This window comes from Apium graveolens, chromosome 8 (assembly GCF_009905375.1).
Source record: "Apium graveolens cultivar Ventura chromosome 8, ASM990537v1, whole genome shotgun sequence".
Taxonomy (NCBI): Eukaryota; Viridiplantae; Streptophyta; class Magnoliopsida; order Apiales; family Apiaceae; genus Apium; species Apium graveolens.
The window spans coordinates 148499564-148571652 of NC_133654.1; the positions used below are offsets into that span (position 1 = coordinate 148499564).

A 72089-nucleotide genomic window follows, 5' to 3' on the forward strand; every position below is an offset into this window, starting at 1 on the left:
ATTTGGAATCAGGTGAGTTTGTTACCGTATTAGCATTCAAGTTTGACTCTGCCACTTGCTAATATTATGTAATGTACAAGAACGCTAAATTTATATAAAGCTACTGACTTTGTCTATATTTCATTTTTACAGGATTTTAATATGTTAGTTACCAATCCTAGAAAACAAAGATTATATATTCAAGTAAATGACTCCCTCGGATTTGCAGATTTAACTACTGGAACTGGAGAGGTAACAATTCTACTCCTTTTCCAGAATTAAAATATGGTTATAGTTATACTGGGATCTTGTTTGTGCAGTATCATTCGACATTTGTGTTTAGACTCTTCAAGTGGCTCTTTGGTTATCTATGATGCATCTATCTTAAATGCATCTAATTACAACATATAAAGCGTAAGCCACTCCTTGCTCTAATATGACTTGGGTTCAAACAATAGATGGTAACCACAACTAAGTCTAAGGTTATAGTTGTACTTGCTAATTCCAGGTATAACCTTTGGAGTCTGCCATTTTCATGTTTTAATCTTGTCATTTTTAGCGGCAGAAACATGTTAGTAAAACCCAAGAAAGAGCAAGATCCCAAGTCGTAGCGCAATAGCAGGTCCAGGTACAACTCCTGTAAAACAGGACTCTGTGAATTTGAATGGATTTGAAACCAGCTTTTGGCTTTAATCTGGATGTGCTTGTTTTTTATAATTCATATCCTCCATATATGCTGTCCAACTATGCAGTCCTCTCTTTTGTTCTGGTCTGTTTCTAATTCAAAAGTTATGTGGTTGTTAGTTACGTTGTAACTGCTTCCTTTGTTATATGTTTCTCGGGTTCTGGTTTGTTAATTCTTATGTTTAAGTGTTTTCTGGTTTGTTTCGAAAGTAATCTGGTTGCTAATCACATTGTACGTCTCCCTCCTTGGATTTTTGTTGATTGCTTCTTCTTTGTAATTCATATGATGATATGATCCTTACTTTGGTAGGGAGAAGTGTGCTGCAATCAAGATTCAGTCTGTGTTTCGAGGCTATCTGGTAATTGAGCTTCTTCTCTTTGGTTGATTGTTTCAATACCATCATCTTGATTTAAAACATCTGATGGTTTTAGACAGTAACTAGTGTATGATCAGTGATCCTAGGGTAAAATTATAATTAAACTTTACAGAAATTTATGAGCTCATTCAATATTGAAATGCCCAGCATTACTAGTTTAGTCATGCCATTATTTGTACGGCAACCAGTACTCAGATTGTTATATGATCATGTTTCAGTTAGAAATCTCTGAAATTAGGAAGATCACACAAATAAAGTTTTGAATTTTTGAAATGTACCCTCTTTATGTTAGTCTTGGAGGACTACCCTGTTATAGTAGTTAATGGTTCTCTAGTTTTGTTTGTTCCGGTACATTTTCTACCTGTTTAGTTAATTTTGTGTTTTTTTTAACCTGTGGCTATCTAATTATAATGAATTGCCAGTCACGGAAAGCTCTTCGGGCTCTTAAAGGTCTGGTAAAACTACAAGCTCTTGTTCGAGGTTACCTTGTTAGAAAGCGAGCTGCTGCCACTCTTTATAGTATGCAAGCTCTGGTCAGAGCTCAAGCCTCTATGAGATCTCAGAGGGCTCGTCGTTCTTTCATCCAAGATCAGCATTGTCAATCAGTAACTCGACATAGAAAGTCTATCGTAAGCATCAATTAGTATTTAGCCAGTTTTTACTATTTTTTTAACTTGTTTTGCTAATATGTCAATGATTATTATGTTTCTTAGGAGAAATTTGAGGAGAAATGAATTTCATAGCAAGAGGTCTTTGGCTTCTTTTGAGACAAAAGTATACTGCTTTTGAAGAGAGCCCCAAAAATGTTGAAATCGACATATACTTGTAATTCATATGATGATATGATCCTTACTTTGGTATTCTTTGTAATTATTGATTCTTGTACTTGTTTTTGTCTTGGTGGATAAAGTTTTGGTTTTGTTAAATGTAGGAGGTAATGAGGTAATTGATCACTGGTTAACAACATATTAGGGATGTAATACGGGTTTTTGTTTGTTTAAATATATCGTATAATTCATCTTTTAGTTGCTGAATTTCCACATGCTCAATTTCTTAGAGAGGTTCAGGGGACATGTTCGTTATTAAAGTAAGAGATGGAAATCACAATTGAAGCTCAAGAGGATTAGAATAGCGTTAAAATACACAACACATATATGGATTGTAGTACATACCGACAATACTTGATTGTGTACTTTTTCGAATTTTTTTTGATGTTATAATGTAGTTTTTATAGAGTTTGATTCATTTTTTGTACTAATTCAAAAGTTTATATTTATTAATGTAAACTGAGTGTTACTATAATTATTTTAAGAATATTTTCATTTATATTTTGGATTTAAATTTTTGTCTATTTATTATTAAAATTTGTGAAAAATAAAGGGAAAACCAATTATATTGAATATACTGTTGTTAAAATATTTATGTGGGTCCCACATGTGGGGCCATCATTCTGGAAGAAATTCTAAGATCTTTTTTAACACAATAAGTATGCTACTATACAGTCCAAAAGATGTTGCTATTGAGATCTATAGTAACAAAGAATGGTATGTTGTAATAGAGTCGGTGCTCTATTGTTATAGATATCTATATTAACTAACTACGGGTCAACATAGCTCTGATGTTACCTTAGCCCTTTTTGGGCCTTTAGCAACATTTTTTCGAGTCTATAGCAACCCAATTTGGGTGTTGCTTAAAGCAATCTATGGCGTAGTGGTGGTTCCTATAATGGAACAGATGATTTTGGTGTTTCCTGTAATGGAATAGTGAATTTATAGATGAAAATAGCATGCTAAAATTGGACTCTGGTATTCACACATCACACAACTAATGATACGTTTTTATAGAGCATGCTAGTTGATATCCAGTTTATACCTGTTTTACTTGTTTTCGTAAACGAGTTATGATTTCTGTTCCTATACTGTTTTATATACACTGTTTTAATCGTTGTTCATATAGTGGTACTGTTGAGCAATTGATTGCTCATCCTTACAGCTTGTTTTGTATTTATGTATTGTAGATGTCTAGAAAACCAGTCAGACCATGGCAGAATAAGGTGTCAGCCCCCTCCGGTCCCGGCTCCTCTGAGGTAGTTTGTATCAGACCACGAGGTCTGATGAGTTGCGGTAATAAGTTAGAGGGTCGGCCCCCTCCGGTCCCGGCTCCTCTGAGGTAGTTTGTATCAGACCACGAGGTCTGATGAGTTGCGGTAATAAGTTAGAGGGTCGGGTTGTGAAATGATTTGGTTGTAGTGTTGTAACATAAATAATACTTGAACCTGTATCAGATCTTGGTTTGGGGTCGTGTTTATATAATAATGTTTAATTAGTAGTTTATATACGTACTTTGTTATATTTTAGTGACGTCAGCCCCTGACCCCGGGATTGAGGCCGTCACAGTTGGTATCAGAACTACAGGTTCAAATCCCTGATTTAGGTTAAGGTTTGAGTCAAAAAGGTATAGGAGGTGTGTCCTAAAGTGTTAGTCAGCAACTCATTTAGAGGAGCAACCCTAAGAGTCAGTCGAGGGTTTCGACGGCATTACCCTGACATCTATTGATATTTTGATAGAATTGCCTTAACCTTATTGTGTCTTTCTTGTATATTTATTGTGATATCCCGTATTTTAAAAATTATTATTATTAATATTTGAATATATTTATGTGATTTTCTGATTTGGAAGGAATAGAATGGTAGATATTTTATTCCTGTTTTACGAGTTGGTGTTATTAAATGGTAATGTGCTAATTGTTAAGTGTTATATCGATCATTGTTAATTTCTGAAAATATTTACTAAAATGTATTATTTTCAAAAGTAATTTGAAAGCCGATCTTATTGATATCAGTAAATTGAAATTGTTTTGTAATATCCGGAAAAAATTGTGCAATTATTTTTATCAATAAATAATTATTATGGGAATTTTGGTGAATTATCTGATGATTGATATTTATATTTGGGTATTTATATGTGATAAAGTGTAAGTATTTTGATTTTTAATATGTCCAGAATAAAGTATAGATAATTATGGTATTTTTCTAGTAATTATTGGATTCTTATATGATTTTATAAGGATTTATAGATTTAATAATTATTTTCTGAGTAATTATAAAACTATTTTATAAAGTCGGGAATCGTCCAAATTCAACCGTTTTTGCGTTTTGTTATCCCAAAACTCTTCGGAAAACACCTCCTAACCGAATCTGGGTATTCTAAACATTTTCCGTGGTTTAACTTTTTCGATCCGGATTACGGTTTGACCTGTGCGCGTCCCGGTGCAAAATTTTCGATACGATAATCATTTCGGTAGATCAATAAAACCCGTATTCTCGAGAGACGAGATATTTTTACATTATTTTCTCATAGGGTGTTTTATAAGAAGTTCGGTTTTGATAATTATCCAAATCTGGTATTAAATTGTATCGTTTTTATAGTAGCGGTTAAGTAATCTATTTTTGAATCCGATATATAAGTGTAAATTCAGTATTAAATTCCAGAATGTTTCAAAAATCGTGAAAATTATATTTTATTAGTATTTGAATATTTCGAGAATTTTAAAATTATTTCGGAAATTTTTCGGGTTATATTTACCCGCACGTTTGTTCGTTAAATCGTAAAATGCGGATATGACGCGCGATTTATAAATGTTTTAAAAATTATGAAAAATTTATTTTATTAGTTTTTAAATATTCCGAGAATTTTGGAAATATTTCGATTTCATAAAAATTATCGGATCGGACCCCAATCGGGACGTCAAACCCCACAAAAATTGTATTTTCATTTTTATAAAATCGCGGAACTTCCAAATATTTTATATAATGCATTTTTGAAATATTCATAATTTTTAGGAAATTTTGATATAAATTTTATATTGATTTGATTAAATATTATTCCCCGCAAATTATTATTTTGGGGTTAATTGATTTGAATTGGTTTTTAGTTAAAAGAAAAAGAAAAAGAAAACAAAAAAAAACCCAAAAAAAACGAAGAATTGTGTGTGTACATAAACCACAGCCCCCTCTCTTATCCAATATCCACCGCCACCCACCCCAAACACTCTATCTCTTTTCTCTCTCCCCTGCTTATATACTTTTAATTTTCAAAAATTCATATCTTACAACCCGTCCGTCCAAATTTCAATTATTATATATATAAACGATCAACGCTTCGATACCTACGTATAGGTATATATTGCGAGGTTTTGAGAAGAAAATTTGTGGAGCATATTTTCCGTTTTAATTTCTTTTCGGGGGCACAGAAAATGAGTTTTACAGTGTTGATTACTCCACATGGCATCTCAGCGTGTATATATCTATCGCTATTAATTTCGGATTTTTCTGAAGATATTTTCCGGAAATCAGATATTCTCTTCGGGGTGATAAAAATTTTTTTTTGGGTAACGATTCCGAAATTTCGCCTTTGTACTTGTGTATATTCTAGCATGTTAGTGTTTATATATATATTTCATAAATTTCAGAAGTTGTTGCAGAAGTCGCTTTTGGCGTGTTTTTTTGATTCTGGCGTGTTTATACGTGCAAATATAAATCATTGTTTGTTTTAAATTTATTGATTTTATTAGAGTACAGTTATATTGTGTTGTTTGAGATTGATTTTGAGGGGTATGACCCCGGGAAAAGTCCGTTTTACAAAGACGTTATTTCGAAAGTTTTTCTAAAATATTTATTTCAATTTCAATTTCAAATTATTATCTTTTATTATTTTCGAAAATCATAATTTGATTCAATTATTTATAATTTGCTTTGATTTATTCTTATTTTATTCGTAATAAATAGACCATTCGTCCGTTTAATACGAAATGGACGCGTATAGACTCAGAAAAATATTCGGTTTTCATCAAAAATACTTTCGAGACCCAAATTCTTTTGTTTCGAATGGTCTCTTGTTTTGCGAGTGGTTTATTGTTCAGTAAATCATATTTTTGACCCGATTTTAGTTTTAAACGTACCGAGTCGAACCTTTTGACGAACCGAGACATGTGTGATATGAATTATGTGATACGTGAGTTATGTGTTTACATGCTATGTGTATTACATGTATACATGGATTATAAGTCTTGTATTTGGCTATTTTCTTTATGTGTGGGCTATTGTATGGGTAGACGGTAGGGTTTTGACGCACAGTTCGTCGAGTAATTATCGGTTAGACGATTAAAGTTGTATCTTTTAATTATAGATGTGGATTATCAAGTTGATCAGGACCGGACATTGGAAAGAATGGGATGGTATTGGATATCTGGCTTCTAGCAATTGCAGGAGCGGCGTATTAGTGAATTATTGAAATAAAAGATGGTGATGCCATAAGATGTCAGAATGAGGGATTGTGTTATTGCGAGTGTGACTAACTGCTAAAAACTCAAAGGCAAGTATCCCTATCATCACTTATTGTTCACGTGATATTTATTTTGAATCTTATTATGCAAGTATTGCTTTCCTTATTCTCAATACAGAAGAGATAAATGTTTTACAGATCGCTGAATTAAATGATTCTGTTTATGCAAGTACTCTCTGCCATTCTATGTTCAGAATATTTAAATGTTTTTACTTATCAAATTACTGGATTTATAAATACTTTGGGATTTTGAGAAAAATGATTTGGTTGTGAGTATTCCTCCCCAAGTAAATGGGGGAATAAAATTATTTTGGGTGTCGATTATTATGACCCCTCTTAATAAAATTTTTTAAGATTGGATCAATGCGTAAGTGACCGGGGTGGATGGTCCAGCGGAGGGCTATTTCTAAGTGTTATATGAAATATTATGACATAATTTATGCCACAGGCATATATATTGCCTTTTATTTGAGTACTCGTGTTTTGGGGACATGTTTCTATGAATCATGACCTTGTGCTATCACACGGGCTGATCAGCATGTGATAGTACGCCCGTCGGTGAAAGATCCCAATCTAAATTATTATATTGTTTTTGACAATCATATAATAAATGATTTATCAACTATTTCTGTTTTGAATAAAAGTTGAAATGCAATTGTGATTCAGTTTCTGATTGATGTCGATATTTAGGTTGTTGTTTATTATCAAAGGTGGTATTAGTATAGATGATTGATGTTGACTTCAGTATGGGATGTTATGAGCATCAAAGTTCGTATTGATATCTAATTTGATATGACAACAAAATGAGTATTGATATCAAGAGTTCGGTTTTGAATAAAGTTTATGATTCAATCTATAGTCATTGCTTCTTGTTATTGTTGTTTACGATATTTCTGTAAACACTGTTTTACGAGTTTTATTCTCGTCAAGATTCAAAGTATTGCTGAAGTACTTCGCTCGAAAATATCAAAAAGAGTTTTGAATACAGTGAGAAACAATTTTGAGATTCCTAGACTAAATTTTCTGTTTCTGCAATTATGATTTTAAAATGTTCTGCTCTAATGCAGATGTCGGTTTTATATCAAAACGACCATATATATATTATACTGAACTTGCTGAGCATTTCTTTCGCTCATACTTGCATGTTTTCAAATCTAACCTCCAGTGAGGATTAGCTTGCACTGTTTAGCCACGTAATTCGAGGAAGCAAAGAAGAAGCTCTTGGAAGGTGGTTGGTCCAGGGTTTGCAGACTAGTGTAAGTTTTATTTTGTAAAGTTGTTTATATTATATTATATTATAATTGTGTATTGTATTTGGGCCTAGTATACTTCTTCTCGAAGTTATACTAGCGGGTTAAGTTTTAAGGTTTGGAATTATTGAAAAGAGTTTTAACATAAAGTGAAAAATTTATTTATGGAATTTAAAATTCTTGTTTCTAAAACTGTAACCTTAAAAGATCTTGGAATAGTTTGGGGTCATAGATGCTAAATATCTTACGCTAGCATTTGCATTTTGATTTAACAGGTTAATTTGGATTGAGGTTTTATAGTGACGACCAAATCCTCTGAAATCTTACGCTAGCATTTGCATTTTGATTTAACAGGTTAATTTGGATTGAGGTTTTATAGTGACGACCAAATCCTCTGACCTTGGATTTGGGGGCGTTACAGATTGGTATCAGAGCTGAGGTTATAGTAAACTAGAAACGAGAGTGTGTAGGAGTGTGTATAGCTATGTGAGGACGCTTGAGCTCATATCGAGTTCCTGTTGGACTATTGAATATAGTACCGAGTAAGCTAAGATAGGCGCATTCGTTTGAGATGATTGTGCTGAGCTGGATGAAACTCCGGGAAGCTGCAAACTTCTATTGTGGAATCTTCCAAGGTTACTACAATTCGACGACGATGGAGATTATCGATATCCTTAGAACATGAAGAAGTGTCTAGAATCAGATGGCGAGTCAACAAAAGAGTTCAAATAGAAGGTAAGTATTAAGACCTTGGCAATACCTTCTCTTTCTATAATTTCTTTTGATATCTCTCAGAAAGAGGTATCTATTATAGGATATATTCCCTAACACCCACTTAGTCATTTTATGCTAGAATCTTGTTTTCTGGATTTCATTTCCTCCAGAAATATCAGCTTTGAAATCTTTTCAGTTTTATTCATTTGATTTTGAATTCCTTTGATATTCTTTTATGCTGACTAAGATGAACAACCCAAACTATAGGGGACACAAGGTATTCCTATCTGTGTGATAGTAGTTGGATGGGACGCCATCGCTTGTGTGTGTTGTGACTACAAGAAGGTTAACAACCTTTACTAGTGTCTTAATTTGGGCATGCAACACTAAGTTCGTTTGATCATATTAATCTCTCAGTTATTCTTTTATTTCAACAATACTTTTTCACAAATTCAGATTTTGGTCCTATTATGATATCTTTTTGGAATTCCATGATTTTATTATCTGAAATATTCGAAGGTATGTCAATCAAGTTGGGCTGAGATATCTTGGTCAAGTCAAAGTAAGGCTATGTGATGGGATTACCAATAACGCTAGTGGACTGCAATGCGACTAAAATATCAGTGGCGTATAAAGAAGTCAGTCTGTTTCTTTATTTCTCTCTCTATTTAACTCTATCTCTCTTTCTTTTTCTTTCTCTCTATCTTTCTCTCTATTCTTCTTTCTCGCAATCAATAAAAGTGATTTTATTGAGAAATTGGTCAAAGGATATGGATGAAACAATCGTGCAGAGTGAAGCTTCCGTGATAACTGTGTGGCATAAGGAATTTTAGTGTTATTTGAAATTTTGAGAAAAAGTTACATATGCAAGATTGGAAGGTTGGTCAGAAGATCCCTAGTGCTCTCTTCTGCTGATTCTGAGGACAGAATCCTTATAGGGGGGTAGATTGTGATATCCCGTATTTTCAGAATTATTATTTGTTAGGTCACACAACACTGTAGAAGGGGGTCGAATACAGTGTAGAATACAATCAAATCGATTTCGAACACAAGTAATAGTAAACAGATATATTTGATATAATAAACTCTGTTATAATGGAACTGTTATCTCTCAGTGATGAACAAATATCACGAGAGCTGCTAGGTTACAATGTATGATCTTCTCGATGATGATAACATATATAGTGTAAACCTATGTCTGTGTTTATATAGTACACAGTTACAAGATCACTTCTAATTGATATGGAATATAATTCTGTCTCCTAAAATATATTAATCAGATATCGTATACAAGTCTTTAAGTCCTCTAAATCTTTTCATGCATATCTTCTTTTTGTATTATTCTCGATCTTCTTTCCTGTAAATGAGCTTCCTTCCTTAACTATTAGTCCTCCAGTACTTAACTTCTGATATCCATCTTCTGATATTATCTTCTGATAATCTAAGTCCTGATATCCTTAAGTTCTGACTTCCAGTAAGTACTGATTCCAGTAAGTACTGATATTTCCTGTTTGTTAAGATCTGAAAACTAAACATGAAACATATTAGACATGACATCTCAAATATATCTAACAATCTCCCCCATCTTGTAAATTATGCAAAATATACAAGTTAATAGATTTGATGATGTCAAAACATTTAAGTTCAATGCAATAAGAGTTTAGTAAGACTATTAACTACAACTTACATTCCTTTTAGCTTTACCAACTTCACTGGATCAATATGAATCCATAATGATTCTTAACAAAATCTCTTACCAGCTTGTCTTCAACTTTCCTCAGAATTTCAACTAACTGTGCTTTGACCTGCATCAGTTCTTTATCTTTACTATCACCAATCTGATAAATGGCTGTTCTGAGAGCTTGAATTGATGTTCTTTCAAGTCCATCACCAAGTCTGATAACTCTAGGATATGAAGAGTTTTCATTATAACATAAGCATCTTCCTTTCAGAATAACTTCCACCTTAGCAGAATTCTTCACCATAGGAATTTCTCTTCCATCATCTTCAATAATCATTGGTATATACTGAGAAGTCTTTGTACCAGAGATTCTAAATAGATCTCTTATAGCCTTCAAAATGTATTCTGACCATCTTCTTGTAACATCAGATTTTACTTCCAGAAGATAGTGAATATATTAAAGTTCTCTGACAGACTTCTTTAGCACATCAGTATCAACTAGTCTGTAAGTTAATCCATCATAGAGAAATAAAATCAATTTCTCCTTTAGATTTTCCTTATCATGAGCATCTATCACGATTTGAACAGACAACACCTTGTCAAGGTGCTTTTATTTGATTTGTTCATATGGTTTGTCTGTCAACATGAAAGGATCTCTTAGAGTAACTTCTACTCCTGTTTATATTTTCTCTTCATCAGAACCTAATCCAGCTTTATCTCTAGGTTGCTTGGATCTCAATCCAAATGTTGCGAGTTGATTCATCAAGAGATTGGATTTTGGTTCAACTGGAGTAGCTTTCTTCCATAACAACTTCTTCTTATCAGCAATTATCATCTTTTCCAAATTAACTTGATCAAAATTTGTAGTTTCTTCTGTAGTTTGCTGTTCTCTATTCTGAACAACTTGAGCAATGTCAGAGGTTGTTTTAGATTCTTCAATTACCTTTCTTCTTTTCAGAATTTGAACAGTTTCGTCTTCTATCAAATCATCATCATGCACTGTAGTTTGATAGACCGGAATGGAAGAACTTATCTTTTTCTCAATCTTTAAAGGTTCACCAACCTTTTCTTTTCCTTTTGACTTAGGATCAATTTCAGTTTGTGATCTAGTCTTGGACTTTAAAGTCTCAGAATTTGACTTTTCCCTGATCACAATACCTTTTTCCTTAGTCCTTGAAGGTTTCTTTGTATCAGAAGCTTTAGACTTAAGATTTGTCTTCTCAGCTGCAAATCTAGCTTCCTCCTCCTTAAGAGTTTCCAAATCCATTCCTGGATTTTGTTTCAGAAATAATCTTCTAGCTATCTCCTCATCAAGTGTCTGGATTTTAGGATTTTTGTAATAAACAGTAGTCTGCTTCCCCTTTACCTTTAGAGTTTGTAAAAACTTCTGAGAGTCTTTAGATCCTAACTGAGTCAGAATATCAGAACTTGACATCAGACTTTGTTTATCAGAACTTGACTTCAGACTTTTAGCATTCACAGCATCATAACTTGACTTGTTCTGTGTAGAAGATTTTCCTTGAACTTTTTCTTAACCTCTACTCTTATCAGAGTTTCCCTGGTCATCACTTTTATCATCCATTTTCTTCAGTATTTCAGTAGGTGAGCATTTGGACTTAACTACCTTCTCCCTCTTTTTGGCATCATCAGGAAGTAAGAGAGAAAGAAGAAGTTCAACTGAAGATTGGATTTCTTCCAATTGAGCTTTCTGAGAAACTTGGTTAGCCAGGACCTCATCAATTTAGGCCTGTTGCTTCTCTTGAATCTTCTCAATGGCTTCAATTTTCTCAAGAGTAGGTCTGATATATCTATTCTTGTCAAGCTTAAGCTGTAGATCTAGCTTATCAGCATGTTCCTTTAGTGTATCAACCTTCTCATGAGTAGAAGTATGTAGACCTTGAAGATGTTTAGTCGATAGAGTAGTGATCTTGAGTTGTGTCTTTAAATCAGAATTTGTGAGCAACTCATCAGCTTTAGCAATATGCTCTGTCAAAACATTAAAACTTGGAATGAAATTAGTGTCATTCCACTGCTTGGTCCACTCCACACCTCAGTCAGTATCCTCCCAAGGAATAGGTGCTTCCTTTTTCAACAAATTTCTTCACCAATTCTTCCTTTCCTAGTATAGGAACTGGAGTCTCAACAAAAACATTGTCTTCAGAACCTGAGGAAGACTCATCATGTTTTGACTAAACAACAGTGTTTGAAGCAACTGGAGATTCAGGAACAGCTTCATTTAAATTCTGAACATCAGAATTTATCTCCAGAGCTGGTGTGGTTGATGTAGATGGTATCTCAGCATTTAAAATTGGAAAATGAGTTGAAAATTGCTGAGCTTCTGTAGATGGAGCTTCCAGATAAAGAACATTTGGTATATTCAAATTATGAATATCTATTTCAGAATTTTTAGCTTGTTCTTTAGCATCATCTGTAGCTTTGATAGGTGAGACATGTGGGGTTACAACTGTATCAGTAGCAGTTTCTTTGGCTTGAGCTAGAAGGGCTTCAATAACAATTAGTTCTTGTGAGATCAGAGATTCCTGATCCCCTTCCTCAGCTTCTTCAGTATCTTCTGATGGAGCCTTAACCAAATACCTCTTAACCTTCATTTTCTTCAATCTCCTTGCCAATGAAGAAGTTGCTTTAACAGCTTCAGAACTTATAAATTTCTTCTTCAAAGTATCAGAACTTTGAGCTGTAGTTTCTTTCTAAGAAGTAACATTCTCAGCTCCAACTATCATAGGTTCTGATGTATGAACCCGTCCTTCAATTGTTTCCTCATCACTATCAAATTCATCTCTGAGAATCATCTTCCTTCTCTTTTATGGAGGTTGAGGAATAGACTTTGTCCTCTTTGGCCTGGAAGATGAAGATCTGATGGTATGTGCTGATGATTCCAGATGAGATGATTGAGTTGATAGTTTGACAGATGTCCTGATGGTAGATTTTGGTTGTGGTTGAGAAGTTTGAGGTGTTTGGGTAGTGGTGGTAGGTACTGATTGTTGAGGTTCAGATGGTTGGACATCAGGATATAGTGCAGTGTATGTAACTGGATCATAGGTTATTAAGGCATGTTTGACAGATAAAGGAATTCAGAGGGGTCTTAACACAGCCTTCTTATTATCAGCAGATAATAAGTCATTAAAAGCTCTTTTTGCTAGTCTAAATGATGGAATTAATTCACTAGCGGATTGGGGCTTATCATTACAGCAAAAACTATAAATAAGATGACAGAATCTAGTATTCCTATCTTCTGTCATCCTATCCCCAATAAAACCTAAAATAGCACTTGCATAATCAAAGTCAGTTTGATTAATGAGAGCATACCCGATTTGTTGACTGAGTATGGGGATTGCATCAAAATTAGAATATTTGTTGGCGAAGGTCTTTATATTGTAGTCAAAGAAGAAACTCCATTCCCTCCTTATGTTGGATCTCTTCAATTGACCTAGCTTTGCCAATGTCTTTTCATACCCCAGACTGGCCATCCTATTTTGAAGAACTGGCTCCTCAACAGTTGTATAAACGCAGTTCTCAGGCAGCTGCAGTGCTTGACAAACCGTAGCCAGAGTCTTTACATGCTCATCCTCCCCTGTTGTAAAGATTATACTTGGGGACCCTTGAGCACCTCCATCATCATATATTCCACTCCTCCAAAACTCCAGTACTTGGATTCCAGAGACTGCGTCAGGTTGGGTCAGAGCGTACCCAATATCAGGATTAGCAAGAAAGTCCTGAATAAAGTAAAGTTCCGATAGAGCTTCAGCCTTGCTAAGAATAGACGAGTAGTTGTTGGGAATAAACTTATCTCCATTGAAAATCACGTCTTTTGGTGCCATCTCTGTAAGAAATTAAGTGAGAAAATATGTTGCGCGAAAGGTGTTTGTGAGAATGCCTGTAAGAGAACGCTTCAGAGAATATTAAAGAGAGAGAATAAAAGAGATTAAGAATAGAAAAGTAAGTAAAAGATTAGAAAATCTTTTAACCCCTATATTTATACTCTCTCCACTCAACAGTTATAATTTTGAAACATGGGATACACTTTACACCTGGCAACGTGTGAACAGTCAGTAAACAAGTATAGCAGGAGTTAATGGGCACGTAAAGTAAGTAACAATTACCGTGCACATGCAGTTTTTCAGGACAAACACGTTTACCACTAACCCTTAATGATTATGACTGTTTTTATTTTACCCAAATATATTCTGATTTAAATATGACTGTTTTAGATTTTACCACAAATAAGTCAAGTAAAGAATAATGCCACGTAAGCATCAAGGATTCCATCAGGATTTAATATCAGAACTTAACTTATATCAGATTTTAACAGTCATCAGAATATGGCTTCTGAACTCAAAAAGTGAATATCTTTTTCTGTGATTCTTCATACAAATACTGACTTGTTTGCTTCAGAGTTTAATCATCAGAACTTCCATCAGAACTTGTCCTTAGAAATTATGCAAATGATACTTAACTATTTGTCAAAAACAACTTAATCACCACAGTAATTTTCATCATTCATAAGGAGTGAAAGTGTGTGCATTCAGCAGAATATCAGATAAAGATTAAAGTCTAATAAACTTCAGTACATCTTAGAAATAAGGCATAACTCAGAAAAGTGCTTAAAATCTGTCATCAGTCATGAAGTCTACTCAAGAAAAAATTTATGAAAAAGTCCACCTCAACTGTTTGTGCTTATTTTATGCATCTTTGAAATTACTTTTTACAGTGGCTTCTCAGTGTAAATGAGTCACGACTGCTTATCAGAATTTATGCTGTTGTTATAGTATTTCTCCAGTAATCAGAGAATGTGAAAAGTCATCAAGAAAATTTATTTGCTTTTCTAATGCATATTACTTAATACCAGCAATGCACTTGGGTCTTCCCTTACACATATTTACTCTAGATCTCAAAGGAGCACCTGACTTTTCTTTTCTTTTGATAAGTGAGGCTTATCAGCATATAGTTCATTCTTAATATTTACTGACATCAGAATCTAACAGATAAGAAGCAAGAATCTAGTTTGTGACTTAGTTATAAGATACACAAAGTAAACTTGACTAAGCTCAAAATCATAATTTGCTTGTGTTAATGAGTTTCCACATAAACAACTACTTCAAACATGTGATTTCTAGTATGTTAAAGACTACTATGTCAACATCTAACACAGTTATCCTCATTGGATTGAATAGTCACAGAACATTCAAAACACTATCAGAGTTTAAAGATCCACATTAGATAACAATCAGTATTTAGTGAATTTCAATTAAAGAACAAATTTCATGAAGATAAAACAATCTGTAAACACTGATCATAAAGTCTGATGCATGAGAACAAAAACTAAGCAGATTTAGAGAAAGAACCTGAAACCATTCCAAGTTCATTTACCAGTCTTGTAAAAGTAGCTTCACATAGTGGTTTGGTGAAGATATCTGCTAGTTGTTGATCTGTTGGAACAAAATGCAATTCCACTGTACCTTCCATCACATGTTCCCTTATGAAATGGTACCTAATGCTGATGTGCTTTGTCAATGAGTGTTAAACTGGATTACCTATCATAGCAATAACATTGTGATTATTACAGTAAATAGTAATCTTAGAAAATTCTAACCCATAATCCAGTAACGGATTCTTCATCCAAAGAATCTGTGCACAACAGTTTCCTGCAGCAATATATTCTGCTTTTGCAGTTGATGTGGAAATTGACTTCTATTTCTTGCTAAACCAAGAAACCAATCCGCCTCCAAGAAATTGGCAGCTTCCACCAGTGCTTTTCCTTTCTATTTTGCATCCTGCAAAATCTGCATCTGAGTAACCTATTAGCTTAAAATCTGATTCTCTAGGATACCACAATCCCAAATCAGATGTACCCTTAAGGTACTTGAAAATTCTTTTCAAAACTATTAAGTGAGGTTCTCTTGAATCAGCCTGAAATCTTGCACAAAGACAGGTAACATATATGATAACAGGTCTACTTGTAGTTAAATAGAGTAAAGAACCAATCATACCTCTATAGTTAGTAATATCTACTAGTGAGCCAGTATCTTTATCTAACTTGGTTGCAGTGGCCATGGGAGTGGATGCTGTTTAACAATCTTGCATTCCAAACTTCTTTAGTAAATTTCTGGTGTACTTGGATTGACAGATAAAAGTACCTTCTTCATTTTTCTTGACTTGAATGCCCAGAAAATAGCCGAGTTCTCCCATCATACTCATTTGATATCTTGACTGCATTAGCTTTGCAAACCTCTCACAGAGTTTGGCATTTATAGAACCAAATATGATATCATCAACATATATCTGTACCAAAAGTAAGTCCTTTCCATGGTTGAGGTAGAACATTGTTTTATCAATTGTACCTCTGTGAAATCCACTTTCTAGAAGGAATAGAGCTAAAGTCTCATACCATGCTCTAGGAGCTTGCTTAAGGGCATAAAGTGCTTTGTCAAGCCTGTAGACATGATTTGGAAATTTTGAATCTACAAAGCCTGGAGGTTGTTCAACATAGACCTCTTCTTCCAATTCTCCATTAAGAAAAGCACTTCTCACATCCATTTGAAAGACTTTAAACTTTTTGAGAGCAACATAAGTCAAAAAGATCCTTATGGCTTCTAATCTAGCAACTGGTGCAAATGTTTCATCATAATCAATACCCTCATGTTGAGAGTAGCCTTTAGCAACCAGCCTTGCTTTATTCCTTGTAATTATGCCATCACTGTCAGTTTTGTTTCTGAAAACCCATTTTGTGCCAACAACTGATCTGTTCTTTGGTCTTGGCACTAGGGTCCAGACTTTATTTCTTTCAAATTCATTTAACTCTTCCTGCATTGCTTGCACCCAATCAGCATCTTGAAGAGCTTCTTCCACTTTCTTTGATTCAGTCTGAGATAGAAAAGATTGATATAGACATTCATTTGATGTTGCAGTTCTAGTTCTGACACCTGCTTCAGGATCTCCAATAATTAAGTCAGGTGTATGTGATTTGGTCCACTTCCTTGCAGATTGAAGTTGACTTCTAGAACTGGATCCTCCCCCATGATCCATGCTGTCTCCATCAGCATTTTCTGATGCTCCCCCTGTAGTTATTCTCTCTGAGACTTCAGAGTGTGACTTGGATCCTTCAGGATTTGAAGTATCAGAGCTTCCAGAATTATCAGAATTTGGCTCATCAGTACTAGGTGAATCAGAGCTTCCTGATGCTTCTTGAGAGTCATGAGATGTGGTAGGATCTTCAGCTTGCTCCCCCTGGACAGGTACATTTTCCTTTGGAGTCGTTACCACATATTCAATGACATCAGCACTTACAGGTTCAGAGTTTAAGTCATCAGAATTTACAGAATCAGAATTTAAGTCTTCATTTTTAAATCTCAGCTGATCGTGATCATTGAAATCTTCAAGTCCAATGATCTTCTTATCATCAAAAGATACATTGATAGATTCCATGACAACCCTTGTTCTTAAATTGTAGACTCTGAAGGCTTTTGTGGAAAGTGGATATCCAGCAAAGATTCCTTCATCAGCTTTTAGATCAAATTTTAACAGCTGCTCAGGATGAGTCTTAAGAACAAAACACTTGCAACCAAATACATGAAAATATTTCAGATTTGGCTTCTTTTTCTTCACCATCTCATATGGTGTTTTTCCTTGCTTGTTTATGAGTGTTGCATTCTGTGTAAAACAAGCAGTCTGAACAGCTTCAGCCCAAAAGTAGGTTGGCAGCTTTGCTTCATCAAGCATAGTTCGTGCAGCTTCAATGAGAGTCTTGTTCTTTCTTTCTACAACTCCATTTTGCTGTGGAGTTCCAGGTGCAAAAAAATCCTATTTAATTCCATTCTCTTTGCAGAACTCTTCCATCATTGAATTCTTGAACTCAGTGCCATTATCACTTCTTATAATTTTAACAGAATCTTTGACCAACTTATCCAGTTGTCAGACATGATCAGTTAGAGTAAATGCAGTCTCATTTTTCTTGTGCAAGAAGTACACCCAGATGTACCTTGTGAACTCATCCACTATAGCCATAGCATATTTCTTCTTTGCAATAGACATGACATTGACTGGACCAAATAGATCAACATGCAGTAGGTGATAAGGCTCAAGAATTGATGACTCAGTTTTGCTCTTGAAAGAAGATTTTCTTTGTTTTTCCTTTTGACATGAATCACAAAGGCCATCAGGAGCAAATACTGATTTTAATAATCCTCTCACAAGATCTTTCTTTACAAGCTCATTTATGTTGTTGAAGTTTAAATGAGAGAGTCTTTTGTGCCAATTCCAGCTTTCTTCAATTGATGCTCTACTCATCAGACAGGTTGCAGAACCATCAGAACTTGTTCAAAGTCTGGATTCATAAATATTACCATGCCTGTATCCTTTCAGAACCACTTTTCCTGTAGAATTGCTTACAACTTCACAGTGTTCTTCAAAGAAATCCACATGATAACCTCTGTCACAGATTTGACTCACACTCAGCAGATTGTGTTAAATCCTGAGACAAGAGCTACTGTTTCAATGATGACATTCCCAAGATTAATATTTCCATATCCCAGAGTTTTTCCCATGTTGCCATCTCCATAAGAAACTCCTGGGCCAGCTTTCTCCACAAAGTCTGAGAGCAGAGCTTTATTTCTAGTCATATGTCCTGAACATCCACTATCCAGTACTAGGATGTTTTTCCTGTTGCCCTACAATCACAAAGACCACTAATTGTTAGTTTTAAGGACCCAGACTTGCTTGGATCCTTTGGCCTTTTTAAGTTTGTTAGCATTTGCAGTGGATTTAATATCAGAGTTTATGCTAACATGCTGTTTATTAGAACTTATATCAGACTTTGCATTAGACTTTACACTAGAAGAAATTAAAGCAACTTTCTTCAAAGAAGGTTTTATTTGATAATAATCATAGTATAAACTATGATATTCCTTACAAGTATAAATGGAATGCCATAAACTACCACAATGAAAACAAGTATTTTGTGGCTTAAACCTAACAGACTGACTCTTAACTCCTGACTTAGGAGGTAAAGTGTTTATATTCTTATTCTTCCTGCAAAAAGAAGCAAGATGGTTAAAGTTTCCACAGTTATAACATTTCTTTTTAGGAGCATTAGGAACAGGCATATAATTATTGCTTTTATTCACACCTTCCTTTCCATTCCTATTTTTCCTAGATGCATTAACCTTGTTGACATTCCTTATTTCTTTCAGCTTATGCTTAAGCTGCTTCTTCATCATTAAGCCTATGTTGACTTCAGCTGGTTTATCCTGTTCTAATTTGTCAGAAGTTGACTTCTCCTTAAATTCTGTCACAGACTCTTTCATCTTTTCAGAATTAGAATTTATAGTTTTAGCTACAAACTTAACAGGATTTACCTTTGGCTTAACAGTTTGTTTAACAATAATTGGCTCAATTTGTTCAGTTCCTTTTTCACTTTTATCATCTCCATAACCTAAGCCCTCTTTCCAGTTTCCACTACTTAATAAATTCTGAGTTGTTCTGCCAGAGTTAGTCCAAGTCCTGATAATCTCTTTTTCTTTTTCTAACTCAGTTTTGAGAGATTTATTCAATTTTAGCAATTCATCTCTAACATAGAAAGCATCATCTTTCTCTTTCTGAGTTTGATGGAAAATAACTAACTCTTTTTCTAAATAATCATTCCTTTTCTTATAAGCAAGATTTTCAGAAGTTAATCTTTTACATGTTAAAGTTTGATCTTTGTAGCTAATAAACATGGTTTTAAGATATAATCTCAACACAGTAATATCATAAGTATGAAAGGCATAAGTTGTTTGAGGTACCTTTAATTCAGCAGTTTCAGGGCTGCCATCAGTATTTGCCATCAAGGCATAGTTCTCCTCATCTTCAGAAACTGAAGTGTCTATCCGGCTTTTCTTTTTTGTGACAAGTGCTTTGCCTTTGTCACATTTTCCTTTCTTGCAGTCAGGAGATATGTGGTCTTTCTCACCACAATTGTAGAATTTGACATTTAAGTAATCTCCTCTGTCAGACTTTCCTCCTCTGCCTTCAGATTTTCTGAAACCCTTCTTATCAGTACTTCCACCTTTCTTGAAAAACTTTTTTCCCCTTCTGAATTTCCTGTAGGCTATCTTTGTTATACCCTTTACCATAAGAGCACACAATTTCATCATTTCTTCATTAGCATCTATTTCAGGTAAACTTTCAGTTTCTGAATCATCATCATTAGTACTTGATGATTCTGAATCAGACTTTATGATGAGAGTCTTTCCTTTGTTTTTTGAGACAACCACTTTGGGGAATTCCTCCTCAGCCTTAAGAGCAACTGTTCTTGACTTTCTCCCTTGTCTCTTGCTTCTTTGATCCATCTCAAGTTCATAAGTCTTGAGCATACCATAAATTTCATCAAGAGTAGTTTCATCAAGAGCATAGTTGTCTCTTATAATAGTAGCCTTCAAATTCCAACTTTCAGGAAGAGCTAAAAGGAATTTTAGATTTGAATCTTCAAGATCATATTCCTTGTCCACCAGTGACACATCATTCAAGAGTTTGACAAACCTGTCATATAAGTCAGTTAATGACTCATCACTTTTTGAGTCAAAGTGCTCATACTCTTGAGTGAGTATAGTCCTCCTATTCTTCTTGATTGCATCAGTTCCCTTGCATCAGTTCCCTGGCATCTTGTCTCCAAAGCATCCCATATCTCCTTTGTAGTCTTGCAGTGAATTACCCTGTTTGACATGACATTATCAATGGCACTATGCATCAAATGCCTTACCTTTGCATCCTTGGCATTGGATGAGATATCTTCAACTGTGTACTCACTTTTCTCCTTTGGTATGGTCTTTGCTGGCTGATCTACAACTACAACAGAGAGCTTGGTTGGCTTATGCGGTCCTTCATTAATTCTGTCAAGGTATTCTGGATCAGTAGCTTCCAGAAACATAGACATCTTCTCTTTTCATATGGGGTACTCAGAAGGTCTCAGTATGTGAACCCTAATAGTCTCATATCGACTGTGGATTTGAGTCTTTTGAGTTTTTTCAGTTTTGGCGGGCTTGGCTGGATTTTCTGCTTCTCCAGACATGATTGTTTTGGATCTTTACTGTATGTGTGTTAACAAATAGGCTCTGATACCACTTGTTAGGTCACACAATACTGTAGAAGGGGGTTGAATACAGTGTAGACTACAATCAAATCGATTTCGAACACAAGTAACAGTAAACATATATATTTGATATAATAAACTCTGTTACAATGGAAATGTTCTCTCTCAGTGATGAACAAATATCACGAGAGCTGCTAGGTTACAATGTATGATCTTCTCGATAATGATAACACATATAGTGTAAACCTATATCTGTGTTTATGTAGTACACAGTTACAAGATAACTTCTAATTGATATGGAATATAATTTTATCTCCTAAAATATATCAATCAGATATCTTATACAAGTCTTTAAGTCCTCTAACTCTTTCCATGCATATCTTCTTTTTGTATTAGTCTCGATCTTCTTTCCTGTAAATCAACTTCTTTCCTTAACTGTTAGTCCTCCAGTACTTAAGTTCTGATATCCATCTTCCGATATTATCTTCTGATAATCTAAGTCCTGATATCCTTAATTTCTGACTTCCAGTAAGTACTGATATTTCCTGTTTGTTAAGATCTGAAAACTAAATATGAAACATATTAGACATGACATCTCAAATATATCTAACATTATTATTAATATTTGAATATATTTATGTGATTTCTGATTTGGAATGAATAGAATGGTGGATATTTTATTCATGTTTTACGAGTTGGTGTTATTAAATTGTAATGTGCTAATTGTTAAGTGTTATATCGATCCTTGTTAATTTTTGAAAATATTTACTTAAATGTATTATTTTCAAAAGTTATTTGAAAGCCGATCTTATTGATATCAGTAAATTGAAATTGTTTTGTAATATTCGGGAAATATTGTGCAATTATTTTTATCAATAAATAATTATTATGTGATTATTATGGGAATTTTGGTGAATTATCTGATGATTGATATTTATATTTGGGTGTTTATATGTGATAAAGTGTAAGTATTTTGATTTTTAATATGTCCAGAATAAAGTATATATAATTATGGTATTTTTTTGGTAATTTTTGGATTGTTATATGATTTTATAAGGATTTATAGATTTAATAATTATTTTCTAAGTAATTATAAAACTATTTTATAAAGCCGGGAATCGTCCAACTTCAACCTTTTTGCATATTTACCACCCGAAACTCTTCGGAAAACTCCTTCCTAACCTAATCTGAATATTCTGAACATTTTCCGTGTTTTAACTTTTTTGATCCGGATTACAGTTTGACTTGTGCGCGTCTCGGTGCAAAATTTTCGATACGATAATCATTTCGGTAGATCAATAAAACCCGTATTCTCGAGAGACGAGATATTTTTACTTTATTTTCTCATAGGGTGTTTTATAAGAAGTTCGGTTTTGATAATTATCTAAATCTGGTATTAAATTGTATCGTTTTTATAGTAGCGGCTAAGTAATCTATTTTTGGATTCGATATATAAGTGTAAATTCAGTATTAAATTCCAGAATGTTTCAAAAATCATGAAACTTATATTTTATTTGTATTTAAATATTTCAAGAATTTTAAAATTATTTCGGAAATTTTTCGGGTAATATTTACCCGCACGTTTGTTCATTAAATCGTAAAATGCGGATATGACGCACGATTTATAAATGTTTTAAAAATTATGAAAATTTAATTTTATTAGTTTTTAAATATTCCGAGAATTTTGGAAATATTTCGGTTTCATAAAAATCATCGGACCGGACCCCAATCAGGACGTCAAACCCCACAAAAATTGTATTTTCATTTTTATAAAATTGTGGGACTTCCAAATATTTTATATAATGCATTTTTGAAATATTCATTATTTTTAGGAAATTCTGATATAAAATTTATATTTATTTGATTAAATATTATTCCCCGTTAATTATTAATTTTGGGACTAATTGATTTGAATTGGTTTTTAGTTAAAAGAAAAAGAAAACAAAAACAAAAACAAAAAAAAACGAAGAATTGTTTGCGTGCGTACATAAATCACAACCCCCCTCTCTTACCCAATATCCACCGACACCCACCCCAAACTCTCTGTCTCTTTTCTCTCTCCCCTGCTTATATACTTTTAATTTTTGAAAATTCATATCTCACAACCCGTCCGTCCAAATTTCAATTATTATATATATAAACGATCAACGCTACTGAAACCATCTGAATATCCCATATGGAAGGTGAGGATGTCTATGTTTCTGGAAGCTACTGATCCATAATACCTTGACATAATCAATGAAGGACCACACAAGCCAACCAAACTCTCTGTTGTAGTTGCAGGTGAACCAGCAAAGTCTGTACCAAAGGAGAAGAGTGATTACACTACTGAAGATATATCATCAATTGCTAAGGATGCTAAGGTACGACACTTGCTGTATAGTGCCATTGATAATGTAATGTCAAACAGGGTAATCAACTGCAAGACTGCAAAGGAGATATGGGATGCCTTGGAGACAAGATGCCAGGGAACTGATTCAATTAAGAAAAACAGGAAGACTATACTCACTCAAGAGTATGAACACTTTGACTCAAAGCCCGATGAGTCATTAACTGGTTTATATGACATATTTGTCAAACTCTTGAATGATTTGTCACTAGTTGACAAGGAATATGATCTTGAAGATTCAAATCTTAAATTCCTGTTAGCTCTTCCTGAATGTTGGGATTTGAAGGCCACCACTATAAGAGACAACTATGCTCTTGAAGAAACAACTCTTGATGAAATTTATGGGATGCTCAAGACTCATGAACTTGAGATGGAACAAAGAAGCAAGAGGAATGGAAGAAAATCAAGGACAATTGCTCTTAAGGCTGAGGAGGAATCCCCCAAAGCGGCTGCCTCAAGGAAAGGTAAGGGAAAAGCTCTCATCACAAAGTCTGATACTGAATCATCAAGTTCTGATACTGATGATGACTCAGAAACTGAAAGCTTACCTGAGATGGATCCTGATGAAGAGATGATGAAGCTGTGTGCTCTTATGGTGAAAGGAATCACAAGGATTGCATACAGGATATTCAGAAAGGGAAAGAAGTCTTCCAGGAAAGGTGCAAGTTCTGATAAGAAGAGTTTCAGAAAATCTGAAGGCAGAGGAAAGTCTGACAGAGGAGAATACACAAATGTCAAATGCTACAATTGTGGTGAGAAAGGCCACATATCTCCTGATTGCAAGAAAGTGAGGTAAACTATGCCTTAATGGCAAATGCTGATAGCAGTTCTGATGCTGCTGAGTTAAAGGTACCTCAAACTACTTATGTCTTTCATACTGATGATATTAATGAGTTGAGAAGATATCTTAAAACCATGTTCATTAGTTATAGAGATCAAACTTTAACATGTGAAAGATTAACTTCTGAAAATCTTGCTTATAAAAAGAGGAATGATTATTTAGAAAAAGAGTTAGTCATGTTCCATCAAACTCAGAAAGATTGAGATGATGCTTTCTATGTTAGGGATGAAGTACTCAAAATGAATGAATCTCTAAAAACTGAGTTAGAAAAGGAAAGAGAGATTATCAGGACTTGGACTAACTCTGGTAAAGCAACTCAGGATATTCTTAGTAGTGGAAACTGGAAAGATTGCTTAGGTTTTGGAGATGATAAGAATGATAAGGGAACTGTAGAGATTGAGCCTATAGTTGTTAAACAAAAGCCAAAGGTAAATCCTGTTAAGTTTATAGCTGTAAAGTCTGATATTGATAAATCAGAAGTTAAAGAGAAATTAACTTCTGACAAACCAAAACAGGGTAAGCCAACTGAAGTAAACATAGGCTTAATGACAAAGAAGCAGCTTAAGCATAAGCTGAAAGATGTTAAGAATGTAAACAAGGTAAAGCCACCTAGGAAAAATAGGAATGGAAAGGAATGTGTGAATAAAAGTAATAATTATAAGCCTGTTCCTAATGCTCCTAGAAAGAAATGTTATAACTGTGGAAATTCTAACCATCTGGCTTCTTTTTGCAGGAAAAATAAGAACATAAACTCCTTACCTTCAAAGTCAGGAGTTAAGAGTCAGTCTGTTAGATATAGGCCATAACATCCTTGTTTTCATTGTGGTATTTTATGGCATTCCATTTATACTTGTAAGGAATATCATAGTTTGTACTATGATTATTATCAAATAAAACATTCTTTAAAGAAAGTTAATATTATTCCTTCTAGTGTAAGTTCTGATGCAAAGTCTGATACTATAAATGCTGATAAGAAAACTGTTAACATAAATTCTGATGCTAAATCCGCTGCAAATGTTAACAAACTTAATAAGGCCAAAGGATCCAATGAAGTCTGGGTCCTTAAAACTAATCATTAGTGGTCTTTGTGATTGCAGGGCAACATGAAAAACATCCTAGTTCTGGACAGTGGATGTTCAGGACATATGACTGGAATTAAAGCCCTGCTATCAGACTTTGTGGAGAAAGCTGGCCCAAATGTTTCTTATGGAGATGGCAACATGGGAAAAACCTTGGGATATGGCAATTTAAATCTGGGGAATGTCATCATTGCAAAAGTAGCTCTAGTCTCAGGACTTAAACACAATTTGCTAAGTTTTAGTCAAATCTGTGACAGAGGTTATCATGTGGATTTCTTTGAAGAACACTGTGAAGTTATAAGCAAATCTACAGGCAAAGTTGTTCTGAAAGGATACAGGCATGGTAACATTTATGAAGCCAAGCTTTCAACAAGTACTGATGGTTCTGCAATCTGTCTGTTAAGTAGAGCATCAATTGAAAAAAGCTGGAATTGGCACAAGAAAATCTCTCATTTAAATTTCAACAATATAAATGAACTAGTCAAGAAAGATCTTGTGAGAGGTTTGCCAAAATCAGTATTTGCTCCTGATGGCCTTTGTGATTCCTGTCAAAAGGCAAAACAAAGAAAATCTTCATTCAAGAGGAAGACTGAATCTTCAATTCTTGAGCCTTATCACCTACTACATGTTGATCTATTTGGTCCAGTGAATGTCATGTCTATTGCAAAGAAGAAATATGCTATGGTCATAGTGGATGAGTTCACCAGATACACATGGGTGTATTTCTTGCACATAAAAAGTGAAACTGCATCTATTTTGATTGATCATGTCAAGCAACTGGATAAATTGGTCAAAGATTCTGTGAAGATTATAAGAAGTGATAATGGCACTGAGTTCAAGAATTTGATCATGGAAGAGTTCTGCAAAGACCATGGAATAAAGCAGGAATTTTCTGCTCCTGGAAGTCCACAACCAAATGGAGTTGTTGAAAGAAAGAATAGAACTCTTATTGAAGCTGCATGAACTATGCTTGATGAAGCAAAGTTGCCAACCTACTTTTGGGCTGGAGCTGTGCAGACTGCTTGTTTTACTCAGAATGCAACACTCATTAACAAGCATGGAAAAACACCATATGAGATGGTGAAGAAAAAAAGCCAAATCTGAAGTATTTTCATGTATTTGGATGCAAGTGTTTTGTTCTTAAGACTCATCCTGAACAGCTATCCAAATTTGATCTAAAAGCTGATGAAGGAATTTTTGTTGGATATCCACTTTCCACAAAAGCCTTCAGAGTCTACAATTTAAGAACAAGGGTTGTCATGGAATCTATCAATGTCTCTTTTGATGATAAGAAGATTACAGGACTTGAAGATTTCAATGATCATGATCAGCTGAGATTTGAGAATGAAGTTTTAAATTCTGATACTGTAAATCCTGACAGTCTAAATCCTGATACTGCAAACTCTGATGGATTAAACTCTGATGTTATTGAAACTGTGGTGACTACGTCAAAGGAAGATGCACCTGTGCAGGGGGAGCATACTAAAGATACAACCATATCTCAAGAAGCATCAGAACCTACAACAGGCTCTTCAAGTTATGATTCATCAAGTTTTGATGGGCCAAGTTCTGATAATTCTGGAAACTCAAGTGCTGATAATTCTGGAAACTCAAATTCTGAAGGATCCAACTCAGAGAGCATAATTTCAGGGGGAGCATCAGAAAATGTTGATGAAGATAACATGGATCATGGGGGAGCATCCAGTTCTAGAGAAAATCTTCCATCTGCAAGGAAGTGGACTAAAACACATACACCTGACTTAATTATTGGAAATCCTGATGCAGGTGTCAGAACTAGAACAGCTACATCAAATGAATGTCTTTATCACTCTTTTCTCTCTCAGACTGAACCAAAGAAAGTGGAAGAAGCTCTTCAAAATGCTGATTGGGTGCAAGCAATGCAGGAAGAGTTAAATGAATTTGAAAGAAATAAAGTCTGGACCTTAGTGCCAAGACCAAAGAACATATCTGTTGTTGGTACAAAGTGGGTGTTCAGAAACAAAACTGATAGTGATAGCATAATTACAAGGAATAAAGCAAGACTGGTTGCAAAAGGATATTCTCAACAGGAGGGAATTGATTATGATGAAACATTTGCACCAGTTGCTAGATTGGAAGCCATAAGGATATTTTTGGCATATGCTGCTCACAAAAAGTTTACAGTCTTTCAAATGGATGTGAAAAGTGCTTTTCTCAATAAAAATTTGGAAGAGGAAGTATATGTTGAACAACCTCCAGGTTTTGTAGATGTAAAATTTCCTAATCATGTCTACAGACTTGACAAAGCACTTTATGGCCTTAAGCAATCTCCAAGAGCATGGTATGAGACACTAGCTCAGTTTCTTCTGGAAAGTGGATTTAACAGAGGGACTATTGACAAAACATTGTTTAATCTCAACCATGGAAAGGACTTACTTTTGGTGCAGATAGATGTTGATGATATCATTTTTGGTTCTACAAATGGCAGACTTTGTAAAAAGTTTGCCAAGCTGATGCAGTCAAGATATCAAATGAGTATGATGGGAGAACTCAGCTATTTTCTGGGCCTTCAAGTCAAGCAAAATGAAGAAGGAACTTTTATTTGTCAATCTAAGTACACCAAAAATTTGTTGAAGAAATTTGGAATGCAAGATTGTTCAAGTGCATCCACTTCTATGGCCACTGCAACAAAATTGGATAAGGATACTGGTACATCAGTAGATATTACTGATTATAGAGTATGATTGGCTCATTAGCATAATTCGAACACGTCGCGTTTTACTGGGAAGGCTCTATCTAACTGCAAGTAGACCTGATATCATGTATGCTACATGTCTTTGTGCAAGATTTCAAGCAGATCCAAGAGAACCTCACTTAACAGCTGTGAAAAGAATTTTCAAGTACCTTAAGGGTACAGTTGACCTGGGATTGTGGTATCCTAGAGAATCAGACTTTAAGCAAATAGGTTACTCAGATGCAGATTTTGCAGGATGTAAAATTGACAGGAAAAGCACAAGTGGAAGCTGCCAATTTCTTGGAGGCAGATTAGTTTCTTGGTTTAGCAAGAAACAGAAGTCAATTTCTACATCAACTGCAGAAGCAGAATACATTGCTGCAGGAAGCTGTTGTGCACAGATTCTTTGGATGAAGAATCAGTTACTGGATTATGGGTTAGAATTTTCAAAAATTCCTATTTACTGTGATAATCAAAGTGCTATTGCTATGACAGGTAATCCAGTTCAACACTCAATAACAAAGCACATCAGCATTAGGTACCACTTCATAAGGGAACATGTGGATGAAGGTACAGTGGAATTGCATTTTATTCCAACAGATCAATAACTAGCAGATATCTTCACAAAACCACTATGTGAAGCTACTTTTACAAGATTGGTAAATGAACTTGGAATGGTTTCAGGTTCTTTCTCTAAATCTGCTTAGTTTATGTTCTGATACATCAGACTTTATGATCAGTATTTACAGATATTACTATCTTTGTGTATTCTGTGCTTAATTAGAAATTTTCTAAGTGCTGATTGTTGTCTGATGTGAATTTCTAAACTCTGATAGTGATATGACTGTTTCTGTGACTATTCAATCCAATGAGGATAACTGTGCTAGATGCTGACCTAGTAGTCTTTAATATACTAAAGATCCCATATTTGAAGTAATTATTTATGTGGAAATCTTTTAACACAAGCAAATTCTGATATTGAGCTTAGTTAAAGTTTACTTTGTGTATCTTGTTACTAAGTCAAAAACCAGAATAGTGCTTCTTATCTGTTAAGTTCTGATGTTGGTAAATCTGATGGATGTACTAAGTGCTGATAAGCCTCACTTATCAAAAGAAAAAGAAAAGAAATAAAAATCAAGTACTCCTTTGAGATCTAGAGGAAAAATGTGGAAGGGAAGACCCAAGTGCATTGCTGGTATTAAGTTATATGCATTAGAAAAGAAAATGAAATTTTCTTGGTGACTTTTCACATTCTATGATTACTGGAGAAATATTCTGATAATAGCATAAATTCTGATAAGCAGTCGTGACTCACTTACACTGAGAAGCCACTGCAAAATGGAATTTCAAAAGATGCATAAAATAAGCACAAAATAGTTGAGGTGGACTCATGCATGAACTCATTCTAAAGTAGACTTCAGAATAATGACAGATTTTAAGTAAAGTTCTTAGTTATGCCTTATTTCTAAGATGTATTGAAGTGAATAAGACTTTACTCTTTGTCTGATATTTAGCTTAATGCACACACTTACACTCCATATGAATGATGAAAATTACTGTGGTGATCAATGTTATTTTAGATGAACAGTCTATGTGTCAGATTACATAAATTCCGAGGACAAGTTCTGATGAAAGTTCTGATGATTAAGTTCTGATGAAACCATATCAGTATTTGTGTGAAGAATTACAGAAATAAACATTCACTTTTCGAGTTAAGGAGCCATATTCTGATGACTTTTAAATCCTGATAATAATCAAGTTTTGATGCTTACGTGGCAGTATTTATTTACTTGGTTTATTTTTGGTCATTACTTGAACAATAATATTTTTACAGAATATTGGTTAATGTGAGATATAACAGTCATAATCATTATGGGTTAGTGGTTAACGTGTATGTCCTGAAAAACTGCATGTGCACGGTAATTATTGCTTATTTTACGTGCCCATTAACTCTCATTCTAACCGTTTACTGACTGTTCAAATGGCGCCAGGTGTAAAGTGTATCCCATGCTTCAAAAATATGACTGTTGAGTGGAGAGAGCATATATATGAGAGATAAAAGATTTTCTAATCTTTTACTTACTTTTTTATTCTAAATCTCTTTTTCTCTCTCTCTCTCTCTCTCTCTCTTTTATTTTCTGAAGTCGTTTTTCTCTCAGGACTTTTTACAAACACTTTGCAAACATTCTCTTATTCACTTAATTTCTTAAAGAGATGGCACCAAAAGACGTAATTTTTGATGGAGCTAAGTTTGTTCCTAATAACTTCTCCGCTATTCTTAGCAAGTCAGAAGCCCCATCAGAACTTCATTTCATTCAGGACTTTCTTGCTAGTTCTGATATTGGGTACGCTCTGACCGAACCTGAAGTAGTCTCTGGTACTCAAGTACTGGAGTTCTGGACCTCAACCTCAACCTTCAGATCCTATAGAGCAGCCTTCATCTTCCATACCCAAGAGGACTAAGAAAGTACCTCAGACTCAACAGAAGAGAAGGATATTTATTCTGCGAGATGAATCAGATGCCGAGGAATAGGTTCCCATATCAGAACCTGTTGTTTTAGAAGCTGAGAAGGTTTCTTCTCTGAAAGATACTGTAACTGGGAGTTCTAGGCCCCTCAAAAGGCTTAGAAAGTTAAATTCTGATAATAAAGCTCCTACAGTGTCTCCACCTTTGAAGAAAGTAAAGAAACATATAGCTCATAGGGACATAGTTGAGTCAGATTCAGATGTAGTGGAAGCAGCTAAAGAAGGGGATCAGGAATCTCTGATCTCAACAGAACCAGTTGTTATTGAATTACTTCCTTCTGCACAACCAGAAACTGCACAACCAGAAACTGCTCAAGCTAAAATACCTACACCTTCTATGTCACCTATAGTTGATCCAGTACATTCTGAAGAACCAGTTACAAGTGTTGAAATTGATATTCATAGCTTGATTGTGCCTGAGGTTTTGTACTTGGAAGCTCCACCAATTCAACTCACTCCACCAACAACATCAATTTTGGATGTTGATCAGAACCTGGATGCAAATCGGAATTTAGAGGATGATGTTGAAGCCTCTATAGCCTCACATACTGTTGTTTTACCAGAGGATGCTGATACTGTATGATCTACAAGTTCTGATGCTGCTAATGAAGAAATTACTGGTGAAGCTGCTGCCAATCTAGATGCTGATGCAGCTGGTCCATCAGGACATGCACCTCAACAAACCGTTCATAAAGCTGATTTAGTCAAGAAGTTTGTTACAGGGGAAGCACCGGTACCTTGGAGTGAAACTCCTAGAGGAAAGGAGTGGACTAAAGAATGGAACTCAGTCAGTTTTGTTCCTTCTGAAAAGATTCTTGCTGAGCATCTTGCAAAAGCTGATGAAATGCTGATAAATGATGATTTCAAAGCACAGCTGAGAGTTATTGCATTGAGTATAAGGCACCTTCAAGGTCAACACTCAATAACTCATGACAAGGTGAACAAAATTCAGGAAGCTCTAATCCAGCAAGATATGAATGTGAAACTTGAAAAGAACAGATTTTTCAAGCCAGCCTTTGACAAAATTGCCTACATTGAAAAAACTCAGGAGAAGCAACAAACTCAAATTGAAGAAATTTTGAAGAATCAAGCTTCTCACCAAAGTCAACTCAATGAGATCCAATCCTCAGTGGAATTGCTTGTCTCTCTTCTTTTACCTGCTGATGCCAAAAAGGGGGAGAAAGCGATTAAGTCCAAATGCAAATCTATTCAGACACTGAAAGGAAAGGATGATGGAAATGATGACCAGGGAAACTCTAATAAGGGCAGAGGTCAAGGTCAAGGCAAATGATTTTCATCAAGTAAATCTAGAATTACAAGTCAAGGAACAAGTTCTGATACTGGGAGAAGAATAAGTTCTGATACCGGTAAAAGGATAAGTTATGGTGAACATCTGGAACTTGATGAAGAAATTTCAAAACAGTTATTTCTTAAAGAAAATCTAGGATTGAACTTTGAGAGTCTAAAGGAAGAAGAAGCTAGACTCAAAGCAGAAGGTGTCAAGACAAAATCTAAAGCTTCTGTTGTTGAAAAGAAATTTCCGAAGCCTAAGGGTATTGTGATAAAGGAAATAACAAGTTCTGAGGCAACCAAGGCCAAATCACAAATGGAAATTGATCCAAGGTCCAAGGGCAAAGAAAAAGTTGATGAACCTGTAAAGGTTTATATGCCAGTCATAGATGAAGAAGTAATTGATGATGAAGAAAATGCTAATCTTACTCTGATGCATAAGAAGATTTTTCAAACAATCTCTGACATGGCTCATGTTGTTCAGAGTCAAGATTTAGTAAGTTCTGATATGACAGTGAAGCAAGCAACCTCTGACATAGCTCAAGTTGGCTTGATATCAGAAGATAAGGAAAGGGAAACCTCTGACATTGCTCATGTTAAACCTTCAAAGATACTCCTACCAGGATTCACCAAAGCTAAACAGGCTCAACCTTTGAAGACTGCAATAAGTGGTTTTGAAGCAATAATTGTTACAGGAAAGGAAGCAAGAGATAAATCTGGGTTGGGTAGTTCTGATGAAAGAAGAGTACATAACACTACCAATGATCCAACTTCCTTAAGTGAACCAGATGTTGGAGCAACTCCTGAAAGATTGAATCGACTTGAATCTGTACAAATGGTTTACCATACCTTCTTGGAAGAGCATATCTTGTTATATTTTATGACAGATGGAAGGGTATACCAAATTAGGAAGAATGCTATACCACTGAAGTATTTTGAGGAACTGGAACATGTTCTATTCCTACTTCAAGTGAAAGACACATTAACAGACAGTGCTGTAGGATATTTAAAGTCTCAAATTCAAAGACAGAAGAAGCTTTATTCTGTAAAGTCTGACAGCACATACTGTCCCAAGTACAGAGATCACAAGGGTGGTATTGTCGAAATGAAGCCTAACTCTGCTAAGATTATAACTACTTTTATGGGTTATAAGGCTGTGGAATTCAATCTAGAGTCTGACAAGGCATATCTGATAAGACTAGATTAGGAGATAAGAAAAGTAAAGATCGATGATTTCAGAGCTGCTATCTTTCAGATAAGTGAAGATACAACTGAGCTAAAAGAAGCCAAAAAGAGGATGTTGAATGAACTTGCATATTCTGAGAGATGTCTTTTGAAGAATTATCTCATGACAACTCCTGATATTAAAGAGATCACATAATGAAGCCAAGTCAGGGACTGCAACTGCTAAATTCTGAAGAACATACAGGCTAAAGCTGATATCAGACTTTAAGGATGGTAAAAGCTACAAGTACCGTAAGTTGTAGTTTCTTAGTCAAATTCTCATGCGCATTTGTACTTAATGTTTTTGACATCATCAAATATATATTGAACTTGTATATTATGCTAATTTACAAGTTGGGGGAGATTGTTAGATATATTTGAGATGTCATGTCTAATGTGTTTCATGTTTAGTTTTCAGATCTTAACAAACAGGAAATATCAGTACTTACTGAAATCAGCACTTACTGGAAGTCAGAATTTAAGGATATCAGTACTTAAATTATCAGGAGATAATTATCAGAAGATGGATATCAGAACTTAAGTGCGGGAGGACGAACAGTTAAGGAAAGGCTGATTGAAAGGAAAGAAGATCAAGACTAAATAAAGAAGAGATATGCATGGAGAAGATTTCTATGGAAAATAGAAGACTTGGAAAAGAAGATATCTAATTGATATATTTTAGGATACAGAATCATATTCAATATCAATTAGAGATTATCTTGTAACTGTGTAGTATATAAACACAGACATAGGGTTTACACTATATGTGTTATCATAATCGAAGTTATTATTTATTGTAACCCTAGCAGCTCTCGTGATAAGTTGTTCATCACTGAGAGAGGACAGTTCCATATTGTAACAGAGTTTATTATGTTGAATAAAATTTGTTTTCTGTTACTTGTGTTCTTATATTCGATTTGATTATGATAAACACTGTATTCAACCCCCTTCTACAGTGTGTGTGACCTAACAGTCCATTACATTCTTCAAAGATCCAACTGACTCGTTGCTAAAGAGAAGAATTGCTAAGATCTACAGGAATGGGAAAGAAATATGTGTGGTGGCTGGACACCCTCAGTTTGCAAAAGCCAATAAGGAAGAAAATGAGAGAATTAAATAGGAAAAGAAACAAGCTGCTTTAGATGCTAAAAGGCTCAAATAAAAGAAAAAACAAGCTTCTATATTAGCCAAAATCCAAGCTGTGAAAACTGCAACTGAGATTTCTGAAAAGCAAACTGTAGTATCTGAAGTTCAAGATCAGAAAATGCACAAGGAACCTCAACAGAAAAGGAAGTTCAGATACAAGATTCTTCCCAAAAGAATGTTGGATTTTGATGATGACAAGATGGAAGATTACATCCCCAAATAGTCTACATCTACAACTCAAACATCCAAGCCCTCGGTGGTGCATGAGGAATTTAAGGTGGATCCTACAAAAAAATTTCATGGTGAGCCTATAGTTCCCAAGGATTAGCCAATAGACTGGGAAAGTTTGCCTCTTACTGAACTTAATTTGCCAATCTTCAACAAGCTAAAGAAGACAAAGACAAGAGCAACCAAGAAGAAGTAAGAGCAATTAATGCTCATAGAAATCTCAGATATAAATCTCTATATTGATGAGCTAGAAGAAGTAAGAGCAATTGATGCTCATAGAAATCTCCCTGAAAGACTAGTGTTCAAATACAAGGCTGGGAAAGAGTTTACATGGCCCCTTCACAGGATTCTTCTAGAGAGCTGTATAGTTCTAATAAAGAACTTCTCATCCTTCAAGAAAGATTTTGGATTCAATGTGACTGCTAAGAGAATTATTCTAAAGAATATAGAAGAACTAAGGAGAAGTAAAGCCTCAGATGCACTCCCAAAGACTCTAACAATTCCTTTCACAGGAAATAGAGTGCACTTGAGGTCTTACGGGCTGATGGAATTCAAGGATGAAAAGGATGTTAGAAGATTCTTCAGATTGGAGGACCAATTGAGCATCTCAAGAAATGAGACTCTATTGAAAATGCAAGAAAAGATGGATCTAACAAATTCTGAAGAACTTGAATTTCACAAACAACTCCAAAATCAAATAGAAGAAAAAAACAGGAAGCTTGGGAAGAAATCAAGACAATCAAGGAGATAGAACAAATCTGCTCAGACTAGAGGAGCACCTTGAAAATGATTGTGAGAACTCTTTGTACACTTTACTTTGTTCAATTTTTAAATAAACTGTAGAACTTATTAGTTTTATCTACCATAATTCAATCTGTACATTTAGGTGTTTTGTTATCATCAAGTTTCTCTTAATTTATGGCTACAATTCTAGTAGACATAAATTGGGGGAGATTGTTAGGAATATGTTGTGAACTTGATGATAAGTTAAACAAAACACCTTAGTAGATTTAACTTAGTATTTTGTAGCTCTCGATGGATGTTCTATTATAGTCCCGACGGATGATCTTTATAGTCCCGACGGATGACCTCTAAACATCCATCGAGAGTGTAGCTTATACAATAATGAGTCTTGAAGCACATATCTGCAAACAATAATGTATTAGCTGCGTAGATTCTGTAGGATTCTTTAAGTCATGTTGACTACTAGTTGGATATACAGAATAGGGTGACTAATTGTAAATATAAAATGTCTTATAATTTTGTATAAGTGAAATAGAGTCAACTGGCAGAAAGGCTCCCGACGGATTAACAACAAGGAAACCGACGGATGAACAACATAGTCCTGACGGATGAACTAATTCAAGATAGTTGTTGACAGTGACAACACGGTCAAATGCATCGGGTGTTTGCAAAAGGAATGTAGCAACCTAATTGCAGGATTTAGAGAACTAGAAGCATTACCATTTACATGCAAATATGAAGATATTTAAAGATGCTGGACAGTGTAATGAAGCAGCATGAAAATAGACTAGAAATAATTTACTTGTTTATCTTTTTATCATGTAACTTGGTGGTATATAAACCAAGTTTAGCAAGTAGAATAAACAACTAAAATAGCAAGAATTGTTTTTCTGAGAGATAGAAAAAGCTGTATTTGTTAAGCATCTCTTTGTAATTCTGTTAGTTCACTTATAAGCAGCTATGTGTTATTCAAGCATCACAGAGTTCTCATCTTTATATATCTCTGGTGGATAAGTTCAAATCCACCAGAAAGTTTTAAAGCCTTGTATTTTATTACTTTGTGCTTTGATTTCTATTTTACTTTTATTCTGCACTTCTTGCAAAATCAAACACAGTTATATATTAAGTAAGAACATTCTTAAAATCTAAAAAAGAAGCCAGAATTACATTCAACCCCCCTTTTGTAATTCTTGTTGCATTGTTTGGGAATAACATTCCTGTACAAAGGAATCCTGGCTAATTCACTAATTCATGGGAAGAGACTAAACTTTTGTATTTGAAAAATTTTCTACTTCCTTACTTAGTCAAATACCCTGACCAGAACCCTTAAGGTCGGGGACAATCTGCTTCGGTTATTTTTGGAACAGACGGCAGTGTTTTGCTGTGTATTTACTTGTAAGAACTTTGTTCTTTGCACTGGATAATTTCGAGCATTAAGCTTGGGAATCCGATTATTTGCTGTAAAAAGGCCTTCAGATAAAATACAATACAAATAGCCTCTCACCCTCATGAGATAAGGAAAAACATTTTCACGTTCTATACTTTTTTCATCCAGTTTCTAAAATATGGCAGTTTTTTGTAACTTATTTAGTTTGCATGATAAAATATGGAAGAAGTGCATCTGAAAATAAGATTTTAACAATTTTTATAGTTGTATGGTTCCTCAAAGAAGTGCATTTGCTACGGATGGAAAGTGTGCAAAGGAAGCAAATGATGTTGCTAGAGTCACAAAAAAAAGGATGGTAATAGCGGTTGTGACAAGTTAGTTTGGCTGCCTACTTTTAGTGTTGATCAATGCTCTAATGTTCTTAGTTCTATAAGTAAGTTAGTTTTGTCTCTTGGTTATTTCTAGAATGATTATTTTTTATTAGCTTCTTGAATCTTGATTTACGATTTTTAATGAAAAACTAGATTTATTGTTCTAAGTGATAGTTTAAAAATTAAAATTAGTGCAAATACACGTACATCATAATTTTTATATTTTAGAAGTATAAAAGTACAAGATTTGTCAAGTAAAGGGAGTCAGGGATATAATGAGGTTAGTAAATAAGAAAATAGGTGATTGTGTTGTGGGAAACGGAAATATGGAGATGACCCGCTGTTTAGTGGCAACATGAGGATGTGTTATTGTTTCCAACCTAATTAACATTCATCTAATATCCCGAAATTTCTTATTTCCGAGTAGAAGCACCTTAAAAGCAGGACTATTTTTAAAGCATGAGGGGTATCTCGAAGGTAGGGACATAGACAACTAGAGGAAATAACTCATAATGAGATACGGGCTTTAGAGCAGATGCAAATTGGCAAATGTTCTTTTACAGTATGATGAATATAGAGAATAATCATGAATGTGTTTTTATTACAAGATTGTTGTTGAAGAATAAGACAATGAAAAATTCCATTTTGTTATTTATTTTACGCTTTTCCAAAAAAATGAGAGGATATTATTGTATTGCTTCTGCCACGTGTTGAATTCCCATTAGAAAAAAATCATTGTGCTTACAATAATGTCCTTCATTATTTATGATGTATCCGCTTATTCGCCTACTTGGAATTTATGTAATTTTTTAAGATCTTACTAATATTTTTCAATAATAGTTTCAGAGTGTCTGTTTTTATCATGTTATTAGGAGCCTGATGATTCTAATGTCATCTCATACTAAATAACTAGAGATGTGGGTGCATATTATAATCTATGTTTTGTGCTGATGAAGATTGTAAAAGACTGCCTTTGAGATCATTATCATTTTAGGCAAGTGAATCGAATTGGTCGCCTTGTTCAAGGTTGGATTTCTCCAGTTTACTTACATGTCATATAATATGACTTACACAGATTGCTTATCCTTGATTTATATATACATATATATATATATATATGTGTGTATGTGTGTGTGTGTGTGTTTTGAAATATTATCTTAGTACAGGTAATGGACTATTATGTTTTTCATTCATTCAAATCTTAAGTTATCACGTTTAAGGCCTAATCTCAGAGTCCTTTACTCATTAGCATTTTCAGAGTCACCGTGCAATCTGGGTGTAAATTTGCAACCATTAATGTTGCTTAATCATACAATTACGAAAACCGTATATGTAACCCTTTTTTAATTGCAGGTCGTATTTCAGTGACTCAAACTACTCCGTCACAGAAAATGTTTAGTATAAGTAGTAAAGGACATCACAGTATTATAACCCAGTAATGAAGATCCTCAGGTCTAGACTTCAATATTACTGTTATTTTGATGATTAATAATTCAACTGTTGTTTAAGTGTATGACTATGTACACTTTAAACATAATTTCTTAATTTTCATATCCTTTTGTCAGACCCTAATGCGGAGACTATAAGAGCTTCATATAGCAGTATATGTGGAAAATATGATCAACCTCAACTCATTGTATCCACACATTTACATAATCCCTCATGTCATTTCTTTTTCCATATCATTTCTCTATTATTGCCAGATTGTCAATCAGTGATAACTAGACCCACTACTCTTCTGTTATGTACTGATTGAGATTATTCGCATCAACCTTGCATTATTATGTCATCAAATGTTTAAATAATATACCAGGTGGCAGCTGAGAGCTATAAATGACTCTTCTGTTCTATACTGATGAAACTTCATTAACACGACCAAATGTTATGAAGAGGATATGAAGCTACATCAATCATAATAATCAGCAGGTTTGCATATAATTTTCTTCTTTAAAGTATTTGACAATATATAGTTTGTTAGTAAAGTACATCAGATATTAATCCTGTTGTGTTCAGACACAAATTCAGCAAGTTCATTTCTAGAAAAATCATTATTAGTATGATATAAAAGTTGATTATATCAGGTTAGCAGGTTCTCCCGCTACTAAGAGAGTATGTCAGAGTGAAAACTCAAGCCTAGCAAAAGATGTGTTTTTCCTTAAGGAAGTAAAATTGATCATCTGTATTTTTTATCCTTTTGTTTGTATTTTTTTGCAACACCATATTGAACCAAACAGTTACTCTCTTTGCTCTTAATATTATAAATATATCACTAAATGACATCTTTCAGTAAGAATGATGTGTTTTAATCATAGCTCTATTATTGTCAGGTTTGTTATATTATTTCCAAGTTGTTAATCAGTGATAACTTGACCCACGTGTGAATTGCATTGTTATTTTTAAAGAAATCCAACAGAAAGGCCTTCGGCTTGAATATTGCTAGAACAATGATAGTTTTCTTTGTAGAATCGATTGAATTCATATTATTTACACTAGATTACATTCTGAAGCAGAACATCCAGTTCATAAATATGATGAAGTTAAAGTATCTGTTGGTGCTGCAATATATGAAAGGTGTCTAATGATTTTTTTCCAAATCCTCTTATGCTCATTTCAAATTTTCAAGTTACAAGTTTCAATGATAGATCAAGTTGTGACCTTTGAATTATACTTTTTTCTGTTTGTGAGATGAACCCATATAAAGATATCGACATTGCTTATTTCACTGCATAGTGCCAGAGTTATATGCACAATTAAAAAAGAAGAAGATTCGTTGGTTGTCTCCTTTTGATGGGGTAATAAAGGTCAATATTCAAGGGACAATATTTGATAATCCCAAGGCATTCATCTAAAATGGTATTCTCTTATCATATTTTAATTTCATGGATCAGAACATCTTGTATTTTGCAGCTCCCAAGATTTTGGGTGCTCGAGAGGATGCTGAGATGGACCGTATTGGTTGTAAATTTATGAACACCGTAGTTATTATTGATGAACTGATAGAATGGATAGAGAAAATATTGTACCGTTGACATGAATTTTCCCATACACTATCAGAACAACATTTACTTCAGATGGTCAAAATGGTGCGGAATTTATTGCACCGAGTTCCAGACCTCCAGGGTCCTGGTAATATGGTGAAATAATTGAAGGTCAAGATTCTCGAGAGGTGTTGGAAATCCGTGATGCATTTTTTAAGATCACTTTGATGATGATGCAAGGTTTGGTCAGGTGGTACAGAGGAAAATTCTTATTGCATGATTATTAGGTTGATTGTTTTGGTGTCATAAAGTTTTCGGTTTAGTTTTAATAGGGGTGTGGTTCAATTTTCATATTATGTGAAATTAGTATCATATTATTTTCTAATTTGTTGGTTGAGAAGTGTGTGTGGCTCAGGCTTCCTCTATAATGTTTACTCCAAGAATTTTTTAGTTTTAACTTCTAAGGTGATACTTGAATAAATATCAGAGACCAATGTTCTCATATGTGTTCTTTATTACTTTTTTTTACTCCAAAGATATAGTGTTCTCATATGTGATTTTGATATCTTTTTTATCCTTTATGTATGAATGTGAATCTTTTTTAAGAAAAGAAATATTTTTTTTTGTATTTTCTAAATTTCTTCATTTATAATTATCAAAAAATCTTTCATTTACTTGATAAAATATAAAAACTAATATTTTAAGTGTTTTAATACGCTTAGAAAAACACCTACATGTACATATTCCTTTCTACGCAAATTTAATTATTTACTTAAAAGTTTAAATACATTGAATCAATAAATCATTTCAATAATTATATTTCATTCACGTTTTTACAACTTTAATAATATTTAGCCCACTAAATCAAAAATATTTTAAAAGTTTTATTCCATATCTATGCATGTAAATATTAGTTTCAATTTTTAGTATCAACATTTAATTTTTTATTATTAAATTTTAATCATTCTTTTTAGTGGTTCTCCCATATTTTTTTGTTAAAATTATCATTCTATATTTCCAACTTACATTTTACAATAAAAGGGTGATTTATGATTTCAATGAATACACTATAGATAACATTATAAATGTATAAGTCGGAAGTTAAAACTAATAATTTTCTTCTAGGTTAATTTGTTTTTGTATATAGATTAAGATTCCCGTGTGCGAGATGCATATAAATTTTCATATTCGAATCTCTCTCACCAACAAATATTTATATTATTATTATGAATAAGATCTCATCAATTAAATAGTATTTATAATATATATACCTAACCTTAAATTATACACAATAAAATTATAATTATGTAATCATTATTTAGCATTTAATTATTTATATAGAATTTTAATAAATTTATACAAAACAAAAATAAAAATATATAAATATTAACCAAGATTCGTGGCCCTAAGCTAGTATAAATAAGAAGACGAGGCTTTATGTGGCGTCTCTTTTATGTGGCGTCTCTCACATTTTCTCATTCTATTTTTCTAATTTTCTCAGTTTTTGAGTTAATAAATATCAAAAACTACAACTACCTTATATTATTCTAAATACATTATCATTATTTGTAATATTCTTCTAAAGTTTTCATAACATCTTCCATTAAGATTTTTGAAATTAACTTACCATCGTAATATTTTTTTAAAACTTCTATTTTTTCTTTAAATACACTTATGATATTTTCCTAGATTTCTTTTTATAATACCATTTATTCCCTTCTCCAGAAAATTAACTTACTATATTATATTTTTCAAAACAAGTCTTTTAATTTTTAGCTTATAAAATATTACTTATACAAGTATTAATAAATATTTATCATCATTTGTAATATTCTCTTAAGATTTTTACAACATCTTCTATTAAGATTTTGAAATCAACTAACCATCATAATATTCTCCTAAAACTTCTCCTTTCTCTTTAACCAACTTAACATCTTAATATTCTCCTAAATTTCTTTATTTAGTATTATTTATCTTCTTTCTTTTAAAATAACTTATTGTATTATATTTTACTAAAACTTTTCTTTAAATTTTCAGCCAATGAAATATTACAAAAATAAGTATTTATAAATATGTATTCACATTTTTTTTAAATTTATTATATCATTGTACTATATTATATTATATTATACTTTTGTAAAACAAAATATGAGGGCAGTAAGATGGCGCTTCTTATATCATTTCAATCTATTTTTATAATTTTTTTCAAACTTTTATATTATTAAATAGAAAAAAATATTACATTCATTATTTACTAATAAATAATATAATTTTTTGATATTAGATTTGTGAATAATGAAAGAGCGACTCATTGGAGTTAGGGCTGTCAATGGATCGGATTTGGATCAGATCGCCCTTGATCCATATCCTGATTCATTTATTCTTACCGGATTCGGATTCAGATCGAATTATAGCAGGATTTTTTAAAGCATGATTCATATCCTGATTCGTAGGATTTTCAGATTTTCGGATCGGAGCTCCGCTCTGTTATATTTAGAAAAAAACCTAAATTTATAATATGTTGAAATCACTAATAATAACGATTCACAAAATCAAAATGTAAAGTGTAATAAAAATACATTAGTTCACATATTACAAATTTGTAATCCATTCTGCACGTTTAGAAATATTGTAGTAGCATACAAACTATTACAGACACTTCAACAAATATGTAAAGAGTGGTATCACCGTGCTTTCCATTATTCAGCCTTAGCAGGAAACAAGCAAATTAGAGACTGGCAAACAATTTCAGCAAAAATAGAAAATAAACAGAGTTATCCATTTCATGATCCAACAGAAGCAAACCATTGAGAGACTTTTTGTATAATGTTAATAATGAAATGCACATAGAGGAATTTTTCACAAAGGGACTTCTCACTGGAAACAGAAAAGTAATCCTTGTCCAGAATGAGGAACAACGAAATTGAATGTAATAATAATAAAAGAATTTTCCAGATTACCTTATTTTAACATTATAACTTCAGATTAGCTTAATTTAGCTATAATTATAAAATATTTTCAGAATAGATTAATTTAACAATGTAATTATATATATATTCAGAATAATTATAAATATATAGATATAGGCAAATGATCAAATAGAAACCTAATTTAAAATAAAAACTAAAAACCAAGCCTCCACCATTGAACTATTAGCTCCCTGATTAATCACAACCGTTCATTTCCTTTATTAAAAAAAAAGAAAAAGACAGAGATACGCGTATTAATCACAACATAACCGTTTTCTGTTTCTATCTCTACTCTTTCTCTCTCCTCAATCTGTCTCTCTCTCGTACATCGCTATCTCTCAAATCTCTATTTGGATACAATCTCTCTCGAAGCTATCTTGTATACTATCTCTGTTTCTTCGTCTCATTCGTATGCGCTTGGATCATTAATTAGCTTTTTCAAGATGATAACAGCAGATTTGTTGAAAATCAGTAATAATCAAGGTAAATATGTATTGTTTTGTTTATGTTACTATTTTTGTTGATTAAATTTGTGGTTTTGTTGATTTAATACTTTAATTCGATATAATTTCTAGTCAATTATTGTTTATAACTTTTTTAGTGATTGTTTGCTTTTTTAAATTGTTTTAGTGATTTTTTCTATGAATACTTGATATTGCTATTTAATACTTTAATTCGAAGTTATTTTAATGTTGAACTGATTTGAAAGTTAAATTAGATGAAAATTATATTCATTGTTTTGTGTATTTATTTGAATATTTTTACTGATTCATTGTTTAACTGTTTCAATGCTTGAGTTAGATTTAGCTGTTTAAATGATGAAAGTTATCTTTTTGTTGAACTGATTCGAAAGTTAAATTATATGAAAGTTATATTCATTAGTTAGATTGAGTATTTGAGCTGTTTATATTCATGTTTCTTATGAAAGTGTTTAAAGTGTTAATGAATCAGTTACAGATTATATGTTTTAGTTGAGTTTTTCACTTATTTTTTAGTTATTTAAAATTTTTATACATTTTTGATCCATTTATAATTATGTTAATTAAGGATATGTTTCTATGCTTTGGTTTGAGTTGTGGCGACTCGTCTCGGATTAATTCTGGTCTAATTAGTAGTGGAGGTTCAGATGTTAGTGAAAGTTCAGTTACAGATTATATTATTTCACCTAGTGGTATGAAGTATTATTTGCCTAGTTATGTAGGTGATATTAGTGTGCCATTCGAGAATCAGGTCTTTGACAGTTTAAATAAAGGTTACTGTTTTTACAAAGAATATGCTCGGTTGAGTGGTTTTGGTGTTCGCAAGACAACAGAGAAGGAAGATGCTCATCGGACTATTACACTTAAACATTTTGTTTGTAGTTGTGAAGGATTGAACGATCCTTATGATGAAAAGAAATCTCTTGAGAAAAGACGCACAGTTTCTCAAAGGTGTGGATGCAAAGCCAAAATAATCTTGAAGTACATGGGTGATAACAAGTATTTTATTAAAATTTTTGTTGAATTGCACAACAATCCATTAGCTAGTGAAACTGGTCGGCAGTTTTTGAAGGCTAATAGGGAGATGAATATTAGTCTTAGAACTATTTGTTTTGATGCTTCGAAAGTGAATATTGGTGTCAACAAAAGTTTTTATTTTGTGAAGGAAATGGCTAGTGGTTATGGAAATGTAGGTGCCAACTTACGTGATTTTAGAAATTTTAGTAGGGATGTTAAATCATTTGTTGGTGAAAGAGATGGGCAAATGATCATTGACAAGTTTAAAGTCATTCAGGAAACTTCAGAATCTTTTTATTTTGCAAATGAGGTTGATTCTGATGGGCACTTGACGAAACTTTTTTGGGCTGATGCAATTGGTCGATGAAATTTCGAGCTTTATGGTGACGCGATATCTTTTGATGCGACTTTTGATACAAATAAGTAAGAAAAGTGTATATTTTATAGAATAACTAGCAAACTTTTCTATAGTATTTAGTGATTCTGTTAGTAATTACTATGATTTTCATGATACAGGTACAATATGATATTTGCCTCTTTCACTGGTGTAGATAAACACGATAAGTGTGTTACTTTTGCTGCTTGCCTTTTGTCACATGAGAATATTGAGGATTATACTTGGGCTTTTGATCACTTTGTCAAAGATATGGGAAGAAATCCAATTGTCATTCTTATTGACCAGTGTTCTGTTATGAAGGTCGCTGTACATAATTCATTTTCTGAAAAAATGGTTTAATTGCTAGTAAGCATCGTCTATGCATGTGGCACATTATGCAAAAATTCCCTATCAAGGTATTGTTCATGTAAAGATTAATTTTTTTATTAATCTTTGTTACATTATTTCATAGTTAGATACTAAATGTTAATTACCGTATTAATATTGTAGTGGAGCAACTTTTGTGAAGTTGTAATTTATTATATTTTACAAGCAATCACTAATGCTCTCAAAGAAATGTCACCTCTTTACTCATGTGGTATCTTTTGGGGAAAAATATACACTGATACATGGAGTTATACAGTCTAATGGTACTCTGCCTTTGAGAAGAGCAATGCAAAGCATATTTTTTTCATTTGTGGAGCCTGTATTGCCAATAGATACATGATACGGACCAACTGATGTAGGGGAAGTATGTTGTATACTATATAGCACCCACTTTTTTATATTGTATTAGACATTACAGGTTAGGAATAATAGGATATACAGAATTGTATGGACCCGTTTCAACAGACAATGCCAAGGTCCAATGACGTTAAGTTTATGCCCCCTCCCCCTCTTAGAACTTTTTTTAAAAGTTTAAAAAATTACTTTGTGAAAGAAAATTATTAAAAAATATGTTTTTTGATCATCAATGTCTCTACTCCATGCCTTGGAATTTCAGCTATTAGCTATAGGCATAGCCAGCTGAATTAATATTTAAATTATTAGTTTTTGGTAATCAGATCAAACTTCTATTGTATTGGTTCATACTCCATTGCTAGTGTATTTTGCCGTTTTAAGAATAACTAATTCTATTATCGAGGTTTGTTCTTAATTAATTATGCAGGATCGACCTCGAACATTTCCTGGTCACCTATTAATTATATTACTGATAGTATGTTTTTTGTGAAAAAAATTACAGCTTGGTAATCGTTTATGTAAAGAGACAGATTTTATGGAGAAAATGAAGACTTACATATGGTCTTCAATTTTAGAGACCGATGAGTTTGAGAGAGGCTGGATGGAAGTTTTAAAGGAGTTCAAATTAGATGAGTATAAGTGGCTTTCAGACATGTATTCTATAAGATCTTCTTCGATTCCATCATTTTTTAGAGATGAGCCTATGTTTGGTCTAATGAGGACAACATCAAGATCAGAGAGTGAGAATTTCTCTTTTGGGCAGTTTCATAGGCAAAGAGATACTCAATGTGAATTTTGGTTGCGTTTCCAAAGTGCAATGGAACGGCAAAGGAATGAAACTGAAAGGCTGGATCATGAGTCAAAAACTTGCATTCCAGAGACATTATCAACATGGTTTATTGAAGATGATGCAACAACTTTGTTCACTCATGCAATATTTTATAAAGTTCAGGAAGAAATAATTTCTTCTTGTTTTGATATGCAAATAAAGCGAATGAGTGAGGAGATAAATGGGGTTACGCACTTGGAAATCAGGGATGTCAAATTTAAAGATAAACTATTCAAGGTGATATATTTACTGGTTTTAAAAAGGTTGATGCTTTATAAATGACAAGAAGTGCTTATATGTTTAATGGTAGTAAGTTGATTTAATATTTCTTGGTATTATCAGTTTATAAATATCTTTTAGTTGCCCTAAATATTCTTGTATTCTACTAAAATTATTTAAGCATATTTTAGTTGCAGGCTTTAATTATTTGTCTTTTAAGATTTATAATTTTTTTAATGAGTTCTTAATTTAGTTTTTAACTTTTATATTTGAATTTTTTGATGCAGGTGTCTGTTAGTAAGGATCATGCTGTTTATTCATGTAAAATATTTGTAATGTGTGGAATAGTTTATAAACATGCCTTTGTGGTTTGAAATAAATAGGAGTTACGAAGTTTCCTTTGAGCCTTGCTCTAAATCGTTGGATGAAAATTGATAATTCAGGGACTATGTCTAATTCAGTTTCAATATCAAATGATTACATAAAGATGCAACAAGCCTCTTTGAAATTGACAAATATCTTGTATGATTTTCGTCAAGTTGTTAGCAAGACTGGAATGGTTTTTGAGAAGCTCGATTTTGAGCATCAAAATATATTACAGTTGAATACGGATTTGGATGTTCAAGGTGGTTGTGATGTATTTACTAAAAGAGATCATATTGCTGCTATGGTTGGGGAATAACCTAGCGATGAAATTTCTGTACTCGTGCCAAATGTGTGCAAGAACAAAGGAAACTACTTCAAAAGACTGATTGGCATGAGAGAGAAAGCTTTGAATAAATCCAAAAAAAGAAGTCGGCAATGTTCGTGTGTAAGGCATATACTCATGATGCGAAGAGATGTGTTAAGAGGAATAAAGTTGTGGCAGAGTAAATTGTTGAACTATATTAGTTAGATTACTCTGATATGATAAATTTAGTTTAGAAGGTAGTAACATTACTTTAAATTTGTTGATACAATTTTAAACTAGTCATGTCTCATAATTTTCTCTTTTATTGTTTTTGGTTTATTACTGGAAATCAGTATATACTATTGTGTTTGTTATTGATGGAAAATCTGACTGGATTTTAACAATTATTTTGGAAATCAGTTGTGAATGTGATATTTACAAGAGAGAGAGACTGATATAGGGAGACAGAGAGAGAGAGAGGGGGAGATTGGAACAATTTAACCTCAATATCAAAATGCTGTTAAAAAAGCTCTAACTGTATATGATTGTCAAATATATTGATTATTACTGATTTATATGATATATTATACTGATTAAGACAATATACAATATTGATTTGTTGATTATGTATTAGTGATTGACAACAAATATATTGATTGGTCTTACATATTTATACTAACAAGCATAAATATGAAAGACTAAATACATAATAGACAAAAAAATAAAAATCGAAGCACTATTTCAGTTTTAATATGGATTCATTCAATCATGAACGATAAAAATAATCATAAAATTACTAAGTCATTGTACTGAAATACAATTTCATGCTTGATTAAAATCAAAATGTTGTTAAAAAGTTATAACTGTATATGATTGTCATATATTTGTTTTATTACTGATTTGTATCATATGTTATAGTGATTAAATCAATTAGAAAATACTAATTTGTTGTTATGTATTAGTGATTGACAACTTTATACTGATTTGTCTTACATAAAAGACTAAGTACATAATTCCTGTAATAATCAATAGACAAAAAACAAAATAATCGAAACATTAATTTCAATTTTAAAATGGATTCATTTCGGTCATGAACAATAACAATGTCAATCACAATCTAAAAATCAACAATTTTTGGGTATTATGACAGACATCCCAAAAATTACTAAGTCATTGTACAATTACTAATTCAATGTACTGAAATACAATTTCAAGCTTGATCAAATTTCTCAGTGAGGTTAGATGCAAATGTAACCATCTTTTTTTACTTGGATTTGCACTGTGAAGTTTATTATTAGCCACCTTCATCATTGTCTTCTCAGCATCATCTTTGAACAATTTCTCTGCTTCTGATATGATTGCACTACTCTTTTCATTAATGTGAGATGTCAATATAGCAGTGTTGTATTTTGTTCGAAGCTTTACCATTTGTGTGAACTGACCACATTGCAATGAAAATAAATATAATATACACAAGTTATAAATCAAAAACTAATGTAAACAAATACTGAATATATATTTATCAAAATAACAATACCAAAACAAAAGTACTAATCAAACTAACATATAAAAATAGTAGTGTTTGATTTTTCTTACCCCTTCAGTCTTCAAATTACTTTTCCAACTCTGTGTATTTCCCATAAATGTCTTCATATGTCTCATTAAAAAAATAGCACAGTCATTTGCATTTTCTTGTGTTTGCCACGACATCCTCAAGCAAGAAATCTTTAACTTGCGAAGCGTCTGAGACATAGCTTCAAGACCCTTCCCTTGCAAATATTTGATGAAGTGAGGGTGCTGCAATTTAAGCAATAGGTAAGTTATTACATGCAGTATGAGTTCCTACTTCTAACGCTAATTATATCACCAAGGACTAATTGTAATTTATCATATATCTGTGTTGTATGGGTGTAGTAATCATACATGCACATGATTATTATCAATAATGAAGGCCACCCGACAGCTGAATATAGACATAAGCAATCTCATACTACATTATTAATTTAGTGCTACATTATCAATTAAAATAATTAATATAATTATATTACCTGAATATTTGGTATTTTTCCATAATACTTCTTTGGTTCTTCATCACACTTTATGTTGTCAATGAGACATAAGTTGGGTTCTTCAAATTATAACATATCAAATAGTAGTGTTCATATGCATATAAAGGGAAGAACACCTGTAAAGATACAAAAAAAAAACTTTTCAATGATGTGTAGAAAATCAGTAACTAATTAAAAAAGATTTAATCAGTAATATACCATGTCTACATCCTGAAATTTCCTTGTGGGGGTATTTCTCTATAATAGCATCCATGTTATTCAAGAAGATAGGATATGTTTGAGCAACTTTATATTTGGATCAAGGCTCCAATTCTGTATGTAAGAATAATTTTAATATAATGAAAAATATTGGAAATATTTATTTAATAATCAAAATATAGTAAATTACCAAACCACCAATACAACAAAAGAAACGCAGTGGCGATTCTTCTGCCTTGTAGTTCTCAGTATCATTCAGTATTGTAGAACATGTGTCGACTACAGAGTAGTACACTTTCGCATCAGATTTCAATGTATACAAATGCTCTCTTATGCATTTTATTCCATTCCAATCAAATACCTCTGCCCTGTAAAACAGAACATAAAAGAAGAACATATCAAAACTTAAGGAAATAATAAATAAAGCACCTTGTATTCCACATATTTAATATTCTCCTAATTTTATAGTTAAAAAATAAATGAATTACTTACAGTCCATCTCTATTTGTCATTGACATAAATCTCCACATTGTAATATCTTCAGAAATATATTTTGCATTAATATCAATAATTCTATTGATATATGGAGACTTTGCATATGGACCCAACTTTATCACTCTTGTACTTTTCTCTCTAAGCATCTATTTTGGAGTCACAACATCTTCATTTCCAACATCATGTCCATGTTCTTTATTAATATCGTCACAGACTTGGTTCACGATATCATAATCCACTCCAAGTGCAAAAGATGGAACAAATACAAGATCTTTCTTCTCACTCTCAGATAACTCGATATTTGGTATGATCCCCTGTTCCAAATATAATATATCTATAATATCCATTCGACTTAGAGGATCTCGATCCAAATTAACTACTCCATCACTCTCAGATAACTCGATATTTGGAGTGCACACCTCTTTATCAGTTGTTACTTCTACCCCTCGTGTTTTTTCATCACTAAAACTTGCAGTTGCATTCTTTGTAGCAACTTCTGTATTTGGATTGCAAGGTTCTTCACCATTTTTTGCTTCTTCATATTTATCCTCCTCATTTACACTTGCATATCCACTTTTTCTAGCTACTTCAGCATTTGTTTTATCAAAAATTTCATTGAACGCATCTTTAACAACTCTTAGTTCCATTTTATCTGGATATTTTTTCATAGCACTCAAAAGATCCTTCTTAAATTGAATTTTTGAATTAATAATATTTGTCGCTCTGTCACGCAACAAATAAACATAATCCTGACAATGAACATTGTATTAAAAATGGACATTCAACAAGTTTTCTTATATATGTTACAGATATCAATAAACATTACTAACAGAATTAATAAATTAATAAATTACAGTTTAATGATTAGTGAAATGTACTTCTGTGCCAGCTACTACTTGTAATTAGCTTATTGGTTGAATATTACACGGTTTTTAACTTAGCTAAAATATTGGTTGAATGAACATGATTTAGTGTTATAAATCATACACAGTTAATGAAGATAAAGTCATCTTGAAACACTTGATTACAATTTCATTATTCAATCGTGTATTAATCTATAGTACGGTTATTAATCTATTCTGATTTATACGTGTGTAGCTGCCGTTGGAAAAGAATTCATGGCAAAAGACATGGCGTTCAAGAACACAACAGAAGCAGAAAAGCACCAGATTACAGACCAGGGTTCTAGAGCACAAATTACAGATAGTCAAGTTAAATTACTAATCAAGAAGTGTATGCGAATAATCTACAATATTACATGCTCTTCCATGTCACTAATATTGTCTTCTGATTTGTCATCTTCTTCATTTTCAATCGGTATAGATTCATTCCACTCCTGACCATCTTTTCTGTGTTCACCCATTTCATCAGTATTGCAATTCTGTTGCATAAAAATATAACATACAATTAGTTCATTGATATGTAGTAATTTAATCAGATAGAGATATAGTTTTTGATGTTTTCCTACTTTAAATATTTGCATATTTCACACTAGTTAATTGTTTTTAATACCATACTTCTGATTTTACCTTAGCTTGTGGCTAATCATTCCATCCGTCATCAACATGTTCTTGACTAGGAAAATTATCATCATCAAGAGAAGTATATTGATCCCAAGTCTTCTGTAAATAAAATAAGTCTAGAAATTTATTTTAAAAAACTGTGAAAAAAATCTTTAAATTATCCATGAACTATGTTACCTTTTTTGACATTTCAGTAATATTCTCTTCATTTGGCCATGAGCCGTCATTATTGCCGATATCATTTGTTACTTTCTGTTGTGCTGATTTCCCATCATTATTCAACTCTTATCATCTTTCTCTCCTTCACTCATATTGCCATTCAATAAATTCTTCTATATAGATAAACATAATACATTGTAAATATAACGACTAACTGCACTATATATATATTAATATTGTACAATATGTAACAAATGAACATATAAATTATGTTTTACCCTCTCCAGAGTTGGACTTTTTTGTGATTGTGAATCTTGTGAAAAGTACTCCTTTAGCGTAGATAGAATTCTTCCTTTCCCAAACTCTCCAGTATAAACCTCCATTGCTTGCCTTTCTTACAGTTTTTCCTCTGTCCATCCTTTAAAAGTGGGAAATTTTCTCTCAACTAGCTGAACAGCCCCGTGCTTCACTCGGTCAACATAGAACAACTAATAATCACAAATAAAATAAATTTTATTAGTGAAGATTAATAGTAATATTTATCAGTAAGTAATTATTTTAACGGAACAAAAGAATTATCTTACAGTAAGAAATATTTGTGAGCCTCTAAAAAATGTTGAAGCTGTATTATTCCAACTGTCTTTTGCCATTACTAGATATTGAATCTGAAAAACAGCCCAGTTGTATGAAACACAACTATCCAAGCCATCAAATTTTACTAATTGTTTATCAACGTACGAATGAGTAGTTGTTCCTATGAGAACGTTTGATAGAACAACTAAAAAAATGATTTTAAACATCTCTGTCACATTCCTTTCTTCTCTAATCTTCTCAACAACTCGAGCTGCTGTTATTTGCTCACTTGGAAACTGAGATAGCCATTCTTTCATTCTTCTGAAAGTTTCTTCATTTGTTACTGGTTCAACTTTTTTACCTCCATGAGGTAATCCAAGTACATAGAATATATTCTCTTCAGTGATCTCAATATTTCCTTTCTCAATTTCTATCATCACAGTCTTATGGTCAAATGCTTGAACTACTTTTGAACTTAATTTTGATGGTATCACCTCCAAATCAAAATCAAGCAATGCACCAAATCCAGATTTTCCACCCATTTTTTCTGATCATCGGACATATGAAACACTACTTCGCTAAGAAGTCTTAGAGAGTTTCTAATTAAAGCTTTTTTCTGATTGTCATTTTCCTAATAGAATTCAATAATCACAAAATTAATATTGCCAGCTAAAAAGTAATGTCTAGTCTCTTAACTATAAATATGATAATTATACAGTGCTCTTTTTGTGATTTTTTGTTATTAAATATTGATCTACGATAACTAAAATATATATAATATAATTTAATACCTGATCATCCATATTTGATTTTCTTTTGTAGGTTTTTCTTTTTTTTTTGTTCTGGATCTTTATTCATCATTAATCTCTGAAAAACAGGAATATATATATATATAAAGATTGTCAGTTATTCAGTTATTGATTAGTACAATGAATAAAGAACCAAAAATAAAAATGAATCAGTAAATATACTGATTGTATAATTAACACTAATTAGTAATTATTTATTATTATAAATACCTTTCGACAAATTATTTTTTTTCTTCTCTTGTGCTCCTTCTTCATCACCTGTTGTTTGTTCAATAGTATCTTCATCTCTATTTTTATCCACAGATTTGTCTTCAACCTGTTATATTAATGCCACAGAACATTTTGTTGGTTTAAAATATTGTTTGGGAACAAGGCATGCATAAAATTGTCAATTAGACTTTAGCTATATATATGAACCTTGTTGGAATCTTATGAATGAGTGTTAGGAAGAATATATAACATTCTTCATTCCAATGAGGAAAGTCTAGAATGTAGGTACATGTGTTCTCTATATACAAACTAGGCTAAACAAGTTCACCAAATCGTACAAAAATTTTGTATCCATCTAATTCAAGACAGATACAATCTTTCATCCTCAGCTAATAATCTACCATCACTACTCACAAGTTAAATCCCATGTACTACACTCACAACCATTGAAAAAAAGGTATGATATTTTTGGCCTATATGTGTTTGTAGGAAGTATACTTTCATTCTGTTTTTGAATTCATTAGTGAAAGTTCTAATTAGCTTTTCTGATCACCACCATCTTAACTTTGAAGACTAGAATTGTGTCAAATCACAAATATGGTATATATTTCTATACTACACACACTGGTATAATTTGAGTTTCTTTTGAATGAGTTCAGAAGATGGTGCGAAAAAATTATGTTAAAACCATGCGAGCTACCCAAAAATATTCCCCTGTTTCTGGTTCTAAATAGGGTCGGCCTTGAAGTTTACATCATTCAAGTCAAAATCAGTTTACGAGACCCTAACTAATATACAAGCTGTAGTTTTCATATAACTAGTATTTAAAAAGAACTCAGAAAATCACTAAAAAATTGATTATTGTCAAGCGTTTACATAAAAATACCTCACGAAAAGGACTTAGTTGAGGTCTTTTAGCTCTTGCTTTCTTCCATTTAACTGGTGGCATTGTAACATTTTCTTCCATAGAAGAATCCTTGTCTCTCCTTTTATTGTTATGTTGATCCTCTACACATAATAAATTAATGATTAAATCCTTTTATTAAAAAAACATTAAATTCGAGTTATTAATTTAAAATTTATATACCTTTGGGTAGTTCTTTCATTATATCTTCATCTGTGCTTTCAGAGTCTGTATAAGCAACCAATTCAACAACTTTTCCTTTTGATGGCGATTTTAATTTTTGAAGGCGTGAACTTCTGTGTGCTTCCATTTTTTTCCTGCAAAAAATGCCATTACATATTATCATACAGCAAATAAACATATCTCAAAACATTGGTAACTGGAATCAAATTTCATTTTTACTGATTTTTTAATAAACAAGCTTTATATCTAAGACACATAGTTTTTTAATAGAAACATCTAATACAACTCTTAGAAAAATATAAAATTACGCTATAAACACATTCCACTAAAACATTTAGTCACAAAAACTGAAATTAATTGAATGTAAAGTAACGTTCAAATAGTAATATCCAACTAATTATGTTCATTGTTCATAGATATCTCCCAGGCATTCATACACAAACTCACAAAAGAATTAGTATAAACTCGAAGTCTATTCCAACTAAAAAGCTCAACTCAACTTTTTATCCGGGCGTCCAAGCAAAATCCAGTCAATCCAAGCTCAAATTATCAATCTGAGTCTATTCCATTCCTTAAACAACCCTAATTTCTAATAAATATCTCAACAAGTAATGCATTCACCGTTTCAAAATATATCTTGAAAATCGGTATAATCAGTATAATACAAATATCCAAACACATTAATCTAAGAAACAATATGAACCTAATTAGTAAAATACACAACACTTTTTGTTCACATAATCAAATCAGTAAGAGCATAAAAATTAGAATCACAAATTTTGAATACATACTCTATTAGCAGTTTAATTAGTCTTAGATCAGTGATTAAATATTAATTAACATCTATTTCAACAATACAATAACAACATCACTTTATAGTTTAATGACAAAAATTAATTAAAAACCACAACAATAAAAAAATAACACATATTGAGTAATAATCAACTAATACAATTGATAATCGATTGATGTTTACTGTCGATAAATTTTGCACATAGAAACATCTAATGTTTTCAAAATATATCTTGAAAATCAGTAAAATCAATAAAACTCAAACATCCAAACAGATTAATCTAAGAAACATTATAAACCTAAACTGTAAAATATAGAACACTTTTTGTTCACATAAATACTGATTTTAGACACAAATTAGAAACACAGAGTTTCAAAACATACTCTATTATTAGTTAGATCAGTGATTAAATACTGATTAATATCTATTACAACAAAACACAACATCAATTAGGAAGAGTGTTAGATATATTTGTGATGTCATGTCTAATCTGATTTGTTTAGTTTCAGAACTTAATATCAGGACTTATCAGGACTTACTGGAAATCAGAACTTACTGAAGTGAGAACTTATATCAAAACTTAAGGCTGTCAGGATTTATATCAGGACTTAAGTGCGGGTACTTCAGATAAGGAATGCAGCTGTTTTACAGGAGAGAATCTGGACTAAAACAAAAGAAGATATGCATGAAGAGTTAGACGACTAGAAGACTTATAGAAGATAATATCTGGCTGATATATTTTAGGAGACAGAATTATATTCCATATTAATTAGAAGATATCTTGTAACTGTGTACTATATAAACACAGCTTAGGGTTTACACTATATGTGTTATCATTCACGAGAACATTATTCATTGTAACCTAGCAGCTTTCAGTGATATTGTTCATCACTAAGAGGGTAGTTTAACCTACTTTGTAACAGAGCTTATTATATTGAATAAACTTGATTACTGTTACATACTTGTGTTCTAAATCGATTTGATTATATAAACACTATATTCAACCCTTTTCTATAGTGTTGTGTGACCTAACAAGTGGTATCAGAGCATCTTTGTTGATATACAAACAATGAGATCCAGTTTACAATCATGTCTGACGAAACACAAACTCCACCTAAGCCCACCAAAACTCAAGAACTCAAAACAATCAAACCCACAGTTGATATGAAAGTTTTAGGGTTCCCATACTGAGAGCATCTGAGTATCCTATTTGGAAGGTAAAGATGGCTATGTTTCTGGAAGCCACAGATCCAGAATACCTTGATAGAATTAATGATGGACCATATAAGCCTACCAAGCTTTCTGTTGCAGTTGCTAATCAACCAGTAAAGACCATACCAGAGCAGAAAGGTGATTACACACCTGAAGACATCTCATCTATTCCCAAGGATGCAAGGGTAAGGCATTTACTTCATAGTGCAATTGACAATGTCATGTCAAACAGTGTAATTGGATGCAAGACTGTAAAGGAAATATGGGATGTTTTGGAGACAAGATGCCAGGGAACTGAAGCCATCAAAAAGAATAGGAAGACAATACTCACACATGAGTATGAGCATTTTGACTCAAAATCTGATGAGTCACTAACTGATTTATATGACTGATTTGCCAAACTCTTGAATGATCCGTCACTGGTGGACAAGGAATATGATCTTGAAGATTCAAATCTAAAATTCCTTTTAGCTCTTCCTGAAAATTGGGATTTGAAGTCTACTACCATAAGAGACAACCATGACCTTGCTGAAACTACTCTTGATGAAATTTATGGTATGCTCAAGAATCATGAACTTGAGATGGATCAAAGGAGCAAAAGGCATGGAAGAAAGTCAAAGACAGTTGTACTTAAAACTGAGGAGGAATCTCCTAAAGTGGTTGTCTCAAAGGGGGAAAAGTAAAGGCTCTCATCATACAGTCTGATTCAGAGTCATCATATTCTGATGATGATGATTCATAATCTGAAAATTTATCTGAAGTGGATGTTGATGCAGAGATGATGCAACTGTGTGCTCTTATGGTTAAGGGTATCACAAAGATAGACTACAAGAAATTCAGAAAGGGTAAAAAGTATTCCAGGAAAGGTGGAAGTTCTGAAAAGAAAGGGTTCAGAAAGACTGAAGGCAAAGGAGGAAAGTCTAACATAGGAGACAACTCAAATGTCAAATGCTATAATTGTGGTGAAAGAGGCCACATCTCTCCTGACTGCAGGAAAGGAAAAGGTGATAAAGGCTAGGCACTTATCACAAAGAAAAAAACTGGGCAGACACTTCAGATTCTGACGAAGAGGTGAACTATGCTTTGATGGCAAATGCTGATAGCAGTTCTGGAACTACTGAATTGACGGTACCTCATTCAACTCTTGCTTTTCATACTGATGATATTTCTAAGCTAAGATTATATCTTAAAACCATGTTCATTAGTTTTAGAGATCAAACTTTAGAAAATGAAAGATTAAAATCTGAAAGTCTTGCTCTTAAAAAAAGAGTTAGTTATATTTCATCAAACTCAGAAAGAAAGAGATGAGGCTTTGTATGTTAAAGATGAACTGCTAAAACTGAATAAATCTCTTAAATATGAACTAGAAAAAGAAATAATCAAAACTTGGACTAACTCTGGAAGAACAACTCAGAAAATCTTAGAAAATGGAAATTGGAAAGAAGGACTAGGTTACCTAGATGATAAAGAAGAAATGGAAACTGTGTCATCTAAACCAAACTTTACCAAGAAAGCTGAAAAACCTAAAATTAATCCTGTCAAGTTTTTGTCAAATTCTGACAAGTCAAAATCTGAAAAGATGAAAGTCTCTAAAACAGAAGTCAAAGAAAAGTCAACTTCTGACAAATTAAAACAGGATAAACCAGCTGTAGTAAACATTGGCTTAATGACAAAGAAACAGCTTAAGTATAAGCTGAAAAAGATTAAAAATGTAAACATGGTCAAGGAAGTTAAGAAAAATTGGAATGGAAAGGAAGGTGTGAATAAAAGAAATAATTATATGCCAGTTCCTAATGCTCCTAGAAAGAAATGTTATAATTGTGGAAACTCTAACCATCTTGCTTCTTTTTGCAGGAAAAATAAAGATATAAACTCTTTACCTCCTAGTACAGGAGTTAAGAGTCAGTCTGTTAGGTTTAGACCACAAAATCCTTATTGTCATTGTGGTAGTTTATGGCATTCTATTTATACTTGTAAGGAATATCATAGTTTGTACTATGATTATTATCAAATAAAACCTTCCTTAAAGAAAGTTAGTGTAATTCCTTCTAGTATAAATTCTGATGCAAAGTCTGATATGAAGTCTGATAAAAAGCATGTTAGCATAAACTCTGAAACTAAATCCGCTGCAAATGCTAACAAACTTAAAAAGGCCAAAGGATCAAGCAAGTCAGGGTCCTTAAAACTAACCAATAGTGGTCTTTGTGATTGCAGGGCAACAGGAAAAACATCCTGGTTTTGGACAGTGGATGTTCAGGACATATGACTGGAAATAAAGCCCTGTTATCAGAATTTGTGGAGAAAGCTGACCTAGGAGTTTCTTATGGAGATGGCAACATGGAAAAGACTCTGGGATATGGAAATATCAATCTTGGGAATGTCATAATTGAAACAGTAGCTCTTGTCTCAGGACATAAACATAATCTGCTAAGTGTGAGTCAAATCTGTGACAGAGGTTATCATGTGGATATCTTTGAAGAACACTGTGAAGTTGTAAGTAATTCTACAGGCAAAGTGGTTCTGAAAGGTTACATACATGGTAACATATATGAAGCCAGACTTTTAACAAACTCTGATGGTTCTGCAATCTGTCTGTTAAGCAGAGCATCAATTGAAGAAAGCTGGAATTGGCACAAAAGACTCTCTCATTTAAATTTCAACAACATAAATGAGCTAGTAAAGAAAGATCTTGTGAGAGGGCTTCCAAAATCAATATTTGCTCCTGATGGTCTTTGTGACTCATGTCAAAAGGCAAAACAAAGAAAATCTACATTCAAGAGTAAAATTAAATCCTCAATTCTTGAGTCTTATCACTTACTGCATGTTGATCTATTTGGTCCAGTCAATGTCATGTCTATTGCAAAGAAGAAATATGCCATGGTTATAGTGGATGAGTTCACAAGATACGCTTGGGTGTATTTCTTGCACAAGAAGAATGAATCTGCATCTACTCTAACTGATCATGTCAGACAGCTGGACAAGTTAGCCAAAGATTCTGTTAAAATAATAAGTGATAATGGCACTGAGTTCAAGAATTCAATCATGGAAGAGTTCTGCAGAGAGCATGAAATAAAGCAGGAATTTTCTGCACCTGAAACTCCATAGCAGAATGGAGTTGTAGAAAGAAAGAACAGGACTCTTATTGAAGCTGCATGAACTATGCTTGATGAAGCAAAGCTACCAACCTATTTTTGGGCTGAAGCTGTGCAGACTGCTTGTTTTACACAGAATGCTACACTCATAAATAAGCATGGAAAAACACCATATGAGATGGTGAAGAAAAAGAAGCCAAATTTGAAATACTTTCATGTATTTGGATGCAAGTGTTTTGTTCTTAAGACTCATCCTGAACAGCTGTCAAAATTTGATCTAAAAGCTTATGAAGGAATTTTTGTTGGATATCCACTTTCCACAAAAGCCTTCAGAGTCTACAATTTAAGAACAAGGGTTGTTATGGAATCTATCAATGTATCTTTTGATGATAAAAAGATTACTGGACTTGAAGTTTTCAATGATCATGATCAGCTGAGATTTGAAAATGAAGATGTAAATTCTGATTCTGTAAATTCTGATGACCTAAATCCTGATCATGTAAGTTCTGACGGGTTAAATTCTGATGTCATTGAAACTGTGGTAACTGCTCCAAAGGGAAATGCACCTGTTCAGGGGGAATAAGATGATGATCATACCACATCTCAAGACTCTCAAGAAGCATCAGAACCAGTCACTGGCTCTTCAAGTTCTGATTCATCAAGTTCTGATGAGCCAAATTCTGATAATTCTGGAAACTCTTATTCTTCAATTCCTGAAGGATCCAACTCAAATTCTGAAATTTCAGATAGCATAACTTCAGGGGGAGCATCAAAAAATGTTGATGGAGATAGCATTGATCATGGGGGAGGATCCAGTTCTAGAGATTAACTTCCATCTGCAAGGAAGTGGACTAAATCACACACACCTGACTTAATAATTGGAGATCCTGAAGCAGGTGTCAGAACTAGAACAGAAACATCAAATGAATGTCTCTATCATTCCTTTCTATCTCAGACTAGACCAAAGAAAGTGGAAGAAGCTCTTCAAGATGCTGATTGGGTGCAAGCAATGCAGGAAGAGTTAAATAAATTTGAAAGAAATAAAGTTTGGACCCTAGTGCCAAGACCAAAGAATAGATCAATTATTGGCACAAAATGGGTGTTCAGAAACAAAACTGACAGTGATGGCATAATTACAAGAAACAAAGCAAGGCTGGTTGTTAAAGGTTACTCTCAACAGGAGGGTATTGACTATGATGAAAAATTTGCTCCAGTTGCTAGATTGGAAGCCATAAGAATCTTTTTGGCTTATGCTGCTCACAAGAAGTTCAAAGTCTTTCAAATGGATGTGAAAAGTGCTTTTCTCAATGGAGAATTGGAAGAAGAGGTCGGGCTTTGTAGATTCAAAATTTCCAAATCATGTCTACCGGCTTGACAAAGCACTTTATGGCCTTAAGCAAGCTCCTAGAGTATGGTATGGAACTCTGACTCAATTCCTTCTGGAAAGTGGATTTTACAGAGGCACAATTGACAAGACCTTATTCTACCTCAACCATGGAAATGACTTACTTTTGGTACAGATATATGTTGATGATATCATCTTTGGCTCTACAAATACAAAACTTTGTGAAAGATTTTCCAAATTAATGCAATCAAGATATCAAATGAGTATGGTGAGAGAGTTGAGCTATTTTCTGGGACTTCAAGTCAAGCAAACTGAAGAAGGTACTTTCATAAATCAATCCAAGTACACCATAAATTTACTCAAGAAATTTGGAATGCAAGATAATTCAACTGCATCCACTCCCATGGCCACTGCCACCAAGTTAGATAAAGATACTGGAGCATCAGTAGATATTACTAACTACAGAGGTATGATTGGCTCTTTACTCTATTTAACTGCAAGTAGACCTGATATCATGTATGCTACCTGTCTTTCTGCAAGATTTCAGGCTGATCCAAGAGAACCTCATCTAATAGCTGTGAAAAGAATTTTCAAGTACCTCAAGGGTATAACTGATCTAGGATTGTGGTATCCTAGGGAATCAGATTTTAAGCTAATAGGTTACTCAGATGCAGATTTTACAGGATACAAAATAGACAGGAAAAGCACTAGTGGAAGCTACCAATTTCTTGGAGGCAGATTGGTTTCTTGGTTTAGCAAGAAACAGAAATCAATTTCCACATCAACTGTAGAAGCAGAATATATTGTTGCAGGAAGCTGTTGGGCACAAACTCTTTGGATGAAGAATCAGTTATTGGACTATGGGTTAGAATTTTCTAAAATACCCATTTACTGTGATAATAATAGTGCCATTGCTATGACAGGTAATCCAGTTCAACACTCGATGACAAAGCACATCAGTATTAGGTACTATTTCATAAGGGAACATGTGATGGAAGGTACAGTGGAATTGCATTTTGTCCCAACAGATCAATAACTAGCATATATCTTCACAAAACCATTATGTGAAGCTACTTTTACAAGACTGGTAAATGAACTTGGAATGGTTTCAGGTTCTTTCTTAAAAATTGTTTAGTTTTTGCTCTAATGCATCAGACTTTATGATCAGTGTTTACAGATTGTCTTATCTCCATGTAATCTGTGCTTAAATTGTAACATATTAAATACTGATTGTTATCTGATGTGATTCTATAAACTCTGAAAGTGTTTTGAATGTTCTGTGACTATTCACTGCAATGAGGATTATTTGTCAGATGCTGACTTAGTAGTCTTTAACAGATTGTGTAACCCATGTTTGAATTAGTTATTTATGTAGAAATTCATAACACAAGCAAACTCTGATTTTGATCTTAGTCAAATTTACTCCTTGTAACTTATTACTAAGTCACAAACTAGATTATTGCTTCTTATCTGTCAAATTCTGATGTCAGTAAATCTTAAGGATGAACTACATGCTTTATAAGCCTCACTTATCTGAAAAAAATAAAAGAAAAGAAAATTTGAAATCAGGTACTCCTTTGAGATCTAGAGTAAATATGTGATAGGGAAGACCCAAGTGAATTGCTGGTATTAAGTAATATGCATTAGAAAAGCAATTTTTTCTTGATGACTTTTCACATTCTCTGATTACTAGAGAAATATTCTGATAATAACATAAATTCTGATAGTAGTTGTAACTCATTTACACTGAGAAGCCACTGTCAAAAGAATTTCAAAAGATGCATAAAATAAGCACAAACAGTTGAGGTGGATACTTGCATAAACTTATTCTATAGTAGACTTCAAAATTAAAGACAGATTTTAAGCACTTTTCTTAGTTATGCCTTATTTCTAAGATATACTGAAGTTTATCAGACTTTAATCTTTATCTGATCATTTTCTCATACACACACTGTCACTCCATATGAATGATGAAAATTACTGTGGTGATTAACTTGTTTTAGATAAACAGTTAAGTATCATTTGCATAAATTCTGAGGACAAGTTCTGATGAAAGTTCTGATGATTAAACTCTGAAGAAACCAGTCAGTATTTGTGTGAAGAATCACAGAAACAGCCATTCACTTTTTGAGTACAGAAGCCATGTTCTAATGACCGTTAAATTCTGATAATAGTCAAGTTCTGATGCAAATCCTGATGGAAACTCTGATGCTTACGTGGCATTATTTAAATACTTGACTTATTTTTGGTATTTACTATAACGGTCATATTTTATCAGAAAATAATTAGGTGAGATAAAAATAGTGTTAATCCTTTGGTTGATGGGTTGCATGTTTGTTTTGGTAACAGCATGTGAGCAATAATTACTGCACGTTTACCATGCCCACTAATAATGTTTTGACTGATTACATGCTGCCAGGTGTCCAATGTCGGTTCTGCTTCAGAATTTAGCCATTGTAACTAGTGGAGAGTATATATATATATGAGAGATAAAAGATTTGACAATCTTTTACCTACTTTTACTTTTTTCTAATCTCTCTTATTCTCTTTCTCTCTTTTACTCTCTATTATTCTCTGAAGCTATTTTTCACAGGCATTTTATGAAACACCTTGCATACACACAACTTTTCACTTAATTTTTTACAGAAATGGCACCAAAGGACCTTATCTATGATGGATCCAAGTTTGTTCCCAACAACTACATGGTTATTCTCAACAAGGACGAGGCTCCTTCAGAACTTCACTTCATTCAAGACTTTCTATCTTGAAGTGAAACTGGGTATGCTCTGACCCAACCACAGATTCTCTCAGGCAAGCAAATTCTGGAGTTTTGGAGATCTGGGGTATATGATGATGGTGGTGAAAATGGGTCCCCAAGCATTATTTTTACAACAGGGGAAGATGAGCACTTGGTCACCCTGTCTACTATTCGACAAGCTTTGCATCTTCCAGAAAACTGTACTTACAGTTCACAAGTCGGGGAGTCAGCTCTTCAAAATATGATGGCAAATCTTGGGTATGAGAAATCTTTGTCCAAGCTGGGACAACTGAATAGGCCCTACATCAGGAGGGAGTGGAGCTTCTTTTTCGACTGCATTACCAAAGCCTTTGCCAACAAATGCTCAAACTTTGATGCTATCCCAATAATGAGTCAGCGAATTGGGTATGCCCTTCTTAATCAAACTCATTTTGATTATGCTACTGCAATTTTGGGTTTTATAGGTGATAGGATGAAAGAAGATAGCAACACAGTTTATTTTGCTAGATTCTGTTAGCTTATATATAATTTCTGTTGTTCTGATGCACCTCAAAACTTTAGTGAGACAATTGAACCCTTTAAACTTCACAAAAGGGCTTTCACAGACTTATTATCTGCTAATAATAAGAAGAATATTCTAAGACCCCTCCAAATTTCTCAATCTGTCAAACAATTCTTAGTAAATTCTGATCCTCACACATACAAATCTATATATCCTGATGTTGCACCTACACAGCCTACCACTTCTCCACCTCCACCAACCCAGCCTTCCAATTCTCAACCACAACCTACCATCAGAACCTACTTTCAACCAGCACAATCCTCTCAACCACAAACATCAGCACCTACCATCAGAACCTTACCTCTCAAATCCAAACCAACCTCTGGTACTTCTTAAAAGGTGCCAGTTGTAAAATCTGACACATTCTCTAGGCCTACAACCAAAAGAACTAAATCTATTCCTCAATCTCCACCAAGGAGAAAGAGAAGGCTGATTCTGAGAGATGAATCATATGAGGATGAACAAGTCCAGGATCCTGCTTCAGAACCCGTGATAATAGAAGCTGAAAAGGTAATTTTTCAGAAGGAAGTTGAAGCTAAAGAGGTAACTCCTCAGAAAAAGAATAAAGCTGAGGGTTCTGGACTTTTGAAAAGGAAAAGAACTTCAAGTTCTGATGCTGCTCAAGCAACACCTTCACAAGCAAAGTCCAGATCAAAGAAGAAGAGAGCATGTGTGAAAATTACACAAGCTCTAAATGAGGATGCTGAAGAAGCTTTGGAAGGGGATCAGGAATATATGATCTCATCAGAACCAATAGTCATTGAAGCCCTTCCAGCACCTGAAGACACTGTTCCAGACACAGTTATCACACCTCCTATCTCTCCATTCAAAGAAACAACTACAGTTGAAGATTCAGGATTAAGTCCTGAAATTGATATTCACAGGTTATATATACCAACTGTTTTGTATCTGGAAGCACCACAAGCAAAGGAGTTGTGGCGCCCTCCAAACCCGGGTCAGAAGTTTGGGGTCCACACACACACACGCCTTATTTATAACCTGCTTATAGCAATAATAAAGATAACAATAATATGCAGTGACCCTATTTACCAACTACCACGGATCGCAACAGGTTAAAGTATGCACGCAAGCCACACATCTACTTATATTATATATCGTTCAAATCCCAACTATTCCAAACTCAAAATTGAGTATTAAACATTATTACAAACTTTTACAGACTTAAATTATCCCAAAAGAAACCTACTAGCTTAGTTCGATCAACCTGAACCCCTAGCTCTCGCGCTGGACTTGGGATCCGCGGTACCAACTGGTTCCTTCTTAACTGGAAAAGAACAGAAACAATATCGCATAAATGAGCTAACTAGCTCAGCAAGTCACAATGACAAAACTGAGAATAATGATCATCAAGTGAACATGTTTATGATATCAAGTGAACAATGGATTATGATTTAGAATTGGATATTATATTTTCAGGTTAAAAACCAAGGTTAGGCTGCTGATTAGTCACGCACTAACCCCTAGCAAAGCACACAGCACTGCCCTAACTACTGGATCCAAGGCACACATTGGCCTAACTTGACCATTATATGGTCTGACCACGAATCTGGTCCACAATTTTATAAAAACAATCCAATTCTAACATAATTACAGAATAAGAAATAATAATTAATAACCAGAATCATTAACAACAATGAGTGTTTAACAATGAAAGGGTTTCAATCCTTGTAAGGATCAATAAGGTAATTTCAAAGCTTGGATGCTGGGTAATGAAAGAATTGGATAACAAAGGAATCAATGTTTCAGGGTTTCAAGGATTTGGTCTTTCAAAGCATAAAATACAAAGATTTGATTGTGTAAGCAATCTGGTTCAGTGTTTAATATTTAGTTTGTATGTATTTGTGGAGTAGGATCGTATACTTGAGGTTCGTGTTTGGGTATACAACAATCAATGGTCTAGAAAGAATCAGGTTACAGCTCAAGATCAATAAATGGAATCAAGGTTTAGGGTACAGTGCTTCAAAGCACTTGCAATATCAACAAGACTATCAAGTACTACAATATCTCGAGAAAGTTCAGAACACTTGCCTGGTATTAGCTTACTACACTGCACTCGCTTCCAATCACAATCGTCTTACTCCTCAACTACCTGTTTTAGTTGCCAGAAAATCGGGGGTGGCCGGAGAACTCACCTCCGACATCCTCCCACCACCATCACCTCCAGAATTAAACTACACAACACTAGGAACCTATATCTGCAATCAAAATTCATCAATAACCCCGGACTTGGCCGGAATTTGATCAAGAAACTCGCCGGTTTCCGGCGGGTTCGACGTAAACTTCAAAACACAACTCCCTTCTCTACAGACCTCGTTGATTCATGAAACTTGTACGACTAGATTGCAAATTTCACAGAGAATACAATACACTATACCACAACATCAATCTATTTCAGAATAAGAAACCCCCAAATTTCAATTAAGAACATTCATACGGGTTATAAACCCTAATTTTAAAATTCGAAAATCAAACTCAAATTTGAACATGTTATTGAACTCCAAATCAGACGTATAATATATCAAAATCATGAGGAAAACAAGCTCTACAACATGCAATCATCAAATCATACAAACAATCATCCGAACAAAAATTCATATTTTTAATAAATTTAATTCGAAAATAAATAAATTTCCAGAAAATAAACCTTTGATTCTGTAGTGAAACAAAGCTCAGAATCTTATAGAACACTTCAAATTCTTCGTTTTGGTTACTCAAGCTTTGAAAACAGAGATCGGTAACGCCTTCATTTTGCTGTTTAATTCTTTGAACAGTTTATGTAATTAGGGTTTTTCTCTGAAAATTATAGAATTAAGTATCTGCAAATGATTTTGATACGAAATAAAATACGGAAAAGGGCTATTTATATTTACGGAATATTAGTATCCCGTTGGATCATTCCGGATATAAAACGATACGTTTATTTGTAAAAACTGATCCAAACGGTATCGGTTTTCGGGATAATTATCCAATATCAGTACAATTTGTATTGCGGTCTTGGTCTCAGCGCCTGGTTACACGTATTACGAAGTGATAATTATGATAGTTTAATAAAAAGTTCCCGTTTATCGAAAATACGGGTTTTATTGATTTACCGAAATGAATATTGTATCGGAAATGTTACGCCGGGACCCGCGCAGGACAAACCGTACGCCGGATCAAAAAAGTTGAAACATGGAATATGCTCGGAATATTACAATTAGGTTAGAAAGGAGTTCTCGGAAGAGTTTCGGGTTCCAAAAACATAACAACGGTTGACGTCGGTTGGTTCCCGTTTTTATAAAATAGATTTTAAATACTCGGAAAAAGATTTTATAAATTTCATATGATCCTTATAAATCCATAAATCAACATAAAAATAATTAGGAAGATATGATAATTATCTATGTTTTATTTTGGACATATAAAAATTAAAATACTCAATTAATATTATTTTTGAATATCCAAGTACATATAACATTTAACAATTAACTCACAGAATAGATACTGAACTCCCATAATAATTATTTAATAGCAAAATAATTACACGATATATCCCGGATATTACAGGAGTCAACTCCACCTGTTTCTCCATTAAATGCTGAAATTCCTACTACTCCAGTTCTGGATTTGGAACCTGAAACAAATGAAGTTGTTCCAGAATCTCCTTCAGTTACACACACTTTGGTACTATCAGAAGATGATGAGATTCTCTCAAGTTCTGGAGACAGTGCTCCAACAAGTGCTCAAGTTAATGCTCCAATTTTTGGAAAGGAGGCACTACTTAAATTTGTTGAAGAAGATGCTCCTTTTCCATGGGAAGAAACTCACAGAGGAGTTGAATGGACCAAGAAGTGGAATGAACCTGACTTTATTTCAAGCTCAAATGTTCTGAAAGATTATATTTCAAAAGCTGATGAGTTGCTGACAAATTCTGATTTTAAGACACAACTTAAAGTCACTGCTCTCAGTACTAAATCTCTTCAAGGTCTACACTTCACAACTCAAGAAAAGGTTGATAAACTTCAAGAAACAGCTGATAAGCTAGACATGGAGATCAAACTAGATAAAAAGAGGTTTATCAGACCTATTCAAGAGAAAGTGGAAGCAATTGAGAAAGTTCAAGAAAAGCAGCAGGCCCAACTGGATGAGGTCTTGCAAAATCAAGTTGCTCAATAAATTCAATTAATTGAGATCCAATCTTCAGTGGAACTCCTTCTTTCTCTACTCCTATTAGATGATGCCAAAAAGGGGGAGAAGGTAGTTAAGTCTAAATGCTCAACTAGCCAAACTCTGAAGAAAAAGGATGATTCTGAAGATGACTAGGGAAACCCTAGCAAGGCAAGCAAAGCAGCAAAGTTTCTTCACAGAAACTAATTTCTGATTCTAGAAAATATTCTACACAGAAGAATACAAGTTCTGAAGATGTGAATGCTCAAGTTCTGAAAGCAAGTTCTGATAAACAAAGTCTGATATCAAGTTCTGATATTCCGATTCAAGATGAAAGTCAAGACTCTCATAGGTTTTTACAAACTCTGAAGCTTAAGGGAAGGGAGACTACTGTCTACTATAAGGATCCCAAAATTCAGACTCTTGATGAAGAAATTGCTAAAAGATTGTTTCTCAAGCATAATCCTGGAATGGATTTAGAGACTCTAAAGGAGGAAGAAGCTAGATTTGCAGCTGAGAAGACAATCCTAAGTCTAAAGCTTCTAATGCAAAGAAACCTCCAAGGCCTAAGGAAAAAGGCATTGTAATCAAGGAAAGGTCAACTTCTGAGGCTTCAAAGCCCAAGACAAGATCACAAGTTGAAATTGATCCCAAAGCAAAAGGGAAAGCAAAGATTGATGAATCAATAAAGAAGCAGAAAATGAAGATTCCTAAAATTCTGATGAATCCTGTGTGCAAAATGGTTCAGGTTTTTGATGATACAGCTGCAGAAGATGAAACTGTTGAAACTATGAAAAAAAGAAGATTACAGAAGAATCTAAGACAACCTCTGACATAACTCAAGTTGTTCAGAGTGAAGATATTTCAAAACAACAAGGTATAAATGAAATAACAAATCCTGATCAAGTCATCAAGACATCAACCTTTGACAGAGCTCAAGTTGATTTAAACAAGATGACAATTGCTGATAAGAAGAAGCTGCTATGGAACTACTCCAGTGGAACCTAAGACCAATCTAATGATTAATCAACTTGCAACATTTGGGTTGAGAGCTAAGCAACCTAGAGATAGAGCTGGATTAGGTTATGATGAAGAAAAGATACAAACAGGAGTATAAGTCACTCTCAGAGATCATTTCATGTTGACAGACAAACCATATGAAAAAATCAAACAAAAGCACCTTGACAAAGTGCTGTCTGCTCAAATTGTGATGGATGCTCATGATAAAGATGATCTAAAAGAGAAATTGATCTTATTTCTCAATTATGGCAGAACTTACAGACTAACTGATACTGATGTGCTAAAGAAGTCTGTCAAAGAGCTTCAACATATTCACTACCTTCTGGAAGTAAAATATGATGTTACAAGAAGATGGTCAGAATATATTTTGAAGGCTATAAGAAATCTTCTCAGAATCTATGGTACAAAGGCTTCTTAGTACATTCCAAAAATAACTGAAGATGATGGAAGAGAAATTCCTATGAGGAAAAACTCTGCTAAGGTGGAAGTTATTCTGAAAGGAAAGTGTCTATGCTATAATGAAAACTCTTCACATCCTAGAGTTATCAGACTTGGAGATGGTCTTGAAAGAACATCAATTCATGCACTCAGAACAACCATTTATTAGATTGGTGACAATGAAGATGAAGAACTGATGCAAGTCAAAGCACAGTTAGTTGAAGTTCTGAGAAAAGCTGAAGACAAGCTGGTAAAAGACTTTACAAGGAATCACTTTGGATTCAGATTGATCCAGTGATATTGGTAAAGCTACATGTACTGTAAGTTGTAGTTAGTTGTCTAAATAAACTCTCATTGCATTTGTACTTAAATGTTTTTGACATCATCAAATCTATTAACTTGTATATTTTTCATAATTTACAAGTTGGGGGAGATTGTTAGATATATTTGTGATGTCATGTCTAATCTGATTTGTTTAGTTTCAGAACTTAATATCAGGACTTATCAGGACTTACTGGAAATCAGAACTTACTGAAGTCAGAACTTATATCAGAATTTAAGGCCGTCAGGATTTATATCAGGACTTAAGTGCGGGTACTTCAGATAAGGAATGCAGTTGATTTACAGGAGAGGATCTGGACTAAAACAAAAGAAGATATGCATGAAGAGTTAGACGACTAGAAGACTTGTAGAAGATAATATCTAATTGATATATTTTAGGTGACAGAATTATATTCCATATCAATTAGAAGATATCTTGTAACTGTGTACTATATAAACAAAGCTTAGGGTTTACACTATATGTGTTATCATTCACTAGAACATTATTCATTGTAACCTAGCAGCTCTTAGTGATATTGTTCATAACTGAGAGAGTAGTTTAACCTACTTTGTAACAGAGCTTATTATATTGAATAAACTTGATTACTGTTACATACTTGTGTTCTAAATCGATTTGATTGTATAAACACTATATTCAACCCCCTTCTATAGTGTTGTGTGACCTAACAAAGAGTATTAATCAGTAAGAGCATAAAAATTTAGAAACACAAATTATCAAAACATACTCTATTAGTAGTTAGATCAGTGATTAAATACAGATTAACATCTTTTCAACAACACAATAACAACATCAATCAATATTTTCATGACAAAAATTAAATTAAAACCCACAGAAATCACAAAAATACAACATGCATCTATGAATACAACTTTATATCAACCAATACAACACATATCAACTAATAATCTAATAATGAGAGTGATAATCGATTGATGTTTACCGTTGATAAGTTTTTACTGATTTTTTGAAGAACAACCTTCAGATCTACAAATTTCGAGCGATTTATTTGATATTTGGACAGCTTCCTTCAAATTCGTATTGCTAATCTCTATATAAAGTGATGAATACGGATTTTTTTTTGTTTGATTTTAGACTGTTTGTAGCGGTTGAATTGATAATAAATGACTTTCAAGTCTGTAACTATTTTGTATGTATCGTGTGTGTATATACGCCAAATATAATTTTAAATAATGGGTAACTGCTTTTTATTTTGGGCTGGTCTGGATGGTCTTATTTTTGGGCCAAGTTTTGGTTGGGCTGAGGTTTTTAATTTTTATTTTAATATGGTTTGTAGCTGAGTTGGACTATATATATATATAAAAATATATATTCGGATCGGATCTTATATCGGATCGGATTTTTATCGGATCGGATCTTATATCGGATCGGATTTTTATCGGATCGGATTTTTTTTGGATCAGATTTTTTTTAAGTGATCCATATCCGCTCCATTGGCTCTCGGATCGGATCAGATCGAATATCCGATCCATTGACAGCCCTAATTGGAGTAAACATGTTTATTGAGAAAATGACTTTCTAAATTTCTTAATTTATAATATTTATTATTAATAATAAATCTAGATACAAAGATCAGATAAGAAATACAAAAAAGAAAAAAAATGATTTTAGAATGTCGCTGCGAAGCCATCATTCGTAATAGTCTTCTAAAGTTTCTACAATATTTTTTATTAAGATTTTTGAAATCAACTTACCATCGTAATATTTTCTTAAAACTTATACTTTCTCTTTAAAATACTATTAAAACTTTTACTTTCTCTTTAAAATACACTTATGATATTCTCCTAAATTTCTTTTTTAATACCATTTATAGTCTCCTCCTAAAACCAAATCACTATATTATATTATTCAAAAAAATATCTCTTAATTTCTAGCCTATAAAATATCACAA

The 72089-nt window shown here is 33.3% G+C and overlaps 2 protein-coding genes across 4 annotated transcripts in view; both read left to right on the top strand.

The window, feature by feature from the left end:
* Positions 1 to 2065, top strand: part of LOC141676783 (uncharacterized) — a 2333-nt gene extending 268 nt beyond the window's left edge. The window contains exons 1-7 of one of the 3 annotated variants that reach the window (XR_012557138.1): positions 1 to 12; positions 133 to 231; positions 300 to 393; positions 488 to 607; positions 974 to 1022; positions 1463 to 1669; positions 1754 to 2065. The exon at positions 1 to 12 is cut by the window's left edge and continues 267 nt beyond it. Coding sequence is in view for 1 of the 3 variants with exons in the window: in XM_074482494.1 (XP_074338595.1) it covers positions 1 to 12; positions 133 to 231; positions 974 to 1022; positions 1463 to 1488 (186 nt within the window). In the remaining 2 variants the exon portion in view is untranslated. Of the gene's footprint in view, positions 13 to 132; positions 232 to 299; positions 608 to 973; positions 1023 to 1462; positions 1670 to 1753 lie in introns of all 3 variants that reach the window. The other 2 variants (XR_012557137.1, XM_074482494.1) reach the window with 2 other exon arrangements.
* A 41966-nt stretch (positions 2066 to 44031) lies between these two features.
* LOC141680064 (protein FAR-RED IMPAIRED RESPONSE 1) lies at positions 44032 to 46749 on the top strand. The gene is made up of 3 exons (XM_074486391.1): positions 44032 to 44915; positions 45009 to 45284; positions 46112 to 46749. Exon 1 carries the CDS (start codon positions 44032 to 44034, stop codon positions 44857 to 44859), a length of 828 nt encoding a protein of 275 aa, XP_074342492.1. The 3' UTR covers positions 44860 to 44915; positions 45009 to 45284; positions 46112 to 46749.
* Positions 46750 to 72089: the final 25340 nt, after the last annotated feature.

Excerpts from the sequence above, each read along its gene's own strand:
- LOC141680064 (XM_074486391.1), top strand. The coding sequence starts at position 44,032 with ATGTTAATTAAGGATATGTTTCTATGCTTTGGTTTGAGTTGTGGCGAC.